Raw genomic sequence first — 72,089 nt, 5'->3', positions numbered from 1 at the left:
CAGCTGCCTGTTCTCTGGTGAAGCAAAAAGATCTGCTTCTAAGCACACACCAATCATTGGTCAGATACAGGAAAACTTCTCAGTTTTAACATCCGTTCATGTGGTTCTATCAGTGATTTGTTCAGCCTGCCTGCCACTTTTTTTCTTGGGTGTAAATGTAGGCTGCTCTAAGGTCATGCCTGGCTCTTGGGAAATCTCACTGACTTGACTAAAGGAACAGCAAGTGCCTTGGACTTAGGCAAGCCCATGACAGCATTGTATCTGACCTGGAACTGTGTGCACTCTCAACTCCCACTGGAACTCCTCTTTCATCTTATGAGTGATATCCCCAAATAAGAAATCTTCTGAAGGTAAGCAGTGAATAAAGTGTCCTTGGTGTCTGATTCATAGGCAGGCATTGAAGGGAACTGGCCTATTTAAGCTATCTCATCTTATTTTGGCTCTGGTATGTCTGAACCCTCCAAGAGAGGGTGCACCCTTCTTTTCTTAGATGGGTCCCCTGACACCCAAGGTATTTCAATTGCTAGTAGCTTCTACTTAAGGAAGGACATGAAGTCCTAGGAAGCTGAAAAGTTTTTGAGATGAAGCCTGGCTAAAGCTCCATTTGAACTAAGCTGAAGCAAGCAGATGGCAATGATTTGGTCTTCTGTGCTTTAGGACTCAGTGGCTAAGGGCGAACCACCTTGGAGCTCTCAGAATGTATGAGGGTGACAAAGATTTCCATTCAGTCCCCCAGAACCTCCTCCTGAATCAGCACTGAGGGTCTCCAGCCTCACCTTCCGAAATAATGCAAACTTCTGACTCCAAGGCCCTGATGAGGCCTCAGAAGTTGCATCATTCTTAAATCTGGGAGGACATACATGCATACAGCCAAAAGCATGACAGCCTGTAGAGGAGATACATCAGAGTCCTTGGCAAAAAAACTCCAAAGACATGGTTCCAAAAGTGCATCACCATGTTCATACTTCAATGGATTGTCCTTGATTTCTTTCTGATGCTTCCCATGATGCTTTCACTTCAGAGATGGGCTTCCAGAGGCCATGTCCAAAGTGACTATGGTGCAGAACTAGACACCCACCCTCTTTTGAGTTGCAGTTTCTCAAAGAGATTTAGTACTTCTCCTGACTGTCCTTGGAGTGAAACCAGCACAGTGAAAACAGTAGTCCATTTTGTGCTCCAGGACAATGCAAAACAGAGTAACTAGTAATCTTCATAGGACTTTGCTTTCCACAGTCCACACAGTTAATACATACAATAGAGGCATTCTCAGAATCACCATCAGACATAAGAAAACAGTACAGAAAATGCTATTAAAACAGTACAAAATAGAAAGTTATTTCTTACCAAACTTGGCATCTGTGCTGTCCATCTTAATTTCTCCTCGTGATAGGGTTTCAGATCTGATCCTCGGATCCAGCTTGGTCACATCTTCCAGGCTTGGAAACAACTCTTGAGCTCCTCTCTCTTACCCAATAATGCACTACACTCACCCAAGCACCTCAGATTAAGATTGCTGATCCATCATTCATTCAATAAATCAGGACAGAAAAGAATTAAAGGCAACTGAGGCTCAGACATGGGACCTGAGTGTCCCACCATCTTCTATAGATCCTCTAGAAGAAAAAGACAGGGGGATAGTTAGGTGGGAAAGTGAGGAGGAATGTAGATGGACAATTCAGATGCCAAGTTATGGTAAGACAGAACGTTCTAATTTGATGCTTTCCTCTTCATTCCTCCTCACAATAGGGTCAGAGTCCCCAGCTATATGATTCCTGGGTGGCCTTTATGGAAAGGATGTGCTGGAGGCACCATCGAGCCAGAGGAAGATCTGATCCAATTTGTAGTGTGCAGCAAATGTGTGATTGTTTGACCAAGTGGCTACCACACAAATATCATCAATGGGAATTCTGGAAGAGAAAGCAGAAGAAGTAGCTATAGCACTAGTTGAATGTGCTCTTGGTGGTTGAGGCAGTTCCAAGCTCCTCTGGGAATAAATGAAAGTGATACAGTCAGAGATCCATTTAGCCAATGTGATTTTAGATACCGCTCGACCTAGCTTGTTAGTAGAGAAAGCTATAAACAATTGGTCTGACTTCCTATGGTGCTTTGTTCTGTGCAGGTAAAAATGTAGTTGTCTGTGAACATCAAGGAGATGAAGAGTGTACTCTCCTTTGTTGGCAAAATGTGGAAAGAATACTGATAACCGAAAAGACTGGTTAATATTATTTTTGTGGCTGCTTTAAGAATAAAGGAGGGATTAGTACGTAGAGAAACCCTGTCCTTGTGAAAAATTATGTATGTTGGAAGATAACTCTTGCAGTTCAGAAATTCTCTTTGCTGAAGTAATAGCTACTAATAAAATTGTCTTCCATGAGAAAAACTTCAAGCCACAAGTAGCTTAGCTGCTGGATTGGATGGTCTGAGTTAAACTCTGTAGTACAACAGTGAGGTCCCACAGTGAGGATGGATCTTTAGGGGGTGGTCTCAGCATGAAAATGCCCTTCATAAACACTTTGCATAATCTAAAGGTAGACAAGGATCGAGACTGCCTACTCTCATGAAAATTGGAAATTGCTGCTAGTTGAAGTTTGATGGTAGAAAAACTTGCTCCTTCTTTGAACAAAGTACTAAGAAAAAGCAAAATGTCTGAAACAGGTGCTGAGAAAGGATCAATATTTTTATTTGCAGCCCAAACAACAAACCTTTTCCACTTATTGTTGTAGACCTTTTTGTTGGAAACTTTTTGAGAGGCTAGAATATTGGTACAAACCGGGGATGCAAGCCTGGACTGTCTTATTGTTGTTGGAATTGAAGAAACCATGCAGGTCAGTCTGAGGGCATGAAGCTTGAGATGCTGCAATCCTGATGGGTGAGACAGGAGATCCTGCCTTGGCTCCAGTATCCATGGAGGATGTCTTAGATAAGACCAGAGGAAGGGGAACCAAATCTGTCAAGACCAGAAGGGGGCAATGAGGATGACTGAACTCTTCAGCCTGCTTACCTTCTGAAGAAATTTTGGGATAAGGGGAAGAGGGAGATAAGTGTATAGGAGACCCGGGGTACAATTGTGCACCGAAGCATCACTCAGGGACTCCCCCGGAGGGGGGATCAGAGCAAATAACTCACTGCATTTGTTGTTGAAAGGAGAGGCAAACATGTTGCAGCAAGGTTGACGCCACTCGTGTGGAATCAGGATAGATCTGCTGAGTCTGTCCGCCAGCTTATTGATTTTTCCCAGAATGTGCATTGCAACCAGAAGGCAGTATAAAGATATCACCCATTCCCACATTCTCATAGCCTCTCTGCACAATGGGTAAGAAAGGGTTCATCCTTGCTTGTTGATGTGCCAGAATATAGACATTTTGTCAGTGTGAACAGTAATAATCCCTAGAGGGAGAGTGTTCTGAAAAGCTTGCAACATCAGGAGAACTGCTCTCATCTTGAGCACATTGATATGCATTCTGGTCCCCTTGTAATGCCCCTCAACTAGGAAGCATTTGTGGTCAATGTAGCTAATGACAGGGATTGAAAAGGGTCTGTCTAACAAAAGGTTAATTGATTGGATACACCAGCAGATATGATGGCTACAGACTGGTGTTAGTCTGATCAGAAAAGATAGGGTTTAATAGAGTATAGACCACTGAAGTGCTAATGTCCATTGAAGAATTCACATAACAAACCTTGCCAGAGGAACTAACAGAATCACTGTTGACATGGACCCCATGGCTTGTAAAACTAGCCAAGCAGGGGGGACTGTTGAGATAATAGCTCCCAAACTTGATTATTTGATCCCTCATGTTTAACTATGCTCCTATAAATTCTAGGTTCTTCACCTGAGTCAGATTGGACTTGTTTAAATTTATGGTGATGCCCAGGGAGTGTGAGAGTTGAATCAGGTAATCTCTGTCTTGAAGAAGTTGTTGCCTCTTGGGAGCGGTAAGGGGCCAATCGTCTAAGTATGGAAACACCCAGAATCCTTTGAGTTTCATATGAGCCGATATGACTGCCATGCATTTGGTTAACACCTGGGGGGCTGTGGTGAGCCCAAAGGGCAGTGCTCTGAACTGAAAATGATTGTCTCCCAGTCGAAAGTGCAGTTATCTCCTGGAGTGTCTGTCTATTTTGATGTGACAGTATGCATCCTTAAGATCTACTGAGCACATCCAATCATCCTTGTGCAATAGAGGCAGAATGGATTGAACTGAAACCATTCAGAATTTTGACTTCTTTACATACAGATTCAACTTGTTTAGGTCCAGTATGGGCCTTAGGTCCCCTGTCTTTCTTGGTACCAAAAAGAAGCAGAAGTATGTTCCATATCCTCTTTGTTCCATCGGGACATCTTGAATGACCATTTTTTGCAGCAATTTTTGAATTTATTGTGCTGCCTGCTCTCTCTGACTGGGTGGTACATCAGGGATATTCTTGCTGGTGTCTGGAGGGGGAAAGAAGAAGGGAATGTAGCAGTCTCTGGATATTATGCTTAGCACCCAGGAATTTGTGTTGTGTGTCCAGGATTCTGAGTGCAAATCAAGTCGACCCCCAACTGCCTCCAGAGATGGATAGTCAGGCAGCACTTTAGAAGCACTGATTGAGCTTGCCAGAAAATGTGTCTTTGAAGCCCTGGTTTTGCAGACCCCACCCCCCTCTGCCTCTGGGGTGAAATCTACCATTAAACCCTTCTCTTCCTCTGCCTCTGGAAGAGTGATCCCCACATGGGTCCTGGAAAGGCCTTTGTGATTTACGGAAACACATTTTCTTGCTTCCGTGTTGGTTCCTCAAAAAGGACCTCTGAGGTGTAGAAAATTTGACTCCTACAGCAGAAAGGATCTTCCTGTCCTTTTCGCTGTGGGAAGGTGTATCTCTAACAGACAGCCCAAACAGTGATGAACCAGCAAAAGGGGCATTAAAAAAGGATGATTAAAGGGTTTTGCAAAGTCACATAGTCTCACCCAGGTGTGTCTCCTTAGGGATAGTCTTGAACTAGCAGCTCGAGAGGAACCTTCCACTGTATGTGAGATTAGCCTCATCAAGGGATTAGCAATGGATGACAGAGTGGCCAGCTGGGGAGAAAGTTTCTTAAGGTTCCCCTCAGGCATGGACTCAGACAGTGTGAAGCTGAAAGCTCCTTGATCAGATCTCTCTGAAGCCGGGTAAAGTGAGCTAGATAATTTAACGACCACATTGCAAAAGTGGCTAAGGCATAAATGTGCGTTCCAAACCTCTCCAGTGCTCTAGGCTCCTTTTTAGGTGGATGGACATTGGCAGTCTCCTCTGCCATTTCTTTTTTAGTGGTCACTGCCACCAAGATGGCATCAACTACGGGACCCTTACTCCAGTGTTTCCTATCAGTCAGTGGGACCAGGAACCTGTCGGGGCACTTAAGAATTGGCTTGATGGTATCCGATTCCTTCCAAGCCTGGTGGGATACCAAATCAACAGGGTCATCAGGGGGGGTCACTCAGGACATCAATGGGCCTGCCCCAAAAGCCTCCAAGAACACTGCCTCCTCAGAAGCAGGAGGTTGGACAGAAGACCTACCTTTCTGCTTCAGGATCTCTAGAATGTCTCCAAAGGAGATGTCATCAGGTGGTGATCAAAGGGCTCTTTCTCCCTCATCAAAGTCAGTATCTTCAGTTAACGACTCCATCAGTGAGCCAATGTGCCTTTTTTTGCACGTCTTCACCTGGGGGACTTCCTCTATGAGGTACTTAGGGGGATGTATCAGAAGAAGGGGATCCTTCCTGAGCAGGAAGATCTTGGAGACTGCTTGGGGCAGGGTGACTTGGGACAGAATGAGAAGACTCAAGACAATGACCCAAAGAAGGTACAGGGGTAGGATGCAGGACAAGAGATAATGGTTCTTCACTAAGGGGAAAATACCCTTTCCATTACTTGGAAAGCTGATGGGCCTGAAGAAGTCCTTTCTGCCACCTTTGGAACTGAAGCAATGAACAGAAGATGGTCAGAACTCACTCTGGATCCATGGCCTCCAGAGGGAATCAGAACTGAGCTGTCAAGGGCCAAAGCACCTAGGGGAAGAGTCAGCTCCAATCTCATTCCCCTGGACCTGGCCCTGACCTCCTGGCTCAGAGATGCGCTCTGCTCTGAAGGGATAGGAACAGAGCTAATTAGGGGCACCATTGGAAGGTGGTTTCCCTGGCACTGAGACTTTCAGGAGTCCTGAGCCTGCAACTCCAAAGCTGAGGGCTGAATTGAAGAAGGAGTTCTAATGGTATGGGTAGGGTAGTTCATTGATCCGACAGGTAATGGAGACAACACTACCCCCATCAGGGTCTGGGCCTTGAGAAACCCCTTCATCATCCTGTCCATGTCTGCCTTGAACCAGCTTCTAGAGGACCTGGAAGAAGCCAATAAGGGAGGCCTGGAGTGCCTGGATTTAGGAGAAGGAGACTGTCCTAGCCAGCTAGGAGACTTGCTTCAAGCTCTCAGATCCAGATCTCTGAGATCCAACACTAGATCCAAAGGAGCAGTAGGAGATATGGCAGTGACCTCAGTCAGATCTAGGGATGCCTGGGGATCTGGTAAGGCAGTTGTCTTGTTCAGATCCAAGGAGTTCGGAGCTGAAGATTTCTTAGATTTTGATTTTGGCTCTAAGGAGTCTCTTGAGGAGGCAGGGAGAGATCTCCTCTTGGGCTCCTTGGAGGAGGAATATGAAGCCATTGAGGGGGTCTAAGCCTTGAATGCCAAAGAAGGAAGACCCCTCAAGATAAGCTTGTTGCACCAATCTGCCAGTGCACGTGATTGAAGGACACACAAATGTCACATTTAGCTTTGAGATGGACTGCACCTAAACAGTAGATGCACTCCTTGTCGGCATCATGATTGGGGATCATGTGACCACAAGAAGTGCATAGCTTAAAACCGGGAGATGGTTTGTCCGACATAACTGCTGTATAAACTGGCCTGGTAAAAGCCCACCAAAACACAAATGCCTGGCACAGCAACTATCAGCACTAAATGAACTCTACCAGTTATACACACTCTTTTCTAAGAATAACCATACAACAAGGCATACAATTATCTAATTCTAAGAAAAAAAAACTACTTAACAATCCCAGCTCTAACACTATAATACTATACACTAAAGAACTCTAATGCTACCTAAACTATCTTAACTGTCAAAACACTAGAAAGAAAAAACTCTATAAATCTTAACCTACAAACTCTTAAACTAAGTACTAATACACTAACACATTAACTCTAACACATGGGAAGAGCACACCAAAAAAGTTCTAATTATTAAGGTTGAAATGGATAGAAGTAGTCGAGAGACCGGATATTCTGTCTGGCTCTGAACGCAGCAAATGAAATATGAGGTGCTTGTGCAGGTGTAGTGCATTATGAGCAAGAGGGAGGAGCTCAAGAATCAGATCGAAGTCTGGAAGATATGGCCGAGCTGGATCCGAGACCCTATTGTGAAGAGGAATGAAGAGGACAACATCAGATATACTTTTACATAAGGAGTACTTATCTTTCTGCCAGAAGCAGGCCAAAAGATTGGGTTGATGTCAGGCAACAGTACTGAACTGAGTGGTAAGAAAGTTATGAAGATGGTGTCAGATGATGACACTCCTACACCACCAACGTCCTAACATGGCAGTGAGAGGGAGACAGCTGTAGCCTCTTGAGTGAAGGTAGAGCTGAAAGGTAGGCTGACTGTAGGACTACTTACTGTCAGGATGTTCCACAACTGAAAACTGCAACAATGAACAGTACAATGAACTTTACTTTCATTTTTTTTTACACGATCCAGTCTGGTCACCTCAACAGTCTGGACAGAGTACCATCTCAGGCATTAGCACAGAATACATCTGATAACAGAAGACCTGAAGGTTGACCTGACCTAGAAATTATATCCAGCTTATACTGTCTTGTAAAAATATGCAGCGAAGCAATCAGCTAGAACATTTCTGCAGCTCGCATAGCATGTTCTTCAGATGTTTAGCTGACGAACATGTAATCATAACAGAATGCAACAATACATTCTAACAGCCAGCTTTAGAAACATTTTTTCTCACACAGGTAACAAAAAGTAGATACATTTTCTACTGTTTAGTTCTGCCCAAGTAAAAGCATACTTCATGATGAACACTGGATACAAAGTAATACATTCTCCCCAAAGTTACAGTATTGAGAGAAAAAATGCAGGCAAAACAGCTGACTAATTTAAACTCATTGCTGTGGTTACCTTAGGCATAAAATATGGGTTAGTCCACAGTGACAAACTGTTTATGAAAGATGAGGCTTAAAAGATAAGGTATTAAACTGTTCTACCCTTCTTATCCAAGTAACTGCTACTGAAAATAAAATTTTCCTTGAAAAACACTAACTCTGCTCTAGGGTGTTGGTTAGAAAGGGGACAATACTAACCTTTCTAGTATAAAAATAAAATGTTGTAGAGGAAACAGTTACTTTTAGAGAGGATATCAACAAAAAGCTGCCTCTCAAAAATTTTCTTACAAATTTTCAGGGAAACTAAGTTCAATTCAGTCTCTGGTGAAAGAAAGATAAAATCACCAACTGTACTTTTATACAGGTAAAACTCATCCCCTTTTCAAAACACTGTAATAAACATTCCAGGAATGCCTAAATTATAGTAGAAGAGTCAAGACCATAAACAAAGAAAACCTTATCCAGTTACTTCAACATGTTAGTTTGGTTGAAAGCTTCTCGTCCAGTCATTATTTGGACCACCAAGGCAGATAAGCAGGGTCACTTGCTATCAATGAAAGTACAGAAACCATGTAGTCAAAGCAATTGAAGGCCTGAGTGAGGTATGTGTCAGATGGAGTGATAGGAAAATTCTTGGATGGTCTCAGGTGGAGAAACCTCTCCAACAAATAAAGCCACAACAAGGGAACCCAGACTTCTCAGGGACAAAAATGGTGCTAGCAGGATGATCTTGGCCTTGTTTTGAAAGGCCTTCATTTTGAACGTTGAAATAAGGGGAACTGGAGAAAGTTGTAATGAAAGATGATTCTTTAATCAGAACATCCTGGGATGCCTAACCCTGTAGTGAGACCATGGAGAAAAAGATGCTGCACTGTTAATTGGTCAAAAAGCAAACAGGTGACAGCAAGGCTTGACCCAGCAAAAGAGCACAGACCTTGCTACAAAAAGACTTAGAAAATATTTGTGGCATCAACAAACATGTTTTCACCTCTTTTACAAACAGTTGGCCTGTCTGAGTATGTGCACTGTTATCAGAAAGTGATGAGACAAGATCACCCATTCCCATAGACTCCAGGAATCTCATAGGTAGGTACTAGGCTATCGGCCCTGGGGCCTATATAAGCCTAGCCAAAAAGGTTCCCTGGCTTTCACCAACCAAAAAAATTATTTTCCTGTGCCCTTGTTAAGCAGTGCCGCAGAAGTGATTCCCCAGAATGAATTTTCTATTTCCCATCCAGTCTTCAAGATTTTTCTTAAAGAGGGCCAATGAGGAGCTTTGCTTGACATGAATGGGTAGTTTGTTCCAGAGTATGGGAAGTCTCTGGGACAGGAATCTATCCCTCCAGCATGTTCTGTTTATTGTGGTGACAAGGTTTAGGTCCCTGGAGCATGTGTTTCGGAGAGATTGGGATTTCTTTCAGTGTAGCATGGATAACACCTCTAGGTTCGACATAGCTTTGTATGTTAGGCAGAGATCACCTCTGAATAGACGATATACGACAGAGTAGAGCTGGAGTTTTTTTTGAGACAGTCTGCATATGGCATCTGTTTGAGGCCAGTAATCCTCTTAGTGAGGTACTTCTGTGGCCTTTCCAATTGCAGGTGTCTTGTGAGATGCATGCCAAATGGGGCACTGTACTCTATAATGGGTCTGATGAGTGATGAGTAGAGAGGAACAATGACCTCCTTTTTTCTAGAGGAGAACCCTTTTGAGATGAGGTGTGCCACGTAGTAGGATTTCCTGACTACTGTGGCGATGTAGTTATCAAAGGAGAGGCTACTGTCCACCTGTGTCCTGAGGTCTCTTATCACACTTTCAGTGTTTAGTGAGCTACCACCTATGTGGCAGTTCATGGGTACCGAGTTTTTCCCAAAGGGGATGACAATGCACTTCTTAGCATTGAGCTTGAGGCCATGACTTTGACACCAAGCATCTGTCTCTGTGAGTCCCTTTTGTAGAATGTCTACATCATTAGGTGATTCTATTATGGCTCCAAGTTTGTAGTCATCTGCGAACTTTGTTAGCCAAAGACCTTCTGTGTTGGCCTGCACTTCAGAGATGTAGATGCCGAACAGGAGAGGATCCAGGACTGAACCCTGTGGTACTTCACTCGTCACTGGTCTGAAGTCGGACTTGGAATCGGCTACCTTTACTGTGTAGGTTCTGTCGGTGAGCCAGTTGGCCATCCATCTTGTGACATAGGGATTTATGCTCAGGTCAGTGAGCTTATCTATAATTCCAGAGTGGGGGATGGTATCAAAAGCCTTGGCGAGGTCAAGATAGGCTGTGTGCACTACCTTGCCCTTGTCTGTGGTTCAAGTGACTGTTTCAAAGAAGTCAATCACGTTTAGAAGACATGATCTAACTTTTACAAACCCAAACTGAGTGGGGTCCAAGGTTTGGAGGTTACCTGTGTCTTTGTTTACAAGCTCCAAGATGATACGTTCCATAGCCTTGCAAACTAGGCTCGTCAGGCTAATGGGGCGGTAGTTTGCGGGGTCCGTGGTGGCACCCCCTTTGTGGAGTGGGATAACCGTTTCTGTGCACCATTCAGTAGGCACATAGCCTGAGGTGAGGCTATGATTGAATATGGTGCTTAGGTGGGGTGTCAGTTAGTTCTGTAGTTCGTGCAGTATGCAGCCTGGGATGTTGTCTGGTCCCATGGATGCTGTGTTCTTGGCTTTGGAGAATGTGGTCTTTACTTGTTCATTCATGATTACAGAGGCTTTGCATTCTTCCGGTATTAAGATGGGTCCTTTGGAGGGTGAAAGGGGGGTAAAGTTAGCACTGAACCTATCTGCCAGGATGTTGGCAATATCAGTTGGTTCTGTATATTTAGTGCCATTGCGCTGTAGCTCAGAGCAGATCTGAGTGTTGCCATTGAGATTCTTGACATAGCTGTAGAATGTTTTGTGGTTGTCTTTGGAATCGGTGGCAATTTTATTTTCATAACTGGGTTTGGAGGATTATATAAGGATCTCAGCTTCTTACTGAGGCTGACCAGGGAGTTCCTTCAATCTTGGGATTTTACTCTTTTTTTGCAGCAGCTTCTTCCTTCTATTGTAGAGTTTGTTTATAGCAGGGGATCATCAGATTGGCTTCCTTTTTTGGGGGGGATAGTGTCTTGGTTCTGTTGGGGATGGCACGGTCCATGCATTCGTGTATGTGCTTATACAGTGCATTTGTGTAAGGTTCAGTAGTCGTACCTCTATTTTCCATCTGCATGGGTGTCATGAAGTTTGCTACTTCTGTCTTAAGAAGCATGAAGTTGGCTTTGGAGTAGTTTTTGATGGTGGTTTCCTTAATGGGGTGTGGGATATGTACGTCTAGGGTGATTAGCTTGTGGTCGGATCTGACCAGTGAGGAGTTGACCTCTGCCGTGAAACAATGTTTACCCATATTGGTAATGACAAGGTCCAGGATATTGCTGCCCCTGGTGGGGGTGTGGACAAGCTGATGCAAGGCACTGGAATTTATCAATTCCAGAAAACGTTGAGCAAATGAGTTGGTACATGAGTAGTTTTCCCAGTTGATGGTGGGGTAGTTGAAATCACCCATAATTAAGGTATTGGGTTGTACCTTAATATTTTCCAGTATCTTAAGAAATGAAGAGTGGGAATCCTGGGGCATGGTGGGGGATCTGTACCAAGCTATAACCTGGATTTCAGTCTTGCCCAGTGTTAGTTGCACTTGGATAATTTCAGATGCATTATGTTGAGCAACTAGCCTGGAGGTGTGGCTATCCTGTGTATGGACATGCCACTGTCTTTAGTGTTTCGGTTCAGTTTAGGTGGCCGAAAGGTGTGGTATTAATTATAGCCTGGTAATGCAGGGGTGCTCTCTGGAGCCTTGAACCAGGTCTCTGTCACTGCAGAGATGTCGATGTTCTCCATTTTAAGGAGTGCCTCGAGTGAGTGCATTTTGAGGTTTAGACTTCTAGCACTGAATAGCTTTACCCTCAGAGTTTGCTTGCTTGTACCTGTTATGGTGGTGAATTTAGCATTTGAACCATGCCTAAAAATGACACTATTGGGGTGGCAAGAGGCCTTAGCCAGTATCCAGAATCCCAGGGGCGACAGGGGCAGGCCATTTCTGGTAAAGCATCGTGATCTGTCGACCATGTCGTCCCAGGCAGACAAATACTGGATTCCACTAGAATGACACCAGAAACTTAGCCAATTGTTGAAATCAATCATTTTCTGCTTGTACTGTGGTATCATTCAGGGTGATGGTAGGATGCTACTCAGGGCTAGGGTCATACCTGCCTGGGCTACAAGATCCAAGAGCTCCTCCATGTCTCTTTTCATGTAGTCCAGGGTGGTAAGTCTTAGGTTATTCACACCAACATGGACAATGACAGAGTCATATTTGTACTTGTGGAGTGACCTGAGTGCGTGCGTTATGTGGTGGATCCTGGCACCCGACACACAGCTGACAGTAACTTTCTCCTTGTTTAGCCTGGTGAGTTGGACATCAGTGTGCCTGACTATAGAGTCACCTATGACTAGTGTGTTGGGGTACGTTGTTTTGCCTTACAGGCTGAGGCTGAGTGGCACACTGATTTTATGGGCTATGTGTCATTTCAGTAGTGTTTGGGGATGGTGGTTGTCTGTGTTTCAGCTTGGGAGGTCTCTGTTGCTTGGGCAGATTTTTATTGAGAGCCTCCGTGAATGTGGGTGTGTGCTTTGTGTTTCTATGTGTGAGTTTTGAAGGATTATGTGTTGAGTGTGGTGTGGTGCAGGTGTTAACCTTCTCCTCTTGACTGTCTAGTCCAGTCTTTGCTGGAGAGAGCTTGGCTTCCAGTTTGGCTATATAAGTGCATCTCTCACAGGTTGTAGTGTTGGGTGGTAGGAGGAGAAGGTTGACAGTGTACATGAGGCAATTGCTACACTGCCCCAAGATGCCCAGATTCATCAGGTGAACAGGAGTAAATCTCAATATATGGGGTAAGAATAAGTCTCTTCCTGCTTGTTGATATACAATACCACTTGCATACTGTATGACTAGATGGTAACTGTAACCAAGGCAAAATAATCCCATAATGCCTACAGATGTGCCAGCACTGTTCTTATCTGAAGACATTAATGTGCAGCTTGGACACCTCTTGTCATCAAGTACCTTGGATTTTCTGTATCTGTCCTGGTTTGCTGGGATTCTTGCATTCCTCTTTTTGCTACGAGCCTGATGACATCTTTTTTAGGTGTGCTCATCTGACAGGTAGGGCATCTGAAACAGAAAGGATTGTGGCCATGGAAAGGATAGAAAGAAAATGGTGGGATCTCAGGATATGATTTCCCTTGCTCATTTGTCCTGCAAGATGGCCTGCCATGCAGGAAAATTAAGGGACACATAACCCCCTAGTTTCCTTAGTGGGAGTCTGGCAAGCATTCAGAAGTTCACTTGTAGACTGCCAGAGAAGGGGTGCAGAAACTCTGATTCTACCAAGCATTTCTGCAATGAGAGTGTTGTTAGTTATAGAAGCTACCATGCCATAGATGGCCTCTGTCAGAGCACTATCCCAAAATTTGCCACTAGCTCTTCTACTATTAATTTGCTAGCATTCTGGTTTCAGGAAAATATTAATAGAAGATTGATAAAAAAAATATGTACTCACCATAATGTTCCATCTGTATTACCCATTTTCATTCTTACTCAACTCTTGGGTTCAGATCTGATCCTTGTATCCGACTTGGCTGGCCACTTTTACTAGCTCGTGGATCAATGGAAACTCTCAAGCTCCTCGCTTTCCTAAAATGCCCTAGTCCCAAACACACCACAGGTCTTGTTTTCTGCCCCTTACATCTGTAGAGCATTGTAAAATAATAAAATAGTAGGATAACTAGCAAAATCTGGGACTCAAACAAAGGAACAAAGTTCCTTCATCATATTTGATCCTTCCAAAAGACAACAAGGAGGGGGTTGGTGGGAGGGCAGTTGAGGAAGAAAGCAAATTAACACAAATGGAATGTTATGGCGAATACATAACTTCTTTATCTGATATTGTCAATCTTCATTCCTTCCTCAACTCTCGGAACAGAGTCCTGAGCTACCTAAACCCGGGAGGACTCTAAGGAAGGACATTCCTGAGTACCGCTGAGGCAAACGTTGCTCTGACCCTAAAGACCAGATCCAATTTATAATAAGCAATAAAAGTATGGGGATTAGCCCAAGCTGCACTTGCATAAATATCATGTAGACAAGATCTAGACAAAAAAGCTAAAGAAGGAGCCATAGATCTAGTGGAATGGGCTCTCGGTGGTTTGGGTAAAGACATGCCTGATTTATTATAAACAAAGATAATACAATTAGTCAACCATTTTATCTAATGTTACTTTAGAGACTGATTTGCCCAATTTTGAATGTGAAAAGGACATAAACAGTAATTCTCTTTTTCTAAATTTCTCATTCTATGTAAGTAAAACTGTAACCGTCTGTGAATGTCCAATCGCGTAACATATGCTCTCCTTTATCTGGAAATTTTGGAAAGAAGACTGGCAGGTTGATAGTTTGATTGATATTAGATTCTGACACCACCTTAGGAAGGAAGGAATGATTAGTTTTCAAGGATACTCTATCTTTATGAAAAATCAAATAAGGGAGTTTAGAAAACAAGGCCTGTAATTCTGAAACTCTTCTGGCAGAGGTAATAGCAACTAAAAAGATAGTTTTCCAAATTACGCATTTTAGCTCCATTTTAGCTGAAGGTTTAAATGGAGACTGTGCTAAAGCTTGCAAGACTACATTTAAATCCCAAGGGGGAGTAGGATCTTTAACTGGGGGGGGGAGTCTAAGAAGAAAAGTTCCTCTTAGAAAAGCTCTGCAAAGCTTGGAGGATGCTAGAAATGGATTATTTATTCCTAAATAAAAGTTGGAAATGGCAGCTAAAAGAAGTTATGTACTCTCCACATTTCATCTGTGTTGCCCATCTGCCTTCATACTTAACAGTTAGGTTCAGGTTTGACCTTCAAACCTGACTCGGCTGTTGCTGTAGCTCATGGTAACCAAAAAGCTCTCAAGCTCCTCCCTTACCCATAATGCACCAATCTCCAACATACCTCAGATCTTGTTTGCTAGATTAGAGTAAGAACGATATATTACTATAGAATTCTTGTTATAGAAAGATATTATCTGGAGCTCAATGGAAGGATAAGAGGTACCCTTATAAACTCTCGTTCTTCCAGAAATCATTTGTTAAATGGTTGGGGGTTGATAGGACAGGAACTGAGGAAGAATGAAAACAGGCAACACAAACAACATGCTGGTTCTTCCAAGATGGTTGCACATTGAGAAAGAGCTTAATTCTGGTTCTCCCAGTCTGAAAATAGAAACTTAGCAGAGAATGCCAGTGGACCTAGACTTATGGGTAAATTTCAGTAACTGATTAGTAAGTACACTGCCTAGCTGCCAGGAAAAAGGAAATATAAAGGACCTAGAAGAAAATCAGTTACAAAAGGTGAGGAAAGAACACAGACTTGGAGAAGTAATGCAGTTGTTCAGCAAAAAGCAGTGCAAATTCCAGGCATGACTTCCAGTAACCTAGAGGAAAGTATAAAGTGGCTGCATACAGACCTGGTTAAATAAATGAAACAATGATGGCGTATATCAACACAAACAATAAAAAGCTGGAAAAATAGATTTAAATGGATATTCAGATAAGGTGACGGAACTGCAAAACTCAGAGGATGAAATGAAGAAAAGGTTGGCTGAATATGAAACTGCTCAGGAAGAGATGTTTAAAAAAATAATAGAATTAGAGGACAGAGCACATAGGGAAAATCTGAGATTTTCTACTGTACCAGAGAAGCTGGAAGGAACAGACTATATTACTTTTATGAAAGCACAAATAAGCAACTGGACTGGTATTCCACAACAGGCATTAATTGAAAGGGCAAACTGTGTGTATGCTCCAAATCTGGTTACTAGAAAACCTAGACCTTTAATAGTAAAGATGCAGTCTTATCAGCAGAAGAAGTTGATTCTGACAAAACTGTGGCAGAAGGACAATGTAGTAAAAGTGGAAAACAGCAGAGTGTTTGTGGAGAATGACTATTCATTATACACCAGGCAGAAGAGGAGTAAATATATTCCATTATTTAGGGAATGTCGAGAAGCAATCTTGAGATTCAAACTGCTATACCCAGCCATCTTCAAAATATTTTTCCATGGAGGGGCAAAATCATTTTTTGATGAAGTACATGCTAAGGAGGAAATACAAAAGTTTGTCCAACAAAGGGTGAGCTGAGCTGTAAAATAAAAGGAGGCTCTGCTTTGTGTTGTTCTGGTGATGAGGACTACAGAAACTGAGGCTATGAAATGTTTTCCACTATTTAAATGGAAAATGCGTGAGAGAAAGAAGAAAACATAAGAGTCGACTAGAAGAATCAAGAATACACTGGAAATGAAACAGAGACAGGATTCGGGAGATGGTGATGAACAGGAATAAAGCTAGTAACTTGGAAATTGACAAATGTAGGGTGATAACGTTACATTTGTGAAACATGAAACAAGAAAATTTGAAAATATGGGACTTCCTTGGACTTTGTTAAACTTGAGGGGGTCTTTAAAGCATATGCCCTGCTTCATGTTTTTAATGTTTGGAGAATAAAATCAGTACTTAGAAAATGAAAAAATGTGGGATTACAAAGCAAATATACTTGTGAAACATGGCAGAATAAGAGGATTTGGAAATATTAGATTTTCGTCGACTTTGTTAAACTTGTAGGGGACTCTAAAGCTTATGCTCTACTTCATGTCATTAATCTTCAGAGAAATACTTAGGGGAGGGGAAGTTAACTAAGTAAAAAATGTTCTAATGATGTTACTTTAATGATGCACAACTTTCTTTGCAAGCTATTAGTTAATGTTTTTTCAGTTATTTTTAAATGCAATGGGATGCTAATATAAACAGGTGTTTTTTTCCCTTTTAGGTTCATAGGTTCATAGGTTTATACTAGGCTATCTGCCCTAAGGCATTTATAAGCCTAGCCCAAATTTTTGTGGCTTACGCCACCCCTTATATGAAAAAATACTGTGCCCATTAGTTTGTTGTGCCTCTGTCCAGCAGTGACACAGAGATGATTCCCGGGGTAAACCTACGATCTCCCATCCACAGGTCTAGATTTCTCTTGAACAGAGTCAGCGAGGTGCTCTGCCTCACATGGACCGGGATTTTATTCCACAGCATAGGGAGTCTCTGAGTGATAAATCTATCCCTCCAGCACGTCCTATTTATATCCGTGCTAAGGTTTAAGTCGCTTGCTCTAGTGGTTTTGGTGGATTTGGATTTTTGAGGTGGAGCATGTCCATTAATTCCGGGTTGGACATGGCCTTGTATGTCAGGCACATGTCACCTCTGAGCAGGCGGTATGCGACTGAATAGAGCTGGAGTTTCTTCAATCTGGCAGCATATGACAGATTTTGGAGTCCTTTATCCTTTTGGTGAGGAACTTTTGGGGTCTCTCCAATTGCTGCAGATGTCGGGTGAGATACATCCCGAATGGGGCATTGTACTCGATCATTGGTCTGATAAGTGAAGAGTACAGGGAACAATGACCTCACTAGATCTGGATGTGAATCCTTCATGATCAGGTAGGCAATGTAGAAGGTCTTTCTAACCACTTTAGCAACGTGAGTGTCAAAAGAAAGGCCACTGTCAACCTGGGTCCCCAGGTCCCTGATAACCTCTTCTGTGCTTAGTGGATTGCCACCTATATGGTAGCTTGGGGTTACCTTGTTTTTCCCGAAGGGTATGACTATACATTTTTTGGCGTTTAACTTCAGGCCATGGCTCTGGCACCAGCTATCTGTTTCCGTGAGTCCCTTCTGAAGGATATCCGTGTCCGATGCACTTTCCACTATGGCGCCCAGTTTGCAGTCGTCTGCAAACTTTGTCAGCCAAAGTTCTCCCATGTTGGCCTGTACTTCTGAGAAGTAGATGCCAAACAATAGGGGGCCAAGGACCGAGCCCTGTGGGACACCACTTGTGACCGGCTTGGAGTCTGACACAGCGCCAGCAACTCTAACCCTGTGGGTTCTGTCCTTAAGCCAGTTTGCAACCCATCTTGTGACATATGGGTTTACATTTAAGCTGGTAAGTTTTTCTACAATACCCGAGTGGGGTATTGTGTCGAAAGCCTTTGCAAGGTCAAGGTAGGCTGTATGGACTGCCTTTCCCTCATCAATGGCCTTGGTGACTGTTTCAAGAAGTCGACCAAGTTCAAAAGGCATGATCTTCCCTTGACAAAGCCAAACTGGGTCGGGTCCAATGTCTGCAAGTCCCCTATATCTTTGTTTATGAGCTCCATTATGATCCTCTCCATAGCTTTGCAGACTAGACTTGTTAAGCTTATGGGGCGGTAATTACCAGGGTCCATAGAGGCCGCCTTTGTGGAGTGGGACCACAGTTGCCGTGACGCCACTCCTTGGGCACGAATCCTGTGGTAAGGCTGAGATTAAACAGCTGCCTTATGTGCGGGTTTAATTCCTCATTTAGCTCGTGTAGCACACAGCCGGGACACCATCCGTCCCATTGATGCTGTGTTTTTAGCTTTAGAGAGAGCAGCTTTCACCTGCGCATTTGAGATGTCTGGGAGGCTACACTCGGCTGGGATAGTTATCTCTCCTTTAGGGGAGAGGGGGGTGAAGTTTGCACTGAACCTGTCTGCCAGTATGTTGGCAATGTCTGTGGGTTCAGTGATTTTTGTATCATTTTGGACTAATTCTGAGCATATCTGGGAGTTTCCACCCAGGTTCCTAACATAGCTGAAAAAGGCCTTATGATTGTCCTTTGAATCCATGGCAATTATTCTCTCAAAATTGGCCTTAGTTGATTTTATGAGTGCTCGTATTTTTTTACTAATAATGATCAGGGGTGACTTCCCTTTATGGATTTTGTTCTATCATGTAATAGCTTTCTCCTCTTATTGTAAAGTTTGTTAATGGCTGGGGTCCACCAGACTGGACGTTTGCCCTTTGTGGAAAGAGTCTTGGTTTTATTTGGATTGCCTGATCCATGCAGTCCTGGAGGTGTTCATAGAAGGCATTTGTAAGGGCTTCCGCAGCTTGGGTTGTGGTTTCCTCTGGCTCAGGGGCCTTGAAGGATACCACACCAGTCTTGAGTAGTGTGAAGTTTGCTTTAGAGAAGTTCTTCACTATGGTCTTTTTTGTTTGGGGTGTGGGGGAGGTTTGTGTTTCCAGTGAGATTAGTCTATGGTCAGATCTCACCAATGAGGGATATACTTCGTGTGGAGCATTTTGTCCCCATGTTTGTGACAATGAGATCTAGTATATTTTCTCCTCTCGTGGGAACAGTGACTAGCTGTTCCATGGCATTTGAATTTATGAACTCCAGGAACCGTTGGGCTAGAAAGTTAGGGCTTGAGTAATGTTCCCAGTCTATATTCGGGTAGTTGAAGTCACCCAATATGATGGTGTTTGGAGATACATTTAAACCCTCCAGTGTCTTCAGGAAGGCTGTGTGGGGTTCCTGAGTTTGAGAGGGTGGCCTGTAGCATGCTACAATTTGTAGAGCAGTTTTGCCTATGGTTAGTTGCACCTGGATGGTTTCCGAAGCTTCGTGCGTTGCCACCAACCTGGAGGTGTGGGTATCCTTTATGAATATGGATACACCCCCTCCTTTTGTGGTGTGGTCCGGGTTTGGGGCGAACGCATGATATGAGGTAAAACCTAATAGTGCCGGGGTGCTCTCAGGAGCCTTGAACCAGGTTTCAGTTACAGCACAGACATCGATGTTCTCCATACTGAGAAGGGCCTCGAGTGCGTGCATTTTGAGATTTAGACTTTTGGCATTGAGCAGCATTACCCTCAGTTTCTTCCCATTTTTGTTTTCTAGGGTGGTAGGTTTAGAATTTGAGCCTTGCCTAAAAAAGGCACTATGGGGGTGGCAAGAGCCTTAGCCAATATCCGGAATCCCAGGGGTGACAGGTGCAAGCCGTCCCTTGCGAAGCAGCGTGGCTTGTCAAGCATGTCATCCCAGGCAGACAGACACTGGATCCCCTTTGAATGACACCAGACATTAAGCCAATTGTTAAAGCTGATCATCTTGTCTCTATATTGTGGCATCATTCTTGGTGAAGGAAGGATACTGCTCAGGGTTAGGGTCATACCTGCCTGGGCTACATAATCGGAGAGCTCCTCTGTCTCTTTTCATGTAGTCCAGGGAGGTACGTCTCAGGTCGTTCACACCAGCATGGACAATGACTGTGTCATATTTGTACTTGCCGTGGAGTGACCCGAGTGCTTGTGTTATGTGGCGGATTCTAGCGCCCGATAGGCAGCTTACTGTGACCCTCTCCTTGTTCAGCCTGGTGAGTGGGACGTCAGTGTGTCTGACTATGGAGTCACCTATGACAAGTATGTTTGGTGTTGTATTTGGCCTTAAGGGCTGTGGCTGCTTTGCACACTGCTTTTGTGGTTTATGTGTTGCTTGTGTGGTGTCTTGAGGTAGCAGTTGTTTGTGTGTCTGCTTTGGAGGCCTCTGCTGTTTAGGTAAATTTTTACTCAGAGCCTCCGAGTATGTCTTTGTGTGTTTATGTGTTTGATTCAGTGGAGTGGTAGCATTATTTTCTCCCTTCTCTTTGCTCAGTTTTAAGAAATATGGGCACTGCAACATAAAAAAAAATGGAAGAGAGGAATGGTCTGGTTAAAACAGCATGGCAAAATAAAAATTAGTGTGCTTTTTCATGCTTGCATAGGAAAATGACAGGGTCAAGGCCCTTGCCTTTATCTAGTAACAAGTGTTAACAGAAAGCAAGTAAATGAAAAAGAATGTTGAATATTATAAGGCTTTTTTCTGGTCAACAATGTATCTTTAGCAGTTTGTATCTGGTTTGCATGTTCCTAGAAGACACTCTGATAAAAAGAAACGCTTGGAGAAAAGTGTTTACTGAAAACATTCAAATGTTTTCTCAGCTAAGACAGCTATAAAGACAAGACAAAACAAGATGGCACTTCCTAAAAGCACAGAGTGTACAATGCATCTTAGAATGAATAACCTTTCTTTTTCATTAACCCTAGTCGGTCTGTCGGTCAGTTTAGAACTTTTGTTCTTATTAGGAAGGCATGGCAAAACTTCAAATTTTGAAGATGTACATACTTTTGTGTGTTAAGTTAACAGGTTTTAGAGGGGTATTGGAGGTTTGCTTTTTTTTCTTTTGAGGGATTTCAATGTAAGATTTGACACAGGCTCAAATGGATATGACAAGAAACAACTGTATAAAACAACAAGCTGCCAAACAATATATGCATGGTAACAAAGGTTGGAACTAGACATCAAACAAAAAAAAACAGTTATACATAAAAGGGGGGAGCAATAACTATATAAATCTGAATGGTCTCACAGTTAAATACAAAAAAAGAAAGAGTAGTAAACTATACTTAAAATGTAGACACACCTGGAAAGAAATGAACATGTGAATTTAGCAAAAAAGAAGTTATGTACTCACCATAACGTTCCATGTTGGTAGTCCATCTCACCCTTCATTTTTACGTATGGGTTCGGGGCCGATTTATAAGCTTGAAGACTTCTGGTTGGCTCATGGCTAAGCAGGTATCCCATAGTGCATCAGTACAAACCCCAGATCTTGTTTGCTGCTCACTAGAAGAAATAACCATAACAGACAAACCAATACTAAAGGGTCTCCAACCAAAGATAACCAAATTATTAATATCTCCAGATTCTTCCAGGATGGGGGCAGGAGGACAGGTTGGTAAAAATGAAGGGTGAGATGGACTACCAACATGGAACATTATGGTGAGTACATAACTTCTTTATGTTGTGTAGTCCAATCTCACCTTCATTTTTATGTATGGGACAGCATCCCTAGTGCCTTATTCTTGGGTGCCTCACTGGAAAATACTCCTGAGCACCATGGAGCCAAAGGATGCTCTACCCCTGGAAGCTAAACCCAATTTGTAATGTGTAATAAAAGTGTGAGGGGTAGCCCACATAGCTGCTGCACAAATATTGTCAAGTGGGACCCTGACTTGAAAGGCTGCAGAGGTACACAGAAACCTGGTAGAATGAGCCTTGATCTTGAGGAGTAAAGGTTTGCCCTCCGAACTGCAGACAAAGGCTATGCAACTGGAAATCCAATTAGATAGTGTCACTTTAGAAACTGGTAAGCCCAATCTGGATTCAGAAAGGGAAATGAATAGTTGTTCTGATTTCCTAAACTCCTTGGTCCAATGCAAACAAAAACGTAGTTGTCTATGAACGTCTAGCTGATGAAACCGGTATTCAGCTGCATTACAGTCATTAGGGAAGAAAACTGGGAGTTCTATGGATTGATTTAAGGTGGCATGGGAACAAACTTTGGGGACAAAGGAGGGGTTAGTACGCAGTGACACCCTGTCTTTATGAAAGATCAAATAAGGTGGCTTAACAGACAAGGCTTGTAACTCTGATACCCGTCTACTTGATGTGATAGCCAGCAAAAACAAAGTCTTCCAAGACAAAAATTTCAATGAAGATGAGTGAGAAGGTTCAAATGGGGAAGATGTCAGTTTGGACAACACAAAATTTAAATCCCAAGAAACCACATGTTCTTGGAGCGGTGGCCTCAACAGAATGGCACCTTTCAAAAAGGTCTTGCATAGCTTATGAGACATTAAATTGGTATCTGGAAACCCTAAATGGAAATGAGAAATAGCTTCCAATTGAACTCTGATAGTGACAGTGACAGATCCTTGCTGAAAAAGCTCGGACAGAAATTCCAAAATTACAGGGACAGAAGCAGTGTAGGAATCTACAATCATTTTCTGTGCCCAGATAGAAAATCTTTTCCATTTACTGCCATATAGTCTCCTAGTTGAAGGTTTATGGAAGACATAAGAATATGTGACACTGAGGAAGATACATCGTGAAGCCTGACTAGGGATGGAACTGGAGCAGCCATGCTGTTAATTTGAGGATGTGGATTGAGGGATGTAGCGAACCTGACATGAGTCAACAGATCTGGAGCTTGATCCAGAATCCAGGGATCATCCAGGAGAAGAGGCTCGAGGAAGGGGAACCAAACCTGATGAGGCCAGTAAGGAGCAATGAGGATTAACTTGCATACCAGCCGTTTGGCTTTCTGAATCACTTTGGAAATGAGAGGAAATGGAAGAAAAGCATACAGAAGACCCAGGGGCCAATCATGAGCTAGAGTGTCTCTGGGTGTCTCCCCCGGAGGGTGAATGAGGGAAAAATAGCTGCTGCATTTGGCATTGAATGGACTGACAAAAAGGTCGCAGCAAGGCTGTCCCCATTTGCGGAAAATCTGTTCCACTGTTTCGTGTTTCAGAGACCACTCGTGAAGCAGTAGGATCGCCTGGCTGAGCTTGTCTGCTATCACGTTGGTCATCCCTGGAATGTGCGTTGCAACCAGAAAGCACTGGGAAGAAATCGCCTATTCCCAAACTTGCATGGCCTCTTGACAGAGTGGGTAAGATCTGGTACTGCCCTGTTTGCTGATATACCAAACTACTGACATGTTGTCTGATTGTATCACAATAGTCTCTAGAGGAAGAAGGTCTTGAAGTGCTTGCAACACCAGGAGAACTGCCCTCATCTCCAGAACATTGATATGCAGGTGAGCCTCATGTTCTTACCATGTGCCTTGGACAGTCCTGCTGAGATAATGCCCCCCCACCCAGTCTGGGAGGCATCCGTATTTACAGTGGCAATGGGTTGGGCAGAAACAAAGGGGGCGCCCGTCGTCAACTGGTTGGGTGCTATCCACCAAAGGAGGTCCTCCTTGCATGATTCAGTCAGCAGAGCAGGGTGATTCAGTGGAAGATATTGGAAGGACCATTGGGAAGACAGAAGCCACCGGAGAATTCTCATGTGCAACCTGGCTAATAGTACTAATAGGATGGTGGATGCCATAGTCCCAAGGAGCTGAAGAACCCACTTTGCTTTGACCTTCTGCAATGGGAGAAAATGTTGAATTTGAAAGATTAAATTTTGTGCCCTTTTGGCGGGGAGACGAGCTGTCATGTTCACTGTGTCTACCTCTGCGCCTATAAAAATCACAGATTGAGAGGGCAATAATGCAGATTTTTCCCAATTTATGGACATCCCTAATTGAGCACAAAGTTGAATAGTGGTGTCCCTGTTTTGGAGAAGTAGATGCCTGGTGGGAGCGGTCAGGAGCCAGTCGTCCAAATACAGACACACCTGGAGTCCCTGACGTCTCAGGTGAGCTGTCACTACTGCCATGCATTTGGTGAACACCCTGGGGGCTGTGGTGAGACCAAAGGGCAGAGCACGAAACTGATAGTGACTGGCTCCCAGCCAGAAGCGTAGATGGCTTTTGGATGCCTTGTTCATTTTTATATGGCAGTAGGCATCTTGGAGTTCTATTGAGCACATCCAATAGTCTTTCCCTAACAAAGGGATATCGACTGCAGTGTTGCCATCCGAAACTTGTCCTTCCTCATGGATTCATTTAATCTGTTGAGGTCCAATACTGGCCTCTAGTCTCCTGTTCATTTTGGGACTAAAAAGAATCTGGAGTAAGTTCCGGTTCCTATCTGGTCTGCTGGGATGGATTGGATGACTGTTTTTAAGAGCAACTTGTTGATCTCCACAGTTGCCTGATCCCTGTGATTGGGTGGTACATCTGGGATCTTCTTGGGAACAAACGGTGTGATTGGGTGGTACATCTGGGATCTTCTTGGGAACAAATGGTGGAAGGGAAAAGGGTATGATATAGCCTCTGGTAACAACTCTTTGTACCCACTTGTCTTGGGTGATACTTAGCCAGGCTTCTGGATACAAAGAAATGCGGCCCCTAACCGGCCTCAGAGAAACGCAGTCAAGTCCCATATCAGGAGCGCTGATAAGGCCGTCCCTGAAAGGAATCATGACCTTGTTGGTATTGCGGACCACCCCTGCCTCTAGGGCGACATCTCCCATTTCCTCCTCTGCCCCTGAAGGAGGGTTCACCCTGTGTGTCCGGAAAGACCTTCTGGGACTTTTTGAACCACATTTTACTGACCCTTTGACCTTTGGGTATGGTCGAGAGGGAACAGTAAAACATACTCCCATGGCAGAGAGCGTCTATCCTTCTTGCTCACACCTAGTGAATGTGTCCTTCACCTTAGATCCAAACAATGTGAAACCATCAAATTGGGTGTTGGTGAAAGTGGACTTGAACGGTTCCACAAAATTACACAAGCGCATCCAGGAGTGATGCCTTAGGGCAACTCCTGAACCTGCTGCTCTACTTGCTCCATCAGCTGCATAAGAAATAAGCCGCATAGAGGAGTTAACAATAGAATTTAAGGTGGACAACTGAGCAGAAATCTTGTCAGGGACTCCCTCAGTACATGTACCCTATATAGAATCTTCTAACTCCTTGAGGAGATCCCTCTGCAGTCTCATGAAATGAGTGAGATAGTTCAACGATCAGAGTAAAAGCCACTGAACTGAAGACACGCTTCCCGTACCTGTCCATCTGTTGTGACTCCTTATTCGCCGGATGGACAGAAGTCGTCTCAGCAAGCTCCTTCTTAGTGGCCACCGCCACCACCATGGCATCTATGGGGACACCTTTGGACAAAAAATTTTTATCTGGAGGGTCAGAAAGAAACTTGTTGGGTCTCCTGGGGGCTGGCTCCATGGCATCAGGAGTATCCCACACCTTTCTTTCCTCTTGCATGTCTTCTTCCTGGGAGGCTCCTCAGAAGGGTATTCTGGGGAGGTCACGGAAGAGTGGGGGCCACCAGCCACTGGCTCCTGAGGCTGAGGGTCTCTGCTGTCTCTGGAGAGAGTAGGGGCTGAGACAGACGTGGGTGCTCTAGGGGGGAGAGTGCTGGTACCCTTGGTGGCAACTGGTGATTTGGACAGAACGTTCCTCATCATCTCGAATGCCAACCTCTCCAGCTCCGAGGACCTCCCCCACTCTGAAGAGACTGAGGATGCCATCAGCATCAGAGCTATCGTCCCCGAGATAGATGCAGGGTCCGAACTCACCCTAGCCAAAGCGTTGAGAGGGAGACTCTGAACCGAAGAAGACCGATTCCAACCTTCCCTGTTGGTGCCGACCAGAGAGCTTCAGCCCCTGGACACAACGGACGACACCGAAAGTGTCAAAGCAGAACTCTGCTCCAAAGCAACCATACGTGGAGCTGCAGCTGAGGGTTCCACCAATGACACCAAGCCCTCAGACTCCGACAGACCAGCTTGGCTCAGAGGAGGAGTAACAATCGAGGGTATAACGGGTTCCATAGGCTCCGGAACCGACTAGGTCAGAGCCAACAGCAATTTAGATAGAGCAGACAACTTTATCAGTTTCAGGACCACCCTCTCCACACCTTCTTCCAAAAGGCTCCTGGAAGACCTGGAGGACATAGTCGGGGATCTTGATCTTGGAGGAATAGCAGGTTCCATAAATTCAGTGGTCGCTCCGACAAACTAGGAACCAACCCTGTCACCACAATGCTGCTCTCAGTCAGCTCTGAAGGCAGTGAAGCTGATGAGGCCGATTTTGTCACTTTAGGAGGCGGTTCTGTGACACCAACCAGTGCCGGAGAAGGTCTTTTTGAAGACTTAGACTTAGCAGATTTAGTGGACTTGGAAGAAGAGGAAGAGCTAGACAAGGCTTCCTCAAAGGCAGGCTTTAAAAGACCATTTAGAATTAGCTTGTTCCTTCTCTCCTGTAAAACTCTAGGGGAGAAGGCATGACAAAACAAGCAAGTCTCTTACAAATGGATGCAAGCAGTAGACACAGACCATGACCATCCTTCAATGACATTTTTATGGGAGCATTTCATGCATTTTTTGAAGCCCGAAGGCTTGTGCTCCTTAACCTCTTTAGACATAACACACAGACAAAAAGAGAAGAGAAGTAAAAGGGAGGACTAGGTCCTTTAACTTAAACGGGCCTAGCCCTGAAGGAGGAAGAAACACCACGAGGACTAGGTCCTCTAACTAAAACGGCCTAGTCCAGAAAAGAAAGGGACAGCTAGGTCTTCTAACTTAAACAGACCAGCAAAAGCTCACACACACAGAAAAACCTTATTCTGCTAAGGATTAACAGAGGAAGCTGAAACTTGAGTTTCGAACAATGAACTCCACCACTGTAAAAAAAAAAAAAAAAAAAAAAAAAAAAAAAGCCAAACACCAGCAGATAACCACCAAAAACCAAACTGCTCTATGAAACCGTAGACTAAAACAAATGCTAGTGTTTATCAAACTATCAGCACTAACAATAAATCTATAACTGGTACACAAGATACCACAAAGCACACTAATAGGCCCAAGGCCAACGCTTGCACCAAGGGGTGCAAAGGAGCCAATTACCTAAGAATTAGCAACCCTACACTAACAAATACTAATGCAAATACTATTATACTACACTAATTATAACTTTGAACAAGATTTTAAGCAATATATAAGCAAAAAAGTTAACACTTAGCCAGAGCCAAGAGAAGCACACCCAAACTCGTCGACACGGCAAACGAGATCTGGGATTTGTACTGGTGCACTATGGGATGCCTACTTAGCCACGAGCCAACCAGAAGTCTTTGAACTTATAAATCAGCCGAGTCAGAGCCGAGAATCGGCTCCATACCCACACGTAAAAATGAAGGTGAGATTGGACTGTACAACATTAAAGGTTCTCAGGATGTTTCCTCTGTGGAATACCTGGGGAGAAGGAAAAGATAAGTACTTACAATCATTGCAAGAGAAGATCCAATAGTGATAGAAGAGGATAAAAAAGATAATGGCAGATTTGTAGAACAAAGGGGTTACTGGCAAGGGAGGAGGATTACACTGGTATATATTTATATTTTAGATAAAACTGCATCAATGGAGCTTAAGATAATTCTGAGAGAAATAATCATTTTTCAGTAAGGAATATTACTTATAGGTGGGGAATGGAATTTGATTTGCAGCAGTGAAGATGTACCTGGGGAGCAGAGGGGAAAGCATAACAAAGGAGAGTAGATTTTTAAAGTTGTTGTTGTCTTTTGGCATTTCCCAGTTAGGGGTCGCCACAGTGGAACTCCGGTCCGCTAATGATTGGCAGTAGATTTTCATGAATGCCGAGGTGCCAGCTCGACATTCAACCTTCAATGAAGGCACGCCCATTTACGCATGTCTTTTGAATGCCCACCCAACTGTGGAGAGGACATGCAGACTCCACACAAAAGGCACTCCCTGCACTCCAGCCGAGAATCAAACGGGAGAACCTCTTGCTGTGAGGCAACAACGCTACCGCTGCACCACCGCGGATATCGAGAGTAGATTTTTAAAGAAATTTATGAAAATATTTGGCATTGAAGATGTGAATTCAGTAGTAGGAGTTTGGAGTGAATTTACATATTCTTCTCCAAGATATAAAACTGGGCTAGGCATAATTTACATTTCACAGGAACATGTGGATTTAATTGAAGGTCTTGATACACATATAACTATATGAGATCATGCACCAATAATAATTAAAATAAAAACACAGGGTGATGAAATAAAAATGAGACACTGGCGCTTTCCCACAAGGAATTTAAGGAATGGGTAGCTGAGATTATTTAGGAGCTAATCAAGAGGAAAGAAATTACTTCTGAAACTATAGGTATTGAGTGGGATAAAATTAAGGTGGAGTTAAAAAATAGGGTGGAAATAAAAGAAATGGAGCTATGGTTAAATAGAAACAACAATTATTTAGCAGGATTGATAAATGTTAAAATATTGCAGAATAGGGGCACAATCTCACAGAACAAGAAGAGGGTCATCTGCAGAATGCTAAGCAGAAAATAAAGGAATACTTTGATAATATACGAGTTTAGAAAGATTGCTGTTAAGCAACTGTTTTTTGATAACACTAGAACACAAAAACTTTTAGCACAATGACTCAGACAACAGCTTAAGGAACCTTTAACAAGGAAGGTAACAAGAGATCCTGTAGAGGTATTAGAAATATTTTGGAAATTCTATGAAAATATCTATAAAGCAGAGAGATAGGGAAATCAAGAAAAGATACAAATGGAAATGTTTATGAAAAAATTAAATATGCCAAGGTTAGAGGTAGATGAGGCTCAGTTACTAATGATTAGGATAGGAGGACATAAGATAAAAATGTTGATGTATAACCAATCAACAGAAATGTTCCCAGAATATATGGTATTCTTTTGGAAGTTTGGAAGGTAGGAGAGAAAAAAAACTGATAAAGAACTGGAAGGTTTTGTTCCTCTCTCACCAACATCCATAAACCTTATCTTAGGCCTTCCTCTTTTCCTGTTACCTGGCAGCTTCATCCTTAGCTTCTTTTTCCCAATATACTCTGCATCTCCCCTCAGCACATGTCCAAACCAATGTAATCTTGCCTCTCTGGCTTTGTCTCCAAACCTTCCAACCTGGGCTGACCCTCTAATGTACTTATTCCTAATCCTGTCCATCCTCGTCACACCCAGTGCAAATCTTAACATCTTCAACTCTGCCACGTCAAGCTCTGACTCCTGCCTTTTTGTCAGTGCTACTGTCTCCAAACCATATAACGTAGCTGGTCTCACTACCCTCTTGTAGACCTTTCCTTTCACGCTTACTGGTACTCATTTGTCACAAATCACTCCTGACACTCTTCTCCACCCACTCCATCCTGCCTGTACGCTCTTCTTCACCTCTCTTCCACACTCACCATTACTCTGAACTGTTGATCCCAAGTATTTAAACTCATCCACCTTCACCATCTCTACTCCCTGCATCCTCACCATTCCTCTATCCTCCCTCTCATTCACACACATATATTCTGTCTTAGTCCTGCTGACCTTCATTCCTGTTCTCTCTAGAGTATATCTCCACTTCTCCAGGTTCTCCTCTACCTGTTCCCTGCTCTCACTACAGATCACAATGTCATTTGCAAACAACAGAGTCCACAAGGACTCCTGTCTGATCTCGTCTGTCAACCTGTCCATCACCATTACAAATAAGAAAGGCCTCAGAGCTGAACCTTGATGTAATCCCACCTCCACCTTAAATGCATCTGTCACTCCCACAGCACACCTCACCGCTGTCACACTACCCTCGTACATATCCTGTACCACTCTTACATACTTCTCTCACACTCCCGACTTCCTCATACAATACCAAAACTCCTCTCTAGGCACCCTGTCATATGCTTTCTCTAAATCCACAAAGACACAATGCAACTCCTTCTGACATTCTCTGTACTTCTCCATCAACACTCTCAAAGCAAACATTGCATCTGTAGTATTCTTTCCTGGCATGAAACCATACTGCTGATCACTAATCATCACCTCCCTTCTTAACCTAGCTTCCACTACTCTTTTCCATAACTTCATGCTCTGACTGATTAATTTAATCCCTCTGTAGTTACTACACCTCTGCACATCACCCTTATTCTTAAAAATCGGTAGCAAAACACTTTTTCTCCATTCCTCAGGCAACCTCTCACTTTCCAAGATTTCATTAAACAATCTAGTTAAAAACTCCACTGCCATTTCACCTAAACACCTCCATGCTTCCACAGGTATGTCATCTGGACCAACAGCCTTTCCGTTCTTCATCCTCTTCATAGCTATCCTTATTTTCTCCTTGCTAATCCACTGCACTTCATGATTCACTATCCGTACATCATCCAACCTTCTCTCCCTCTCATTCTCTTCATTCATCAGCCCCTCAAAGTACTCTTTCCATCTCAACACACTCTCCTCACTTGCGAGTATGTTTTCCTCATTATCCTTTATCACCCTTACCTGCTGCACATCTTTACCAGCTTGGTCCCTCTGTCTAGCCAATCGGTACAGGTCCTTTTCTCCCTCCTTAGTGTCCAACTTTTATACAACTCGTCATACGCCTTATCCTTAGCCTTTGCCACCTCTCTCTTTGCCATGCACCTCATTTCCTTATACTCGTCTACTTTCTTCATCTCTCTGACAATCCCACTTCTTCTTTGCCAACCTCTTTCTCTGTATACTCTCCTGTACTTCTTCATTCCACCACCAGGTCTCCTTGTCCTCCTCCTTCTTTCCAGATGTCACACCAAGCACCTTTCTAGCCATCTCTCTTACTAGCTCTGCTGTAGTTACCCAGCTATTCGGTAACTCTTCACTGCCACCCAGTGCCTGTCTTAACTCTTCCCTGAACATCACCTCACAATTACCATTTTTCAGTTTCCACCATTTGATCCTTGGTGCTGCCCTCACACTCATCTTACTCTTCTTGATCACCAATGTCATCCTACAAACTACCATCCTATGCTGCCTAACTGCACTTTCCCCTGCCACCACTTTGCAGTCTCCAATCTCCTTCAGACTGGCCCTTCTATATAAGATATAATCCACTTGTGTGCATCTTCCTCCACTTTTGTATGTTACCCTATGCTCCTCCCTCTTGTTAAAATACGTATTCAACACAGCCATGTCCATCCTTTTCGCAAAATCCACTACCATCTGACCTTCTGCATTCCTTTGCTTAACACCATACCTACCCATCACTTCCTCATCCCCTCTGTTCCCTTCAGCAGCATGCCCATTGAAATCTGCTCCAATCACCAGTTTCTCACCCTTGGGTACAGTCATCACCACTTCATCCAACTCACTCCAAAATTTTCCTTTCTCATCCATCGCACACCCAACTTGTGGAGCATATGCACTAACAACATTCATCATTACACCATCAATTTCCAGCTTCATAAACATCACTCTATCTGACACTCTTTTCACCTCCAAAACACTCTAAGCATACTGTTCCTTCAGGATAATGCCTACGCCATTTTCTCCTCCCATCCACACCATGATAAAACAATTTGAACCCGCCTGCAATACACCTAGCCTTGCTCCGCTTCCATCTGGTCTCTTGCACACACAATATACCAACCTTCCTTCGGTCCATCATATCAGCTAGCTCTCCCCTACACCAGTCATACTGCCAACATTCAAAGTTCCGACCCTCACTATCACAGTCCTAACCTTTACCTGCCTTCGGCCATGCCTTCCACCTCTTCTCCTCCTTCGGCCAACAGTAGCCCAATTTCCGCCAGTACCCTGTTGGCCAACAGTACTGGTGGCGGTCGTTGTTAACCCGGGACTTGACCGACCCGGTATGTATGCGTGTACTTTAGTCTGCATGTATGATTTGGCAAAATTTTATGCCGGATGCCCTTCCTGATGCAACCCTCCCCATTTATCCGGGCTTGGGACCGGCACAAAGAAATGCACTGGCTTGTACATCCTCAGTGGCTAATTTTGGTGGCTGCAAAAAAAAAAAAAGAAAACAATTACTAGAAAATAGAAATCAAAGTCTAAACCAAGTTTAGTAGAAGTAGTGGCTAGTTCCCTTCGAGATCAGATCTAGTTTGTAATGAGTAATAAAGGTATGAGGATTAGCCCAAGTTGCAGCTGCACATATCCGTGGAATGCTTAGATAAAAATGCTGATGCAGTTGCAATGGATTTAGCTGAGTGGGCTCTTGAAGGTTTTGGTAATAAGATACCCAATTTATTGCAGACAAAAGATATACAGTCGGTAAGCCATCTTTCCAAGGTTACCTTTGTAACTGATTTACCTAATTTGGAATCCACAAAGGATACAAATACTTGATCATATGTTCTAACTTCTTTTGTTCTATGTGAGTAGAAACATAACTGTCCGAACATCTAACAAGTGCAACATGTATTTTCCTTTCTTTTCAAAATTTGGAACAAAGACAGGCAGGTTAATGGACTGGCTGATGTTGGTTTCTGACACCACCTTAGGAAGGAAAGAAGGATTATTTCGTAATGTTACACTATCCCTATGAAAAATCAAGTGGGGAGGTTTAAAGGACAATGTTTGAAGTTCAGAAATTATTCCAGCATAAGTAATGGCCACTAGAAAAATAGCTTTGTAAGTCAGACATTTAAAGATCACATTTTGCTGCTGGTTCAAAGGGGGAATGAATGAAGGCCTGCAGTACTAAATTCAAGTGCCATGGTGGAGTAATATCTATATAAGGTGGTCTCAACAGAAGAGTGCCTCTCAAGTAGGCCTTACAAAGCTTAGATGAAACGATGGAAGAATTCTCAAAATCAATATGGAAATTAGAGATTGGTGCCAACTGAACTGTAATGGTTGAGCTCCCTCATTGAAAATTGTTGGTAAAAATTTAAGGACACCTTGTACAGGGGCTGAAAAAGGATCAATATGTTTCTGATATGCCCAAAATACAAACCTCTTCCATTTACTTCTCTTGTAGAAGCTCTATAGGAAGATAAAAGTTTATGATGGACATGGGATGAGAGCATAGGTTGTATGGCTATTAGTGGAAGTTGAGAAACTACATTGTCAGCTTTAGGTTTGAGACATCTGGGTGAATCATTCCTGTTGGGTGAGGCAGGAGATCTGGAATCGGATCCAGAATCCAATGTGGGTAAATTAAATGAGGCCAAAGAAAGGGGAGCCACATCTGTCGAGGCCAGTAAGGTGCAATGAGGATGACACTGCCTTCATCCTGGCAGCTGTCTGCAGAAATTTGGGGAGTCATTGATAAGCATAGAGGAGACCAGAGAGCCAACTGTGAAACAGACCATCCCACAGTGATTCCCGAGGTGGGGGGAATCAGGGCAAAGAAGCTGCTGCACTTGTTTAGGGGAGAAGCAAACAAATCGCAGCAAGGCTGATCTCATTGATTGAAAATCATTTCTGCCACTTTTTTGTTGAAGGATCACTTGTGAAGTAGTAGAATGGACCTGCTCAACCTGTCTGCTATCACAGACTTCCCTGAAATGTGCATTACTATCAGAAAGCCTTTGGAAGAGCTCACCCATTGCCGCACTCTGTGGGCTTCTTAACACAAGGGGTAAGACCTGGTTCCTCCTTGTTTACATATCAGACTACTGACATGTTGCCCATCTGAAATGCAATTGTCCCTGAAGGGAGAGAGTCTTGGAATGCTTGCAATGCTAAGAGCACTGTTCTCATTTCTAGGACATTGACATATGTGTTGGCTTCTTTGGGGGACCAAGTGCTTTTGACTGTTTTTCCCAGTAAGTATCCCAGACACCCAATCTGGGGTGCATCATCCACAGTCACTATGGCCTTGGGCTGAGGGAGAATGAAAGGACAGCTTTGAAGAACATGAGCTGATCAAATCCACCATCAAAGATACCTTCTGCATGCTTGAGTAATTTTTATTTGGACTGACTTGATAAAGAACTGACCACTGAGTTGCTAGCATCCACTGAAGAATTCTCATGTGGAATCTTGCTAGATGAACTAAAATTATAGCTGATGACATTGATCCTAAGGCTTGTAGAATCAATCATACTGAAATTGTTGTACTGTGAATTATCTTCTTGACCTGGAATCTGATAGCGTGCACTCTTGCAAGAGGAAGAGAAGCTGTTACTGATACTGAGTTGAAAACTGTTCCTATAAACTCCAGTGTCTGAGAAGGTTCTGAGATTTGCTGTAATTTCTGCTAATTCTCAGAAGGAAGCAAGTTTGGAGTACCTGATCTCTCACTCTTATGAGTAGATACATGGTCAGGGTGGTAATAAGCCAGTCATCTAGATACAGAAATGCTCATAATCCCTGCAATCTCAAGTGAGCTGCTACTACTGCCATGCATTTGGTGAACACCCTGTGGGCTGTGGTGAGACCAAAGGGCAGGGCTGTGAACTGGTAATGACTGGCTCCCAGCCAGAAGTGTAAGTACCCGCTGGACTGTCTGCTCGTTTTTTTTTTGTTTTTTTTTTCATTTTTTTGTGTGATAGCACGTCTTGAAGGTCTATTGTGCACATCCAGTTGTCCTTGTCCAAAAAGGGCAAAATGGACTGAACTGTGACCATCTGAAACTTTGTGTGTCGAACTGATTTGTTTAAGTTGCTGAGATCCAAAACTGATCTCCAGTCCCCTATTTTCTTTGGCACTAAAGAAAATCTTGAGTAAATTCCAGATTCTATCTGGTCTGGTGGGACCTCCTCGATGACTCTTTTTTTTCTAGCAGCTTTTATATTTCTAGTGCTGTTGTTTTTCTCTTATTTGGTGGAACATCAGGAAACCCACAGGAGGATGGAAGTGAATGGGAAAAAAGAATATATAACCTCTGGAAATTATTCTCTGCACCCACATATCTTTTGTGATGTCCAGCCAGGCTCTCTGATGCAGGGATAAATGACTCCCAATTACCTCCAGATGGGGATAATCGGGCCTCCTTTCAGGAGCGCTGATAGGGTCTTTCAGAGAAGGAGTCCCTAGACCCTTGGTTTTGCAGGCCACCTCTGTCATGTGAGTGGTGTCTTCCACTTGAGTTCCCCCTCTGCCTTTGGGGGAACTATCTCCACGTGGATCTTGAAAAGGACCCTGTGATTTTTTGAACCACATTTTTGTATTTCTCATTGGTTCCTACAGAAGGATCTTTGAGGGGTCACAAAACATACTCCCACAGCAGAGAGAATCTTTTCCATCTTTTATGCACCTGGAGAGTGCGTCTTTCAATTTGGGGCCAAATGAGGAGCTTCCGTCAAAAGGGGACACTGATGAAAGAGTACTTGATGGGGTCCACAATATCACACAAGCACATCCAGGCATGCCTCCTACTGGAAATACCTGAACCAGCTGCCCTTGGGGTACCCTCAGCTGCATGAGAGATAAGCCTCATGGAAGAGTTTGAAATGGATTATAGGGTCACCAACTGTGAGGCTGCAGAAGCCTGAGTCTCAACAGTCGTGGTCCCTGAAAGATATTTTGACAGTTCTTTTATCAAATCCCTGTAATTTAGAGAAACACAGCAGGTAGTTCAGTGATCTAAGAGTGAAGGTCGCTGAAGTATAGGCATGCTTCCCAAACCTGTCCAAAGCTTTAGACTCCCTGTTGGGAGATGGACAGTGGAACTCTGTTCTGCAAGTTCCTTCTTAGTGGCTGCCACTATGACCATAGCACCCACAGGTACTCCCATACTCCTAAAATCCCTTCTTGCAGGTGGTGCCATAATGCAATCTGGTCTCTTGAGGATAGGTTCAACTGAGTCACACTCCTTCCACGCCTGCTTAGAGATCAAGTCTATGAGCTCATCAGTGGGCAGAGCTACCCAGGAGGTAGACAGGCCAGATTCAAAATGCCTCCAAGAGTACAAATTCCTTCAAAGGATTGTCAGAGCACCAACCAATCCTTTGCTTAAGGATCTCTAGAATGTTAGGATGTCTCCAAATGAGATGTCTTTGGGTGGTGATCCTGGGGATCCTTCCCCTTCATCGAAATCAGTATCTTCAGTTGTATATTACTGTGGAGAATACAAGTGCTTGCTTTTGTACTTTTGCTAAGAAGGTACATCTTCTATGAGATGTTCTGCAGAAGTATCAGAAAACATGGTGATACCCTGCTGGGTAGACTGGACAGTTTCAGACTGGCTGTCCCTGTGGAGTTGAATGTTGAGGCTCAAGGCACAGAGATGCATGAGATCCTGAAGAGAGATCCGAGGTGGAGAGAGAGAGTATCCATCCTGCTGAAGCAGAGAAAACTCTGTCCACCACCTCCAAAGTAGAACATCCTGGGGACAAGGAAGTCGAAGGAGCTGAGAAGCCATGCTTCCACTCCATCAACCCTGAAGGCATTCCACCTGAGGCAGAGGTTGGAGATGAGCTGCCCAATGTTGACACTTTGGGGAGCAGAGATGGCTCCAACAACTTCAGAGTTGACTCTAACATTTTGGATCCAGCATGGATGCTATGGCTCAGAGTCACCTGCATCCGAAGTTGTCAGAGTTAGAGCACTCAGAGAAATCCTTGGAGCAGAGGATAAAAGTATCCTCGGATCTGACCCAGGCTCAGTAAACTCAGATCCAGTGGCTCTGAAATGGATAGCAGGATCAGGGAAAGAGCCAACAGTGAAGTGTTAGAGCCAACTAAGGCTTCCTGACCAGAAGGGGTAGAGCCAGGAGAACACCCATGTGTATCTGCACCGAGAGAAATCTCATCCTCATCCTGTCCATATCAGCTTTGATCAGATTCCTGGAAGCATGACAGGCGGTTAAAGATGGAGTTTTGAATGCAGTCTTTCCATAAACAGGGATGGAACCCTAGACAACACTGGGCCAATACTTGTTGAATAACGAGTCCTTGGAATAAGCCTCAGATCTGATGTACTCATATCAGAAGTCGTCTTTGGAGATTCTAAAACCGGCTTCGAAAGGGAAGCCTTTAGATCAGTCTTGTACTTCTTTTTGGAAGGTTTCATTGATGACAGGATAGAAGATCCAGATGGTTTTGGGGACTTTCTGGAAGTCTCCTTAGGTTTATTTTTGGGGGTTGAACCCCAGTAATTGCTTCTGAGAAAAAAAAATAGAATGTAACAAACCTTTTAAAATTATTTTATTTTTGCAATCCGCTATGGCTTGGGGATTAAAGGAGCAGTTTGCATTTAAGTGGTCTGGGCACAGTCAATACACAGACAAAGTATGTGTGTCTGGAAGGGGAAGCTTATGAACACATTTTTGGCATTTTTTATACCCTGAAAGGCCTTTTTCTGACATCCTTAAAACAGATCAAAAAAATTTTTTTTTGTTAAATAAAAGGCAAGAAAGGAAAAAGTACCAACAATGGTACACACTAAACTGTGTAAAAAGTTAAATAGAAAAAAAAAAATAGAATCTAGAATACTAACAATGGTCTGTATAAGTAATACACTAAGTGTAAGAAATATATAAAGATGGAACGATACTACTATAAGACAAAGAAAAATCACTTATCTTGAAAATAAACTTGAGAGCTCAGAGGACCATGTCTGTTTTGCAAAAGTGTCAAATGATATGTGAAGCATGTTAGGGGTTGATGCATTACGGGTAAGGGAGGAGCTCAAGAGCATTTTGGTTACCATGAACTATAGTAATGGTCAACTTGGACCTGAGCCCAACTGTTGAGAAATGAATGAATGAAAACTGATTTTATTAGATCTGTACTTTAAAAGCAGAAGAGCTATCACCTTCACTGAAAATTGATCCTAAAAATTCCAGAACTTTAGAGAAAGGAGCCAAAAAGGGATCCAATTGGTTTTGTTGCACCCAAATTACAAACCTTTTCCATTTGCTTTTGTAAAGTTTCCTAGTGGAAGCACTGTGGGATGATAAAAGAATGTGACTAATAGGGGAGGAAAGGCTGTGCTGTCTAGCAATCAATGGAACTGGGGAAACCAAGAGGTCAGCTTTAGGCCTGGAATGTATGGATGAATCAAGTCCATCCGGGGTGACAGAAGGTCTGGAGGTTGATCCAGAGTCTATGGAAGACCAAAAAAAGAGGAGGCCAAAGAAAATGAATCCAAATCTGATAAGACCAATAAGGAGCAATGAAGATTACTGTCTTCTTCAACTGAGATACTTTCTGAAGATTAGGGGGTTACAAAGATAGGCATAAAGGAGACCAGAAGGCCAGTCATGTAGTTGAGCATCTCTCGGTGACTCCCCAGTGAGGGGACGAGGGCAAAGAACATACTACACTTGCTATTCAGAGGGGATGCAAAGATGTCACAGCATGGTTGCCCCATCAATGGAATACCTTCTCCACCACCTTCTTGTTGAAAAAACCCTTAAGAGGCATCAGAATAGACCTGTTCAACTTGTCTGCAATCACGCTGGTTTTCCCTGGAATGTGCGTTGCTATCAAAAATTGATTTGAAGATGTCATCCATTGCCACACTCTCAAAGCTTCTTGACACAGGATATAATATTTGGTTCCCCCTTGTTTGTTTATATACCAGAATGACTGATATACTGCCCGTCTGAATCACAATAGTCCTGGTGGGGATAGTGTCTTGGAAGGCCTGTAATGCTAGGAGAAGAGTTCTCATTTCCAGGACATTGATATGTGTATTGGCCATGTGCCTTGGACTGTCCACAGGAAGTCCCCCCTCACCCAATCTGGGAGGTGTCTGTGGTCACTATGACTTTGGGTTGGGGGAGAACAAAGGGGCAACCTTCTTGCACTTGACTGGAGTGTAGCCACCATAGGAGCTAATTTTTGCAAGCCTGACTTATTTTGATCTCACTGGACAGAGGATGGTAAAGAACAGACAACTGAGTTGCTAATATCCACTGAAGAATTCTCATGTGATACCTTGACAATGGTACTACGATGATTGCTGTTGACAGGTATTCCAATGCTTGAAGGATTTATTAAGCTGAGAAAGAAGAGTTTTGACTGATCTTTTTAACCTGGAACTGAATAGTCTGAACTCTTGACAAGGGGAGAGATGCTGTTTGTGTCATTGTATTGAATAAGGTACCAATGAATCCCAATGTCTGTATTGGCTCCAAATGAGATTTGTTGTAATTGATTGAAATGCCCAGATGGAAGCATAATTGTACGTAATCTCGAGTCACAATCTTTAGTGGGATGTCCCAGAGAACTGTCGAAAAAAATCAATATAACCTGCTGGGTTCCTGGTGAGTAACTTAGGCTGGCTGTCCCTGTGGTAAGGATGATTGAGGCTCAAGACACAGAGACAAATGGACTAGTGTAGTCAGAGCCAAAGAAGGTGGAGAAATAAGAGATTTAGGGATAGACAAAGCTCTCTCTCCACTACCTTGAATGCCAAATGCCTCAGTGAAAAAGAAACAGATGGCTCCTGAAAAACATGCTTATGGGTTGTAAGCTCCATCCTCTCCAAAAGCAGAGCATTCAAACAGGGAGTCAGAGCCAAGCTTTGGAATAGACTCCAACACCTTAGATCCAGAGCTGAAGCTATGGCTCCGAGGCAACTGGAGCTGGTCCACTCAAAGACACCACTAGAGTTGTAGGAGATAGCAAGGGGAGTTGGCACTAATAGTCTCTGGACCTGATGGAGGTCAGAACCAGAACCCCCCATTTGTATCTGCGTCAAGAGGAACCACCTCCTCATCCTGTCCATGTTGGCTTCGGACAAGCTTTTGGAAGAGCATATCAAAGACGAGGTTGATGAAGGTTTTGAATGGTGATGCCCCTGAGATTACTCCAAGAAGGGGAAGGTAATCTAGAGATAACTGGATCTGGGGCCAAGAATGTCAGATCAGATCAGAGGAAATTTTTCTGTCCTGGTTTTTACATCTGAAGTCTTAGAAAGTTTTGAAGGATGTTCCGAACCCTGAGCTGATGAAGTGGTTGGTTCTGTGCAAGGCTTCCTAGAATCCTTCTTCTCTGGTTTTTTTTTTTAGGGGTTTGAGCCCCAGAGGATGCTGATGAAGATGTAGTTTTTGAGGGTAGCAAGCCTCTGAGTATTTGTTTTTTGTATCTATAAGGGCCCTAGGGTTAAAGCCCTTACATATGACAGCTAGCATCAAGGCGTGATGGGCCTAGGCAATAGATGCATTTGGAATGTGCGTCTGACAAGGGAATCCTGAGGTAACAAGCAGTACATTTCTTGAAACCGGACATGAATAAGGAAGACTTTTTTTTTTTTAGGAAGAAGAAAAAAAATAATATGCCAACAATGGTACTACAGAAGTACAAGATGTACCAAAAATACCAACAATAGTAATAAAGGAGTGCATAAATACTTCAGAAAGTTGAGTGAGAAAAAGTAGGAAGTGCAATAGGAACCCTAAAAGTAGTAAAAGAGAGAAATTACAAAAATATACCAATAGAAATACACTTACAGTACCCAAATCTCCAGTGACTGAGAACAAAACTGTAACCACGTACGTAAGCTAAAGCAGCCAAGGAAATCTGAGGTACATTAGAGACTAGGGCATTATGGGAAAGAGTGGAGCAAGAGTTTTCAGTGATCCAGGAACTAGTAGAAGTGGCAGAGTAAGATCCAAGGATGGGATCTGAACCCAAGAGTTGAGGAACGAATGAAAATTGACATCAACAGCCAAGAATGTTTTCCCGTCTTGCTCACTCTTCTGGAGATTGTTTTAACTTTAGTACAAAATAACTCAATCCTTTCAAATGAAGAGTTAGTGAAGGATACCTTAAAACTTTCAGCAAGTTACAATTTCTGAGGTAGTCATGCTAAGAAATGATTATGCCTACCCCAGCTGCTTGAAATTCATAACCAATGGTACTATGAGCTAGTCAACAATCACACAAGCAAACAAAAGACATGGTTGCCAGTTACCATTTCAATCTTATTACACTGACATGAGGCATCCTCTCCAATATGCAATGCGTCTTAGTCTACAACACATTTTGGAACCCAATCACTTTTGCTATCTTAATTACTTCTGCCATCTAACACTCAGCACCATGTAGAAAAACTACCGGAAGCATAAATACTCATCAAATTGGTCCAAAGTCCTGGGTTTATTTTCTGGTAGATGGACCAAAGGACTCTCATCAGAGGGGTTTTTAACACTTTTATTGAATCATTTTTAAGTCCTAGGCAACGTACATTTATATAAAAGAAAACAAACCATGTTAATATGTTCACATTTATACAATCATCAATCCGGCATTACAAAAACTAATCAATTCTTGCCTTCCCTTAAACCTCTCTCCTCCAAAACATTCTTCATATATTGTTCTCACAATTTCCATTTTTCTATGTAATTTGCTACTACCTTTTTCTAAAGATCCCACTTCCAGTTCTTTTATTTTTGTTACAATATCACTACTTCAAATACAGTTGGTTTAAACTTTGATTTCCAGTTTTTACCAATAGGGGTTTTTTTTGGCAGCCACACAAATAAAACATAACAAGGCCTTACTACATCTAAACAATTCAGATCCTGTATCCCAGCTAAAAAAATCATGTTACACCCATTTGCTCACCCATTATTTCTGACAGAGTACTCTTAGCTGAATTTTTAGTCCGATAACTTATTACACTTCTAAAACATATGCTCCCAGTTACTTCTTTCTTCCTCATAGCCCCAACATTTGCATCTACTTGAAGAAAAATTATTTGGAGTTTGAGGTATAAAATACTTATGCAAATACTTCCAAGCAAAAATCCTAAATCTTCTAGACTTTGTTGCATATTTAGGAGCCATTGTCTGCTTGTTAACTGCTCATCCACTCTCTCTTCCCAATCATTTCTAACCTCCTTTGGTTGATTCTTACAGTTATTTTGCAATATTTTATATGCCCTATTATCACTTTTTAATAGCAGCTTCAGTTCTGGATTCAACCAAAAAGTCTAACAGAGCAGGTATTTCACTTAGGATTCTCCCATCCCTTGCTCTTTGCCTATACTCTGATATTAATCCCTGATAGTGAAGACAATCTGTCACCTGCAGTCCAAATGTCCTCTTCCCACTGTATTACCTTTCTCTCTCATTATTTTCCCCAATAAATTCCAGTCCCCTCTTGCTTTAGGACTGCTTCCACTGCTATGGATTTGCCTAGTAAAGTCTGTATCCACAACTTCCCAGTCCATGGGAAGCTGAAGGATACTATCCAGTGTCCTAGATATAGGTGCTACTATACCTGGCTCCAGCTAAGACTTCCACCACAAGCACCATCTTGTCAGTCTGAGAAACAACCACAGAAGAGGCAAGGCAGAGCAGAAAAGCCATCTGTAGAATTTTCTCTGATGGACTGCTCTGACAGTATACAGAAATAAAGCCCAGACTATGGACCAGCTGATCCAGGTTCAGGCCACTGACACAGCAGCAGGGAGGGATTGGCTTTACCATTCCTTATGGGAGGGTGGTTCTGTGGGAATCTCTTAAAATGACCCCTAGAGGAGAGTAGTCAAATACTGGGAAAGGGTAGGGATATGGCACAGCTGCAGCAGAGGCAGTTTGAAATGCCACATATTTTCACTGCATGCCCAGCCCCTCAGATGTGACCCTTACAGCCAGGAGTGGGAATGACAGAGGTAGGTCAAATGTAAACCCCCTTGCAGATGTTGATGGATAGACTCCTAGAATAACCTTAAGATATGAACTGGCTCCAGTCTTATTCAAGTCCAAGGTGGTTCAGAGGTGGCTAGTAGACCCAGCGATGGATATGAAGCACTAGATCAAGAGCCATGGGATGAAGCAGAAGGGAGGAAAAAAGTCCCCTCCAAAAAAAAATCCTCTGGGAAATAGGGCTAGCAGGCTAAGCTCCCCTCTTTCTTATGAGATTTGAGACCTGCCCAACTTTGAGGTCTTCAGGAAAGGGCACTGGGGAATTGTCTCCACTGCCATTCTGTCAACAGTGGGAGAGACTGTAGGAGAGAGCTTAGGTGCTTTTTGTTCTAGTACTTTCAGTGACTTCCTAGAGAAGAACTGTCTGAAGGGAAGAACAGTTTTTGGACAAACCACGCCTCTCTCTGCAAAGGGATTCAGTTTGTCTACTCCTATGGGGAGCAGCTAGATGAAATATGGACTCATTTGTGGGGGTTCAGGATTAAAGCCAATAGAAGAAGTCCTATGATTACAAAAAGTGGTGCACCACTGTACGGTCTATTTTCAGTTATGTAGAAGTTACCAGTACTGAGTGGCCCAGCACAGGTGCCCACATGCAAAAAGTACAGGGCCTGAGGCAAAGAGTACTGATTCCAGGGCTTTGCACCATAAAAATGGTGGTTGCCTCAGGGCCAATAACCTCCGCTCTAGAAGAACCTGGCACGAAATCAGTCATCACCAAGTCTAATATCAACAGATTAGTTGGTGACAAAATAATGGCATCAGAGTCAACAGAAGAACATGAAGCTGAACTGCTGGCCTTGATTCTACTGGTGACAAGTAGGGAAGGCAAAGAGGAATTTCCAAATGGGAAAGTTGCAAAGTATTTTCTCTTGCTGCCATGAATCTAGAGAAGATAGAATGAACTCACTTCTCAATCTCTGCCGTTACATAGGAGGTTACTAGACTAACAGCCCTTGAGCCTTTTTCAGCCTGGCAATTCATGCCCCAATTATCAATGTCCATGAACTACAGTACCTTTGGTATATGTCTGTGACGTACGGCATCTACAAACTACCCCGGTCCATAAGGGACACAGGCAACAGGCCAGGTGTGAATTTGTAATTTCCCATCCATTTGTGCAAACTGCATTTAAATAGGCTTAAGGAAAGGCGCCGTTTTTAAATGATTAGGAAAAAAAATCACTGTCAGAAGTGGGATTTGAACCCACTCCTGCATCTGGAGATGAGAATTCCCATGAGCCATGGAAGGTGTTTAATCCTTGAGTTTGGCACCTTACACCACTTGGCCATGCTGAGAGCCACAAAATCACTAATGTACAACTTGCCAAACTATAGATCTCCTGTATGAGTTGTGCTATAGTAAATGCATGACTGCCACAAAATCATCCAAACTAGGCTACACTGAGATTTGAACCCAAACATAGGGGAACACCATTTATATTGACCTATGTCTTAACCATTTGAGCTAATGGACATCATCTTTTTTCAGGTCAGATACACCTACATGGTGGGGGACTATAGAAGGAGGAGACAGGATCTGATTGACAAAACTGAAGGAAACCAGTTGGGTGGCAAATACTCTAATCCAGACAGAGGAAACACTACTAAGGCATTTTCTGGGAGGAATGACTGCATGGCAGAAACCTAAAACTATAAAACACATGAAAAAGGCAGCTTGTCCATCTGAGCAACATTCAAGTTCTCAACAGGACAGGAAGAGGTGGTCTCCATCCTTGGAATCTTAGAAACAGAAGAAGCACAGGGAAAATGGTGGGGGAAAATGTTATCCCTCACTTGATTCTTCTCCCTCTGGATCGGAATTCACCAGTAGCAGATTTTCTTAAAATGACACCTTCTGGAATTAACATTTTTGCATTCATTAAGAATTCTAAACTCAAGTGTTGCACAACGTCCCCCCCAACTCTGACACATTGATAAAGCCCTGACTATTAGAGACAACCAGAGCTCCAGTAGTAGCTTGGGCATTGGAAAAGTAAGTGTGGGGGTGGGATTTCAGCAGTTTATTCTGGCTCTCTCACCCCCCCCCAAGGAGAAGTAATGGTGATACACTTTGCTCTTTGCTTGATATCAAGGGCCAGCAGACCAGATGATATGGGCTTGGTGTTCCCAGAACTCTGACATTAGATCCTCATCTGCACATGTGTATAAGCACACATGTATAGGAGGTGTAGATGACTTTTGTGGTGATGCAGATGCCATCAACCACCTAAGGAGGAGTTAGAGCCATAAAAATAACTGCCCATGGGTCCATGCTCTGCATGATGTGGTCTGTCACTGGAGAGGAAGCAGTCTAGTTTTGGGTCTGAGACAGCCCCACTTTGGGTTGTAAGTCAGTTGACTCCTGATCAATGGACGAGGGCTCTCGTAACAGGTGCAGACCCCATTGAGGAATGAGCACAGACAGAAAACAACCTCATGGCTGTGTGAATTACAGTGCCTTTGGATGTCTCACGGTCAGCAGCTCAAATCCAATTAGAGAGAACTTGAATGTTGGCAGGCAAACGGCACAAAGAAAATTCTGGACAAACAGTTAATGGTCCACATTCGAACGATCAATAGCTAATTTAGTCACACACAAACTGTGCTTATCACAAGATTTTTATGCCTTCAGGCTTGGCATTTTCTAAACCTGGAATACTTGTCTGGTTTATTCTGAAAAGTAAAAAAAAAACAGACACACTGACCAAACTACCTGACATAGTTTTTGAAAATAAGGGTGTTACCTGCTATTTCAAAGCTCATAGGCCACATGTTTTGATAAAGAAAGAAATGGAGTCCCTATCTTGCATGATCCGAAGAAGGTTTTACCGAAAGCGCTTATCGAGTTATTTTGGGACTTTCAAGAGTTTTTTTGTTTGTACAGAGTGAATAGCTACCTTTTATGAGAACTTTTTTGCAATTCCAGAAGCTTGAAATGTCTACTGTGTGTTACACTTCGTGTTTTTCACACACATGTAACAGTGTTTATCGTTACGGCGCATTTGTAACAACGTCTGTTATTAAGGAACATTTCCAAGTTGTGGTAAGGTTCAAGCTCACGTTTGGGAGAGCGTTTACCAGCTTAAGACCTTACAGAGCTACTAGCTCAAGACTTTGTAGAGCTGTATGCTCTATGTTTTGCACGCTGTTTATGAAAAGCATCTGTCACTAAGCAGTACCTAAAGCTTTGTCAGTTTTATTTTTCTGGGATTTAAGAAAGTGCCAGCTATATTTTATTGATGCGGTTTTCATCAAAGCTGTAAAGTTATTAAGAAATTTCTTTGAAGAATAAAACAGGGCCGAAGGGTCTGTGTATCGTTTTACACTTGTGGAAAGCTTTTCAGAACTTGCTAGGACTGAATGGTCTGTGGGTCACACAATTGCAGTGTCGGAAATTGATTTCAGCTGTGGAGTTGCGGCTTGATTTTCTAAACATATTTCTTGCCTACTAGCCACTACGTTAATAGTGAGTCATACATTTTTCTAAATAAAAAAAAAAGATCAGAAGCAGAGAAGTGAGGAGAATTATGAGAACTAAGGGATGAGCTAGATAGGAGGACAGTTTAAAAGGTGCACAGCTAATTAGTGTCTGTAGCAGCCTGTCCCATGTACTGAAACTAGTATACTGGTTCATAGGTTAGTGCTAGGCTATTGGCCCTATGGCCTGTACAAGCCTAGCCATAATAATTACCTGGCTATTTCTTCCCATAATATTTACTTCCCTGGACCCCTGTCTAGCAGGGCGACTGATGTGATCCCCGGGGTGAATTTTCCATCTCCCATCCAATCATCAAGGTTCCTTTTGAAGAGGGCCACCAGAGTCTGGGGAGTCTCTGGGTCAGGAACCTATCCCTCCAGCATGTTTTGTTCATTGTGATGACAAGGTTTAGATCCCTGGAGCATGTGGCTGTGAGGGATAGGGATTGCTTTAAGTGTAGCATGCCCAACAGCTCTGGGTTTGACATGGCCTTGTATGTTAAGCAGAGATAGCCTCTGAGTAGACGATATGTGACAGTATAGCTAGAGTTTTTTTTTAGACTGTCAGCATAGGGCATCTGCTTTAGGCCTGCGATTCTTTTACTGAGGTATTTCTGTAGCCTTTCCAGTTGTTGCAGATGTCTTGAGAGGTACATACCAAACAGGTCATTGCATTCTATAATGGGTCTAATGAGGGATGAGTACAGTGGGACAATGACCTTCTATTTTTTTGGATGAAAAGCCCTTAATGATGAGGTGTGCCACATAGAAAGATTTCTTGACTGTTGTGGCAATGTGGTTATTGAAGGTTGAGACCACTGACCATATGTGTCCCTAAGTCTGTTATCACACTTTCGGTGTTTAGTGTACTGCCACCTATGTGGTAATTCATGGGTACATGTTTTTTCCTAAAGGGGATAACTATACATTTCTTGGCATTGAGCTTGAGCCCATGGCTCTGACACCAAGCATGTGTTTCTGTAAGGCCCTTTTGTAGAATATCCACATCATTTAGGGATTCAATAATGGTACCCAGTTTGCAGTCATCTGCGAACTTTGTTAGCCAGAGTCCCTTAGTGTTGGGCTGTACTTCAGAAAAGTAGATGCCAAACAAAAGCGGTCCCAGGATTGAACCCTGAGGTACTCCACTTGTCTGGCGCTGGATTTAGTCTCGGCTACTTTTACAGTCCGGGTTCTGTCAGTAAGCCAGTTAGCAACCCATTGAGTGATTTAGGGATTAATGCCCAGCTTAGTAAATTTATCTATGATTCCAGAGTGAGGGGGTGGTGTCGAAGGCCTGGCGAGGTCCAGATAGGCTGTGTGGACCACCTTACCCTCATCCACAGCTCTGGAGACTGATTTGAAGAAGTCAATTAGATCACAGAATGCAAGTCTAACTGACGTGGTCTAACACACTTCTCAAAGGCTTTTGGCAAGCATTCCCCATGCAGATAAACTGGTCTTTTTATTCTTTACATAAAACTCTAACCTGGGATCAAAAGAAAAAACATGTGTACTTACCATAACGTTCTGTGTTGTCCATTTTCATTCTTCCTCAGCTGATATGATGGGATCTGACTTGGCCATTTTACTAGCTCGTGACCACCAACAAACTCTCAAGCTCTGCTCCTATCCTTAATGCACCACCTCTAACATCTCTCAGATCTTGTTTGCAGCTTGACAGAAAGCCTATAAAAGAAATACCATGACTGGAGTTCAGTACAATGAACATAGGTGTCCTGAAGTACCTCATTCCTCCAGAAGTTAGTTATTTAATATGGAGGGGGAGTGGTGGGTGGGGAGTTGAGGCAGAATGAAAATGGACAACACAGATAGAACAAGTACATAACTTCTTTATCTGATGTACATTTTCATTCCTCAAGTAATGAGACAGAGTCTCTGGGTGCACTAAGGAAGAATATTCTTTGAGTATGACTGAGCCAAAGACTGCTCTTCCGCTCGAGACCATATCTAGTTTGTAATGAGTGATTTGACCAAGTTGCAGTTGCACATATATCATCCCTAGAAGCTCTAGACTGGAATATAGCAGAAGTTGCCATATATTTGGTTGAATGAGCCTTTTATGGTTTTGGTAAGGGGAGATGCAATTTGTCAGCCATCTAGCTAGAGTTACCTTTGTAACTGATTTATCCATTTTACTATGTGCAAAGGAAACAAATAACTGATCTGTCTTTCTAATCTCTTTTGTGGTGTACAGGTAGAAATGCAATTGTCTATGAACATCCAATAAATGCAGCATATATTCCCCTTCATTTGTATGATGTGGGGAAAATACTGGCAAGTTAAAAGAGAATTACACCCACAAATGCAAAAAACATTTATTTCATCATGGTTTGATGTTTCCTACATTTTAACACCATTCTGGGACTATTTACAGGATTTTAAATATTTTTACATGTAATTTCTGAGTTTGACCACATGGGGTCTGGCATCTTGAAGTAACTGATTGTTTAGTCTGCCTCTTGGTATCCTACAATGCAGTGCTCATCTGTAAAAAAAAAAAAAGTTACATTATGCAGGCTTCTTTCTTCCTAAAGCTGCTGTCACTGCATTGATTTTACAAGCATACACTGCTGTCTTTCAGTCAACTAGTTTTAAGTAACATTTCATGCCTTTCAATGACTACTTAAAACACAGACAGTGCAAATACGACAGAACAGACTTTCAAAGAGCTTTTTAGAATGTCTGAACTGCAGTTTTTTTTTTTTGAAAAGCCTGAATTGTACTACTATGATTCAGCTGGGAGGGAGGGTGGCCTAATGGTTAAGGTGTTTGCCTTACAAACACAAGGTACAGGGTTTGAATCTCACAGGTGATGATTAGCTAGGCTTAAAATGGCTCACAAGGGCAGTTAGCCTAGTACTAACCTATAAGAAGTTTCCTATAAGAAGTTTCCCTATAAGCTGCCATCCCCTTCACACCTAACCTTCCTAGCTGTCAAAGTGCGAAGGGTAATTTGAGCTGTTTCCTGCTGTGATTGACAGCTCACAGCAGGAGATTTGACTCATACTGTTTCCTTACTCTAGCCTTTATTTTCTGTATGGGTAGGGGAAAGACCAGCAAGCTGTAACATCACAGCATGGGTGGATTTTTAGGACAGCCATGGTGATGTCAGTTTGGGGAGGGAATTGGCCAGAAAACTACATGTATTCAGTGGCCTTGATGACATCAATGAATTGGACACTTTTCCAGGGTGGGATAAAAGTTCTTTGAAAGTGAAACCACCACAGTGAAAAACTGTTCTAGCAGGGGTGGTTCGGACTGCAGCCCCCCCCCCCCCAGCTGTAGAAAGAAGAAGAAAAATCATGAGTCCCGGAACTCTGCGCATGCATGCTTGCGTGGGACTGCAGATGGACTTAAGGAACATTGAATGGGACACTCCCTGAAGTCAGGCACTGGTGTGTAATGCCCCAGTTGCTATATACTGGTGGCTAGAGAGAACTTATACATGGTGGTGGGCTTGAACCATGTACCTTGGGTACAGGTGCAACAGCCTGAATTCCCTACCCACCACCATTTGTAAAAAAATTGCAGATTTTGCCTCATACTTGTTCTGTTCCTCACCTCATATTTGTTCTGTTCCTCATAAAATCTGTGATTTCTGTATTTTTGTTTTCTTACAAAGTCAGTAGTGCAGTGGTAGCATTGCTGCCTGACAGGTACAGGTTCTCTGGTTTACTCTTGGCTGGGGTGCCCTCTGGGTGGAGTCTGTATGTCCTCCCTGTGTTTGTGTGGGTTTCCTCTGGGTGCTCTGGTGTCCTCCCATCTTACAAAAGCATGTGTCTGGAGTGTTTCTCCCTGGGGTTCTGCTGAAAATTGACTTTTGTTCCAAGTTGGACTTTCCTGGTTAACAAATGTTAAATAAAAATGACAGGAATTTGAATTTCAGACTTCATATTCTTCCGAAAGTACATGGTGACACAAAACCTTTTATTATAGCAATTTTCTAAGTTTATAAGATGGATATTTGAAAATTGTCCCTATTTTTGGGACTATATTCCCCCATTATTGTCTTCTTCCAGGTTTTTTGTCCTAAGGTTGAAAGCTATGGTGAGAGCTGAATTCACTGAATATGTTTGGGGGTTGTATTACCCCATTACTGCTTTGTCCAGGTGTTTTTTGCTAAGAGGTTGAGAGCTATGGTGAGAACTGAATTACCTAAATGGTCACAAAACAGCTGATGCATAGTTGTATATTGCTCTGACTGTTTTGCATAGGGTCCTGGGTTCAAGCCTTGACGGTGAAATGTATGGTGATAACCGCATTTTATTCTAGCAACTTTCCAACATTATACAAGCAATGTTTAAAATGTGTCCCTGGTTTTTGGGCTTTTGTCTTTTGGTAAATGGGGTGAAATAACAAAGGAATGGGACATTGGAATGGCTGCAGGGGGAGGCTCCATTCAACCATGATTTTGTGAGGGGGGGGAGGGCAGCAAACTCAGACAGCGCTGGCTGAACTATACCTCTCAACTGTCCAGATTTTTGCAGAATGAATAGATTTTTGCTTCTTATTTTTGGTTTGTTCCTCATAAAATTTGTGGTTTTCTGCCAAATCATTTAGGAATTAAGTCACTAAATAATGACAGACATTGAGTTTCAGACATCATAACTTTCAGAAAAATGCATGCTAAAGCAAGACTTATATCAACTGTCTTAACGTTTATACAAGAGCATTTTTTTAGTACTGTTTGTATGTTCCCCCAATATATTTGGCCTTATCCAGATTTCCTACATTAAGAGGTTGAGAGGTATGTGCAAATAAATTGCTTTATAGAATTAGGAATATCCAAACCTCTCAACTGTTTCCAATTTTGCTTCACAATGTTACTCTTCCCCTAATAATCCCTACACACAATGGAAATTTTAGGAGGGTTTACAATTATAAATAACTGTAATGAGCAGAGTTATAGATTACTTTTATTTCAGAATTGCATGTAGGCTCTCTTATTTTGTCAGCTGCTCAAGTTAACAGTACTAATATTAAAAAGGTGTCCCTTCTTTGACAGGTTCCCACCTCTGTATTGTGTAGCAATTTTATATTTTTGCATCACATTTTTGGTCCGTTTTCTGGCAAATTAGTTGCACATTATTAAAGATTGACGTTAGAAAATAATGGCAGACATTTGAGTTTCAGATTGCATACCCTTCAGAAAATTCATACTAATGCACAACCTACTACTATTCTATTATCTTTCTAAGTTTATAAGAGCAATATTTAAAAATTGTCCTTATTTTTGGGCCTGTGTCCCACTTCTATGTATGACTTGTCCAGATTTCTTGCTCTGAGATTGAGAGGTACGAGTCTCAGACCCATCACCATCAGCCAGAGACATTTCAAATTGTGACATACTTGTTGCACCCCATGTAGTGACTCTGGATGTGTCCAAGCAAGGCAAGGAGCAGCTATGCAGTGTAAGTGTGCAGAGTATTTCCCCTATCCAAGGTGGACACAAGTATGACAGTGGCTTTTCATCTGTCCTTGATTTGGCAAAATGTTCTGGTTTTCTGTCATATGTTTATACTGTTGATTTATGCTTATTATTCAGAAAATGCATGTTGTCGCAGTCCCCTCTTGCTCTGTGTTTATGTAGCAATGCTTTAATGGCCATCAGGTAAGCTTGTCAGAGATTGTTAATAAACTTTAATAAGCATACAGTTAAAGAATTACCAACATTGAAAGCCTTTTTGTTGTTGCCATGCAGAGAATATTTACATAGCTAGATAACATATAGGCCTTAGGTATTGAAATGCATATGACAGTATTTGTAATAAAGGATAGGATTACAGTATTTTCAGAAGCTCATTACATTTGTTGGAGACTTGCAGGCTTTACCCGAAAACTAAACTGCCAGCCTACCATGTGTGGTCCATAACTTGTGCAGTAATCCTTTAAGCAATTTATCTTGAGCTTGTTTGCTGTTCATTTTTTACTTTGATCATCTCTTCCCCATGAAACAAATAGATAGTTGTTGTCAGGCAGCAGGTCTTTTTTGGATAAGAAACATTTTTACAAGTGGGGGTATCACAGAGATTGCTACTTTCAGCATGTCACTTGGTAATTTTATAAAGCTGAATATAAATTATAATTAGAACTGCAGTGCAAGGAGAAGTGGTTTGAGTTGAGTACTGCTCATGTTGTTTATACGTGACTGACTGGCATCCCAGTAATGTATTTAAAAAGTAATTTATTTTTTCATGCCTCACAACCTTTGCATTTCCATCTAGATATTAAGTAAGCTGTCATATAACCAATATATTAAAATACTTTTTTTTTCTACACTTCACTTTGTCATGATTGGACTCTTGTAATGACGATTTGGTACCCAGGGGAGCATATTTAAAGTTCCAGTTGTTGTGGATTTGAGCATAGCTCCACCCCTTTCTTGTTGACCACACCCCTTCCCATTGGCCCCACCCATTCAGCTGTCTCCTGCAGCCTCCCTTTAATTTGAAGTCACCAGCCGCCACTGTGTTCTAGTGGAGAGAAACAGTCAATTTAAAATATTTTAAATGCTGTGTTGTTGTTTATTCATAGCAGGGAGAAAAAGGACAGAGAAGATGAGCATTTAATAGAATCCTGTTGTTGTCCTTTAATGGATTGGTTAATTTTGGATTCTGACACCACCTTAGAAAGGAAGGAAGCATTGGTACATAACGTTACCCTATCCTTACGAAAAATCAAATATGGGGTTTTGCAGCTAATGCGTGAAGTTCTAAAATTCTATCAGATGTAATTGCTACTAAAAAGACAGGTCTATATTACACCATTGAACAGGCTCTCAACTAAACACCCTTTTACCAAAACATTAAGCAAAATACAAAAACCCTGAACAGCCACAAAAGCGAATTTTTTTCCCAAGAGAAAAAAAAAATCACTTGGCCGTCATCAGGGCTTTGCCTCTTCCTTCAGTGTAGTGCGATCTCGGAGTTGGTATATTTAAGTTTGGGGGGGGGGGGGTAAGGTTTGAATTTTTTTTTTTTTGTATTGGCTAAACAATTTTTCCCCTGGGAAAAAAATTTGCTTTTGTGGCCAGTTGGGGTTTTTATATTTGACTTAATGTGTCGATAAAAATGCATTTGTTTATCAGCCCATTCGATGCCGTAATATCGATGTAAAAAGACAGCTTTCTAGGTCAAAAATTTAAGATCACATTTGTCTACAGGTTCAAAGTTTGAGGCTTGCAGTACCAAATTTAAATCCCAAGGATGGATGGAGTCCTTATACATGGGTCTTGGGAGAAGAGTACCTTTCAAAAATGCTTTGCACAGTTTACAGGAAGCCAGGGAAGAGTTTTGAAATCCCACATGAAAGTCAGAGATAGCAGCAAGTTGAACTTTAATAGTTGATGAACTAGCACTCTCATTATTCAAACTTACTAAAAATTCTAGAACAGAATGAATTGGAACTGAGAACAGGTCAGTTTCTGTTCTGCTCAATAAACAAATCTTCTCCACTTACTCCTTTAGAGTTTCCTACTGGAAGGTGTATGGGAAGAAAGCACTGGATGCCTAGTTATTAAAGGAACTGGAGAAACCATGCGGTTTGATATTTGAGATATCTGGATGAACTACACCTGTTGGATAAGACAGAAGGTCTGGAATTAAATCCAGAATCCAAGGTGGGTATAGTAGATGAGGCCACAGGAAGGGGAATCCCTCTGTGATTCCCTTGGTGGGGAGATCAGGGCAAAGAAGCTGCTGCACTTGTTTAGGGGAGATGCAAACAGAACACAGCAAGGCTGGCCCCACAGACTGACAATCATTTCTTTTACTATGTTGTTAACCACTCATGAGGTAGTAAAATGGACCTGCTCAGTTTGCTACTGCACTGGACTTCCCTGGAATGTGCATTGCTATGAGAAAGCAGTTGGAAGATATCACCCACTGCCACACTCTGAGGGCTTCTTGACACAGGGGACAAAGTCTGGTTCCCCCTTGCTTGATGATGTACCAGACAACTGACATGTCTGAATTGCAACTGTCCCAAGAGGAAGAGTGTTCTGGAATGCCTGCAATGCTAAGAGCACTGATCTCACCTCCAGAACATAGATATGCAGGTTGGCCTCTACAGAAGACCACGTGTCTAGGACTGTTTTCCCCAGAAAGTACCCCCAATCTTCGAAGCATCTGTGGTCACTATGGCCTTGGGCTGAAGAAGGATGTCCTTGTATCAGCTGCTCTGACTGCATCCACCAGGAAAGGTATCATTTGCACACCTGGATTATTCTTATCTTTGCAGACGTGGGCTGAGAAAGCATTGACCACTGTGTTGCTAGCCACCCACTGAAAAATTCTCATGTGGAATCTTGCTAAAGGGACCACAATTATTACTGCTAACATTGATCCCAGGGCTTGCGGAATCAATCGGGCTAAAATTCTAGTTCTGCAAATTATTTTCCTAACCTGCATTTAGAGGAAGAGAAACTACCATAGGTAGTGTTGAGTGTTGAATACTATTCCTATGAATACTAATGTCTGGGTTAGTTGTAGATGAGACTTGTAATTTATGGTTATTCCAAGATGAGAACAGGTCTGTAACACCCGATTCCAAGCTTCTATCAGTTGATGCCTGGCTGGGGCAGTAATGAGACAGTCATCTAAATATAGAAAAACTCAGAATCCTTGCAGTCTTAAGTGAGCTGAACCACTGACATGCACTTGGTGAACATTACTGGAGGGGTGTAGTGAGGCCAAAGGTCAGTGCCCTGAGCTGATGACTGGCTCCAGAAACAGCAGAATCAACTGAACTGACACCATCTGGAACTTTGTGCGTCTCAAACAGACTTGTTCAGTACATCAAGATCTAAAATTGGTCTCCAGCACCATTTTCTTTGGCATTAAAAATAATCTTGAGTAAGTTCCAGATTCTTTCTGATCTGGTTGGACCTCTTGAATTACTTTTTTTCTAGCAGCTTTTGGATTTCTGGGTGCTGCTGCTTTTCCTTGACTGGGTGAAACATTGTGAATTTTTCAGGATAATGGAGGAGCTATGGAAAAGCATTATATAACCTCTGGAAATAATCTCCTGCACTCCGCTGTCTTTTGTAATACTTAGCCAGGCACTGTGGTGCAAAGATCAGCAACCCTGACTGCCTCCAGAGGTAGGCAATCAGGCCTCCATTCAGGAGCACTGAAAGGGTCCATCAGAAATGGAAACTTTAAACCCCCTGGTTTTGCAGGCCTCTGCTGCCACAGGGGCATTGTCTTCCATTATCGTTCCCCCCCTCTCCCTCTGGTGGAACTCCACTTGTGTCCTGGAAAGGATCCTAAGATTTTCTAAACCACATTTTTTGAACTCCTGGAAAAGGTCCCTTTGAAGGGTCAAAAAAAATCATGCCTACTGCAGAGAGGGTCTTTCCATCTCTGTCACACCTGGACAGTGCTTCTTTCACTGTGGGGCCAAACAAAGAAGTGCCGTCAAAGGGAACACTGATGAGCGATGACTTGAAGGGCAATGCCAGAACCTGCAGCCCTTGAGGCACCTTCTGCAATGTGCAAGATAAGCCTCATGGATGAATTGGATATAGCCTGTAGGATAGGAAATTGAGAGACTAATGAAGACTAAGCCTCAGCTGTTTCAGTTCCAGAAAGACATTTGGATAATTCTTTAATCAAATCTCTTTGTAGCCTAGTAAAATGCGATAAATAGTTCAGTGATCTAATTGCAAATGTCGGTGAAACAAACTATCACCCTTGACACTGTATTAGGATGGACAATGAAACACTGTTCAGAAAGTTCCTTTTTTTGTAGACGCCACAACCATGGCATCTATTGGAAACCCTTTACTCCAAAATTCCCAGGCTACCTGTGGAGCCAGAATCTGGTCTGGTCACTTGGGGATTAGCTCAACTGTATCAGGTTCCTTCCACCCCCCCCATTTTAGAAATCAAATCAATTAAGTTCATCAGCCAGCAGAGTAACCCAGGAGGTAGACGTACCAGTATCAAATGCTTCCAGAAATACTGATTCCTCAGGAGAATGTTTTGGGAAGACCACCCACCCTTTTGGTTTAGGATCTCAAAAAGTCACCAAATGAGATGTCATCTGATGGTGATTTTGAGGACCTCTCCCCCTTCATCTAAATCAGTATCCTCAGTGTTTGACTCCTAAGGAGAGTCCAAGTGTCTCCTTTTACACATTCTCTTCCTAGAGACTTCCTTGGTGGGTTGGTCTGGAGGAATATCAGAAAAGATCAAAATGCCTGCTGGGTAGACTGGAAGTTCTGGGCTGGCTGGCCCTATTGGGTAGAATGTTGAGGATCACAGTCAAAATCATCTGAGAAGTAGAGGGTAGATCCAAGGGCAAAGGACCCATCTGGAATGTGGGAGCAAAGAAAACACACTGCACTACCTCAAAGACAGACCACTCTGGAGAGAAGAAAGCCAACAGAGCAGAGAAAGCAGAGTTCATGCTTCTTCACCTTCCTCCACCCCAAGAGCAATCCACTCAAGGTAGAAGTTGGAGCTGACCTAGCCAGTGCCGGGGCTCAAAGAGGAAGACACTGTCCCAAAAACCTCAAAGTTGACCCCATCCTCTTGTATCCGACAGGGAAGTTTCGGCTCCGAGTCATCTGGCTGAAGATATGGGAGCCACTGCACTCAGAGCAGTAGTCAGATCAGAAGATGATGATCTCTTCAGATCCAAACCAGACAGACCCAGAAGGCTTAGATCAAATGGCTCTAAAACCACAGGTTGAATTAGAGAAAGAGCTGTTCTCTGTGAAGTGCTAGATGGATGGACTTTTTGACCTGAAGGGTAGGAAATGTGAGAACACCCCTTCTGAATTTGCTCTGTTAAAAATTTCCCCCTCCTCTCCACAGCCACTTCTGTGATACTCTTGGTGGAATGAGAAGATACCAGTGACAGCAACTGAGTGCCTCTCTAAAAAGGGATTAGGGCACCCTGGAAGAAACTGGATCCAGACTTTGTGATTACATAGTTCTTGGTAAGAACTTCTGATCCAAAGACCCAAGTTCCAAAATATGTTTGGTTGGAACCAAGGATGTAGGATCCAAAAATGTGTGTGGTTGGATCCAAGGATGGTTTGATCGGATGTAGCTTTGGATACAGTTTTTCTTTCTTCTTGGTTCAGAAGAGGTAGCAACTGGAAAATCTAAGGACCTAGATCTTTTTGACAGGTATTTAGATTTACATATGGGGATTTGAACCCCAGCAATGGTTTTAGAAAAGTAAGATGACAGTAATCCCTTTAAAATCAGCTTATTTTTCCTGTCTGCTAAAGCTCGGGGGTTGAACCCAGTACAAATACTGCAGACTTGTAAGTGTGCTAGTCCTAACAATACAAACACTGTAGGCACCAGACAAAGGCAATGTGTGCCCACATTTGTCATTTTTTTTTAAAACCTGTTGGACCCTTCTCAGCCATTTTCCTTTTTTTGAATAGGCAGAAAGGAAAATATGAAATGGAAAACTACCAGCAATGGTATTTAAGAACTTTAAGAAAAAGACTTGTACAAAGGAGGGAATACCAACAATGGCAATGACAGAAATTACACGGTGTGTAAAGAAAGGTGAAAGAGAAGGAGACAGGCCTACCACAATGGTAGAAAATATTCACACTCAAAGTATAAGAACGATAACGGAAGAAATGTTTTAAAATGAACAAAGATTAAATGAATAGTTATTGTAAAGACTTTTTGAGAGGAAAAATGAAAAATTGACTTCTCTCACTGAAAACTTGAGAGCTGAAGGCAAACGTGTCTAAACGCTAAAGCAGCAAACTATCTAAGGGATGTTAGGGGTAATGCATTATGGGTAGGGAAGGAGCTCAAGAGTTTGTTGGTGGCCATAAGTTAGTAAAATGGCAGAGTCAGATCAGAGGATCAGATTCAATCCCATTAGTTGAGGAATGAATGAAGGAAAATTGACATCAGATCTAGTTTTATGGGAGACCCTTTTCTGCCCATATAAAGTATATAGATCTTCCTATAAAACAATTACATGTCCATCCATGCAGCCATACAAATCCAATTTTTTTGTTCTTTTTCACAACCCTAGCAGACCATTAGCAACTCAGTTCTAACTCAAAGCCTCTAGTCTTAGTACTACTCTCCCCATATAGGGTTAGCCTGACAGAAAACAGAGTTCTACAGTTTGCTAGGCAGTACTCTACCACATTAAAGCATCACAGATAGAAAAAAATGGAGTAGAAGACTGCAGAGTTAGAGACAGTCATGCACATTAAAGCTTTTCTTAGGTTCGGCCCCAGCCGAGTAGCAAATGGACCAACTTGCTGAGAATGTCCACACTAGGTCCTAAGGTGACACCACTTCTATCCTCCTTACATGTCCAGCCTGGTGATCATTCCAAATCAGCCTTTATGAAGGCTTGAAAAAGCCACCCATACTAGTCCAGACCCCCTCCCCAAGACAAACATGTCCAAGCCATTAACTGAATTTTGTCACATGGGCCATAATCAAGAGTTTACAATACATTATGAGGCTGGATCGGGTTCAATTAAGCATAATAAGCATCTATGGCTTTAGTTATGCCACTTCTAAAGTCTGGACTGCAAATCTGGTCCAGTTGTTACAAAAAGATGAGCAATATTCTTAATTTGCAGTACTTTTGTTTTCCCAATTAAAAAAATGGCTACCACTCACTACAAAAGAAAAAAAATACACCTATATGCTAGTGACATCTTTATCTTTTATGTTACTGGAGTCTAGAAATATTCTAGGATAACATGCATACATATACTCATTGTCAAACAGTTCTATTTTTATCTTGCATGCAAAATCTTCATCCCAATCACCTCTAAGAAAAACCATTACACTAACTCCTCTAGTTAAGTATTTTCACCAACAGAAAATCTTTGAAAAGGTACTGGTTTAAAAGTACTTCATAAAATATATTTTTAGCATCGGGCCCTCTGTTACCCTCAGTAAGTTGCACTACAAACCTTGCTTACTTCACAATTTTTATAGGTGCCCTCCTAAATACTCACTTGTTATACCCTTTCCTCTGATCAGTCAATTCCTTTTCTGAATCTAAAATAAATTTGTGCAATTTAATTGGGGATTTCAGGTTAAGGCCCAAAGTCCCAGAATACTAGTAACTCAGAAGATAGCTTGTCTAGTACTGGGGAAACCTCTTACAAATGTGCATGTAAATCTCTGCTCTTAAGATTTTACATAGTAGAATCCAGCATGCATTTATGAAGTCCAGAAGTAATCCTGCCCAACTTCTCTACAGTGTTCACATCCAAGGAGGCACAGTAGACCTAAGCATAAAATTTATTCCAAGGGTGTATATATCCCAGGCTATCACTGCCAGTCTACACAGTTGGCATGAAACAATTGCATCCCCAATACCTGCTTTATTATAAACCACATCAATGCAGTATTACTTGTTCTCACTCTCAAAAAGAATTAGAGCCTTCACCTCCTGTAAGGTGATGTGTAACTTTACCATGGGAGTATTCCATGCTCCCTGTATTTTTGGGTGAATGTTATATCATCCCCACAAACTAGGTGACTGTGATCAAGGTTTCCACACTCCCTCGAGTTAATGTCACCAAACTGCCTGTTGATTCTCACCAATTTAGGTTGCTCCCTCCAAGCTTGAGCTACCACTGAAACTTACCATGTGCAATTTGGAAAGATATTCAGATAGTGTCTTTACAAATATTCATTTTGACAGTGCTGCCATCTGTCTCCTCCAAATTAATAGTTTTGTTCTCCAGTACGAAGTCTACTCTGTTCTATGGTCAGTAAGACTCCCAGGAAAAGCTCTGCTGCCCCATGTTACACTTGACTTAGGGTAGTTCAAGGAAAAACCCAGACTGACCATGCAGTGCATGTAGCACCTCAGAATCCTTCACATTTCCCAGTCTCTCTCTGAACAATAACCCAAATACGTGTGTGAGCAAGGATCCACCCCCTCCAAATACAGACATTGGCAAACACTGATGGAAGTACTTGGTTAATGTTTTTGGCATAAGGAGAAGACCAAAGAAATGGACTGGAAATGCTTGATCCCTACCCTGAACTAGTATGGTTAATGGTCTTTATGAAGCTAGAAATGCTCATTCCTCAAAACCAAAGTAACCTTGGTAATAGAAGTTTATTGGAGTTGAAAGCAATACAGTGTAGGGTTATGCTCAAACTTTAATGTTGAAAACCCAGTTCTTTAAAGACCATCTTCTTTGGGGATATGAAACAACCTACAATTAATTTTCTTCTATTAAGGAAAGACCTTGGATTATATTCTATAACTTGAGGAAATATCCTCATCTGTCAACTTACCTGCAAGACTTTGCTTTGGAGTAGGAAAACCTCTCTCCCAACAGGCTAGAGAAAGGGAAGGGAGATTACAGAAGTGGAGCCAGTAGCATACCAACAGTTAAGCTAACAAATTTATCTCCTTCCCTCAACCATGCTGTTTACTTTTGTATTTAACATCTTTCTACATTTGTTTCTTCTTGTGGTCAGTCAGTTCAGTATTTTGTAGGGCAGTTCACTCTGTACTTGAGAAATTGTGCACGTGTGTGTGTGTGGGGGGTTAATTGCTTGCTCAACTCTATGCTTTTCTCCTTTTCTTCCAGTCTCAAACAATTCCTAAATGAAAGGCTCAATTTGTTTACTCACAAAAAGGCATCCAACAGGTTCCACTAACCATTTCTTTAGGGGTGGATTCTTAGTCAAGCATACCATGTCCCAAACGTCTCAACCACGCATCATACCACACTCATTACATACGACTGACACCTACAGGTGCATCTGCAGTTAACTCCTACAGACACCTCTAGGAGTCAAATATTGCTTGTTCATATTTGCATCAATAATTCCAAAACCATGCTATATAAAAGGCTTTACAATATTTCATCTTAAAGCTTACACCATGGAAAACAACTGCATTAACATTTGACCACTGTCTAGTGCAGGTAAATAGATGACTGTTTTTATTATATTAATTTATATCATTTTTCTAAATATCTCTAAAAACCAGGTAAGAAAGACAGAACTCATTAACCTCACATGAACACTCTCAGCTAGATGAATAAAATGCTGCTGACAGTATGTGTGTAACTTGAGTGGTTGCTGATATATTATTTACAAAATATTACAAATGTAATAGTTACTGTGACTTATAAAATTCAGTTTATGACCTAGAACCCAAAGAATACTACCACTATAAATATAGGTTGTGCCAAACAGTTTGCCATTTACACTTCTTTCCTAACTCCTCTATGGTTCCAGCAATATGAACATTTGTTCGAAATGTGAGGACATAATTTGATGCTGTCAAAAGTCTTAGGCTCCGCCCATTGGAAGTTACAATGCAAACTTCCTCAGCTCCACTGGAGTGAATGAGTTAGGCATACTTTCCTACCATAAAGGCTGTCTGGGTTTATCAAAAACTAAAGCCTCGACAAGAAATCCTCTAGACAAGTCCTCACCACACATACCATAAAATCCTAACAGCATGAAAAACATTTGCCCAAATCCACCACTTAATCTGATCCTAGAACTGCAAATACTATCACACAAGTATAGCAGAGGTGAGAATTAAGCACCCAAAACAAATTCTACTCAGATGCGTCATAAGTAGCTTCAAGAAAACATTTGTTCCCATTCTGCCCAAACACTCCTGGGAAACTACTTTCACAGTGTACCCAGCAAAGACCATTTGTTTTATTGGTGTTAGCACAAGGCAATATTGTAATGCACTTGGAAAAGACAGGTGTAATAAATTGCTGATCACCCGCCATAAACTGGATGTCCCTCTATAGACAAGATTTGCCTTCAGTGTGTTTCAAAAACAGATACATAGTTAAATCTTGCCCAAGCCTCATCGCCACACTAGCACTACAGCTCCTTTTCATTTACTTGACATTGTACAAGCCAAATGGACTGCATTACAAACACGTCTCCCATTTGCTACTGTGCAGTATCATTGACGCCAAGAACTAGATGCCTTCTTGAAGGCAAGCACATCCTTGGAAACAGAACATTCTTTGTTCATGTTAGGTTCCCAATTCACCTATTATAATGCCCCATTTTAACTGCCAAAAAGGAACTCCCATAGGTGCTCCCTGCCAGTGTGACATTACAGATAGCTCGCACTGGGGATAATGAGATGCCCTTCTGCTCAGTAGGCACAGTACAATCACAACTTTAAATTTTTGCTTGCTGACTGGTTAATACATGAAGAGTTAAAGTGAAATATATGTGCATTAAATGCTGGACTTTTGCCACAAATGATTACCCCCCAAATTAAATGATTACCCCCCAAATTAAGACTTGCATGTAATACAGTATATTATAGGAACCTGAATTTATGCAGGTCTATGTATACACAACCCAGAAACAGGAATTTCCTAGAAGTCATCATATTACTGGAAAGAAGTTGCTAATATTCAATAAGGTAATAAGAAACCATCCATTATTATGCAGCGATAGTTTTAAAGACATTTGTATGTTCTGCCATTCTGTCTACATTTTTTTTTAATTCAAGCTCTGAATATAACAGTGTCAGCTGTTGGACAGTGTACATATTCTATTTACTATCTACATTGCTTTGAACATTACAAAGTAGATGCAGTAAAATCCTTTGCGATGTGGCATTCTGAGCATTTAGTACTCTAGTGTTCATGTACAGCTCCCCCACATCCTTTAAATAGCCTCATCAACATATATACCAGAGTGTTTTTTCATTACATAGGTTTCGTTGGCATTTTCATGTTTACATCTTGGAAAATACAATAATTGGTTTGAATGTTTCCTTGCTGACATCACTACATCAAAAGTATGAAGCTTATTTTTGGCTCAATATAAACTTAGCTGTTACTAAAATGACAACCTCCCAATTTGGTAATTATGTAAAAGGACAGTAGGGGCAGAACTGAGAAATTCCTGGTGTGCATAACTACTATTCTGAATACCAGACTGGTCAAACTATTTGTCAAAGTGGCTTGTTTATGGCAAAGCTGATTATGTTAGCACATTTTCCAGCAAATTTTGTATGCAATCTTTTTTTTTTTTTAAACTTTGCACTATTCAATTACTATTGGCAGTACTATGCTGAATCGACTTATTGCCTGGTGTAAAAATGACAGAACACCAAGAGTAAACGCACACCTTTGGTTGCTGTTGTTTCACTTTACTGTTTGATCAGCCGTATGCCATCATCTGATCTGTTTAGAATCGTGTGACCAGTCATGATCTCAAAGATTCATTTTTGAAGTTTTATGCACTGAAAAAAAACAGATATAGTGAAACCTTAGTTTGCTGTTTTGTTGTGCTGCACATCAGAGTAAATTCATTATCTATGGTTATTTTTGTTTGGTACCACTTTCTATTAAGCATTCACTTACACCTTCTGCCCAATCCATTATTTCATATATGTTATGAGTGCTGGATGTCTATATTTTGAACAGTTTCCAATATTCTTATCTGCTTGTTCCATTTAGAAACAATAATGGCAGCACTGCTGGTTTCAAATACATTTATGCCTGGAATAAAATGGGGACAGAGATGTTTCTCACTTTTCTGGCCCTTCAGGGAATAATGTGAACCTACAGAAACAAGCATCAACTCTGGAATCGACAGCAGGCATGGCAGAGCAAGTCTGCAGAGCATTTTCTAACCTGCTATGCCAATCTAAATAAAAAGAAGTTATGTACTCACCATAATGTTCCATCCTAGTAGGTAACTTGATTTGTCTGCAAATGATCCGAGCCGGCAGCTTTCCTAGCTCCAAGCTCCTCCCCCTACCCATAATGCCCTGCTACCTCCCTCTAACCCTCAGATCGAGTTTGCCATAGTATCATAGAACACTACTATAACACATGGAAAAACTACCTGAATGTTCCACCTGATGTCATCTGGAAAGTGACGTATCATGATCCTTCAAGAACGAACTAAAGGTCCGGGGGATGGAGGGAGGGTTGGTTGCAGACAAATGAAGTTACCTACTCAGATGGAACGTTATGGTGAGTACATAACTTCTTTATCTGAAGTAGTTAACTTCATTTGATCAGCAACCTGTGGGACAGAGTCTACAGCTACCACAACTTGGGAGGCCCTTATGGGAGGATATTCCAGAGCGCTGCAGAGACAAAGGACGCCCTTCCTCTGGAAATCAGATCCAATTTATAATGTGTTATGAAAGCGTGAGAGGAAGCCCAAGTAGCAGCTGAACAAATGTCATCCAGAGGGACCTTCGACCAGAAGGCCGCAGAAGTAGCCACAGAACGGGCAGTGTGTGCCTGAACACGCACGGGCTCAGGCAAGAAGAATGCATTGTGAAATCCACCTAGCTAAGGTTACCTTTGTCACTGGTTTACCCAGACAGGACTTAGCAAATGAAACAAAGAGCTGTTCTGATTTTTGAAAAACAGCTGTTCTGTGTAGGTAAAATCGTAACTGTCTATGTACATCCAAGCAATAGAGTTTATACTCTCCTTTGTTGAGAAAATTAGGGAAGAAGACAGGCAGGTTGATAGACTGGTTGATATTGGCTTCGGAAGCCACTTTAAGTAGAAAAGAGGGGTTAGTCCTAAGGGAAACTGTCTATGAAAAATGATGTATGGGGGCTTACTGCAAAGAGCCTGAAGCTCCGATATTCTTCTGGCTGATGTAATGGCAATCAGGAAGGCAGTTTTCCAAGATACAAACTAAGTCAACCGAAGCTGCGGGCTCAAAGGGAGGACCAGTCAGAGCCTGGAGAACTAGGGTTAAATCCCATGGAGGGACTGCTTCCTTAACAGGGGGTCTCAAAAGGAAGGTGCCTTTCAGAAAGGTCTTGCAGATCTTAGATGATGCCAGGGGGCCAAATTTGTTTCCAACGTGAAAGTGGGAGATTGCTGCCAGTTGAACTTTAACAGATGAAGAGCTAGCTCCCTGATGGAAAATTTGAGATAAAAAAATCGAGGACTGCTGGAATAGGAGCCGTAAAGGGGTCCAAATTCCTATTCTCCGCCCAGATAGAAAAACGTTTCCATTTACTCTTGTAGATTTTTCTGGTAGAGGGTTTATGAGCGGCCACCAGAATGGCTTTAACCAAGGATGAGATACCGGGAGTCCTAGCCATCAAGGGAACTGGATCAGCCAAGCCAAGCCGAGAGCTTGAGGTTGTCCACGTCGGGGGTCCTCAATCCCAGGGGATGAGAAATCAGATCTGGAAGGGGATCTAAGATCCAGGGAGGATGCACTAGATGAGACCGTAGACAAGTGAACCATGTTTGACGAGGCCAGAATGGGGCTAGGAGGATAACTCTGCTCCCCAACCGACGAGCTTTCTGCAAGAATTTTGTCATCAATGGAAGAGGAGGATAAGCATAAAGAAGACCGGATGGCCAAGCATGAACTAGAGCGTCTCTGGGGTTTTCCTTGTGGGGGAATTAGAGCGAAAAACTCGCTGCACTTTGCGTTCGAAGGCAGCGCGAACAGATCTCAACAAGGTTGACCCCATCTGAGGAAGATCTGTTTCGCTACTAAGGGGTTCAGAGACCACTCGTAGGGTGAGAGGATAGTCTGACTCAGCTTGTCTGCAAGGATGTTTGACCGACCCGGTATGTGCGTTGCTATGAGAAAGCGGTTGGTGGATATCGCCCATTCCCACACTCTCATGGCCTCTCGGCAAAGTGGGTAAGATCTGGTTCCCCCTTGCTTGTTGATAGACCACTGACATGTTGTCTGTCTGAATTGCAATAGTCCCTAGAGGAAGAAGGGCATGGAGAGCCTGCAACACTAGAAGCACCGCCCTCATCTCCAAGACATTGATATGCAAAAAGGTCTCTGTGCGAGTCCACGGGCCTTGGACGGTTCTGCCCATGCAATGTCCCCCCTACCCAAGGCAAGATGTGTCCATGGTCACTGTGACTTGGGGTGGGGACATGGAGAAGGGGCGCCCTTCCCGGAGCTGCTTGGAATGGAGCCACCAAAGTAGAGATTCCCTGCAAACTCTGCTGAGAGGAATAGGAGCAGACAAGAGGTGAAGCAGAATGGACCACTGGACCTGCAAGGTCCATTGGAGAATCCTCATTCAGACGCACAAGCGGAGACAAGTTGCTGGCCGCTGCCATGGACCCCAGAGCCCTCAGGACTAACTCCACTGGAGGGGCCGAGGACTGAAGAAGAGCTAAAACATGTAGGTTTAAATTGTGCACAGTCTGTCCAACGTCAGAAAGACTTTGGATTGAATTGTGTCTATCCTGGCTCCTATGAAATCCAAAATTTGAGTAGGCTGAAGGGATGATTTCTTGTGGTTGATCGTGATCCCTAGATAGCGGGCGAGATGTAGGAAGTAGTCTCTCGCTGAACATAGTAGATGCCTGGTGGGGGTGGCTAGGAGCCAGTCGTCCAGGTAAGGAAAGACCTGAATTCCCTGAAGCCTCAGGTGGGCCGCTACAACTGTCATGACCTTGGTGAACACCCTGGGGGCTGTGGTGAGACTGAAGGGTAGGACCCTGAACTCATAGTGGCTGGCTCCCAGCCAAAAGTGGAGGAACCTCCTGGATCGCCTGTCCATTACAACATGGTAGTACGCATCCTTGAGGTCTATGGAGCACATCCAGTCATTCTCCTGTAATAGTGGGAGAATGGATTATATGGTGACCATCCAGAACTTCTCTTTGGCAACTGACAGGTTCAGTGTGGACAGGTCGAGAATTGGCTGCAAGTCCCCCGTCTTTTTTGGCACCAAAAAGAACCTGGAGTAGAAGCCTGATCCAGATTGACCAGGGGGATGTGCTGGATGGCTCTTTTTTCTAGAAGTTCTTTTACATCTAGGGCTGCTACCTCCCTCTGATTGGGTGGTACATAGGGGGAGGTGCCCCGACTGGATGGGAGTTTTTAGGAATGGGATTGAGTAACCTCTGGATATGATCCGGAGCACCCAGCGATCTGTCATAATGGACTCCCAATGTGCTAGATGCTCCGAGAAGCGCCCCCCCAACTCCCTCCAGAGAGGAGCAGTCAGGCAACCCCCTCAGGGATGCTGCATGGGTCAATCAGAAAAGAGTTCCCTCGACCCAAAATTCTTCGGCCCCCCCCCCTCTGCCTCTGGGCCGGCGTCCACCTTGTCCTCCTCTGCCTCTGAAGGATGAGGGATCCGGAGCAAAATGGGATTGTTGGGATTTCCAGAACCACATCTTCTTCTGTCCCCTTTGGTTCCTGGAGAAGGACCTCTGAGGAGCCGAGAAGCGGATCCCGACGGCAGACATGTTCCCGTCCTTCTCACTCTGGAGTAGCGTATTGCAGACGATCTTGCTGAAAAGCGTAGAACCGTCAAAGGGGGCGTTCACGAAGGACACCTTGAAGGGTTCCGTAAAGTCGCAGAGATGGAGCCAGGCTTGTCATCGTAAGACAATGCTTGTTCCGCTGGCTCTAGCTGCTCCTTCCGTGGCATGGGAAAGAAGCTGCATAGAGGTATTCATAATAGACTTGAGTGGCCATTCGTGCAGAGAAGGTCCGTTTGTCCTCGGCCGACATGGACTCTGGGGGTGACCCAGCGTACTGTTTGATCAGGTCTCGCTGTAGTCAAATCACGTGTGCCATATAGTTCAGTTACCTTACAGAGAAGGTCGCTGAAGTGAACATCTGCTTTCTGAGGCAGTCCATCGCCCAAGACTCCTTGTCAGGGGGATGTACCGAGGAACTTTCCTGTGCTAATTCCTTCTTGGTGGCAGCCGCCACCACCATGGCATCTACAGGGGAACCTTTGCTCCAAACTGTCCTGTCTGTGGGGGGATGAGAATCCTGTCGGGTCTCTTGGGTATTGGCTCCACAGTGTCTGGCTCCATCCATGCCCTGGTAGTTATGAGGTCCACCAGGGGATCGGCAGGAGGGGACACCCAACAGGTAGATGGGCCTGTGAACGCCTCCAGAAGATAGACTCGTCCGAGGAAGGCTTTTGGGCTGACCACCCCCCTCTAATACGAAGCATTTCCATAATGTCTCCGAAGGAGATGCCTTCGGGGGGGGGGTGATCTGGGGGAACCTTCCCCTTCCTCCAAGTCCGTGTCTTCTGTGAGGGACTCGGGTGAGTCCAAGTGCCTCCTCTTGCTCTTACGTTTGTGAGGAACCTCCTCAGGGGGCTGTCCGAGGGCGGCTCACCAACAATGTCCTGTTCCTCCATGGGAACCATCTGGGATGTAGGCGCAGGCTGTCCCTGTGGCCCGTCTGAGAGGGAATGGTGGGTGGATCCGTAGCCAGAGCCTGGGACCTCGAATCCCTCAAAAGAACCCTCTCCATGACACTGAATGCCGAGGGTGAGCTGCTCTCCCTAGGATCCGAAAGCAGTCCCCTCGTATCCGGCATGTGAATCGGCACCGGAGATGACCCGTTCAGATCTGAAAGGGCAGTGCGATCTGACCTCAATGGAGCCGAAGGCACACTAACCCCTCCAGATCCGACGCTCATCTCACGGCCCCGAGAGCTCGGATCCAAAAAGGGATCCGACAAACTCGAAGGTACAGTCGGAGCTGAAGTAGGAAACCCTGTCGGCGCCGACACCACACCGGCTCCGAAGCTACTTAGATCCGACAGCTCCGAACCCCAGTAGTGGGTCGGAGAAGGAGCAATGGGGGCAAAAAAGGGGGTCGAGATCCCCCCGGGGGGGGGGGAGGCAAGAGCACTGCCATCTGCAGCTGGACCTGAAGAAATCGACGCATCATCCGATCCATATCAGTGTCAGATAAACTTCTAGTGGACCTGGATGAGGCTGCCAAGGCTGGCCGTGAAGCCCACCTGGACGACCTTGAAGGTGACCGGGTCTCCTCCTCCGGCTCCGGGAAGAAACGTGGAGATCGAAGCCTGGAGGGGGAAGACCCAGAGACCTTAAGAGGGGAGGCTAGCTGCTTAGACTGCAGGGCCTAGGGAGCTGAATCAGCCCGCCTCTTGTGGATACGATGCCTGTCCCTCTCCCGCTCTATCCTTCCTGTCTTTTTTCCTCGCTTCCCTTTCCTCCTGAGCAGATGCGGGAGTTTGAATCCTGGCCAGGGGAGCGGGAATGGTCGGTGGGGCTGGCGCCATGGAGGGGGAGGAGGAGGAAGCTGAATCCGGGGGCAAAAGGCCCGCAAGGACTAGCTTAGCCCGCCTATCCCTCAAAGCCCTGGGGTTGAAGGTTGCACAGATAGTGCAGCCTGAAGAAAGATGGTCTACACCCAGGCAAATAACGCACAGAGTGTGGCCATCCACTGGGGACAGCTTATGGCCACACTCGGGGCATTTTGAAAAAATAGCTTTTGGGGCCTTGGACATACTAACAAAATTAGGCCCACACGCACACACCTTCACACACACAGACAGAAGGGGGGATGGGATTTAAATTTACACTAAGGAACTAAAGATAAACTAACGATAAACTACCCAGATAGGACAGATGGGGTGTCGCACACACTCAGAAAAAGTGAATTTAAGAGGAAAAAGTTAAATAATCTACACAACTCACGAAACCCAACGCTAGGAGCTCGCTCTCAGATGCTTCAAGAGGCCGCGGCAAACGAGATCTGAGGGTTAGAGGAGGTAGCAGGGCATTAAGGGTAGGGGGAGGAGCTTGGAATTCAGATCTTTGCTAGGAAAGCTGCCAGCTCGGATCCGATACCCACAGGTTGCTGATCAAATGAAGTTAACTACTTCAGATCTTTGTTTTCTTTCAGCTACCTGTCATCTGAGACTAGTTAAAGCATATTCTACACAAATGACATCCTGAATTAGTGTGTGCATAGTTGGAGCCTGGAATGGGGAATGAAACTAACTTTCAAGAACAAATGAAGATCCATTCAAGAGGCAGTATCTAAAATGTCTGACAGTCTAATACAGTTCTATGAGGAACACAATTTAAATAATGGCAAACTGTCTTGTGCAAGTGACTAAACTTAGACAAATGTTGAGTTCATTAAACATCTGGACCAGCTTGATCAAGCGCTGGAGACTGCGCAACTAAAGACATGCTCAGAAACTGAATGACTACCACTCCCAAAAAAGAAGTTACGTCTTACCATAACATTCCATCTGTGTTGTTGAACTTTGTTCATTCATTTCTAATGGGTTATCGGTTCCGTCCTCAGAACTGAGTCGGCCTTATATCAAGCTCACATCAGCCAAAAACTCTCGAGCCAAGATCCTACCCAGGATGCTCTGCTCCGTGTTACTTCAGATCGGGTTTGCAAGCTTATAGCCAAAAGTAGAGGCTACCTCTAGTCATAACAGACCTACAGTAAAGGAGTATATGAGATCAACCAGGAACCTCCGGGAGGAGGTGGAGGGTGAGGAGTAATGAATGAAGATCAACAACACAGATGGAATGTTATGGTAAGACAAAACTTCTTTATCTGATGTTAATCTTCGTTCATTCATTCTTACTGATGGGACAGAGTCCCCAGCTACTTGTATCCCTGGTTGGCCCTCCTGGAAGGACATTCCTGAGCACCATGGAGCCAAAAGAAGCTCTACTTCTGGAGGCCAAATCCAATTTGTAATGAAGGATAAAAGTATGAGGTTTGGCCCAAGTCACAAATATCATTGAGGGAAGCCCTAGCATGAAAAGCTGCTGAAGTTGTCACAGACCTTGTAGAATGTGCTATCACTCTGTGAGACAAATTGATATTGTTCTTGTTGTAGATAAAAGGTAATGCAATTTCTCAACCATGATGCCAATGTAACTTTTGAGACAGGATGACCTAGTCTTGGTCCAGAAAAGGCCAGAAATAATTGATCTGATTTACGGGTAGATTTTGTTCTGTCAAGATAGAATCATATTGGCCTATGAACATCCAGGGAGTGGAGGCAATACTCTCCCTTGTTAGAATGATTAGGAAAAAATACTGTAAGGTCAATAGACCGATTGATAGACTGCTCTGATACCACTTTTGGTAAAAAAGAACAACTGTTTCTCAGTGATGCTCTATCCTTATGGAAGATAAGGTAGGGACATTTAATGCACAAGGCTTGAAGTTCTGAAACATCTGGCTGATGTGATTGCAACCAGAAACAAAGTTTTCCGAGAGGTACTTTAAATTACATGAAGATGCAGGTTTCAAAAGGGGGACTGTTAGGGCTTGTGTAGGACCAAGGCCAAATCCCAAGGTTGTACTGGTTCTCTAAAGGGAGGTTTTAGGTGAAGAACCCCCTTCAAGAAAGTTTTACACAGTCTATGTGACATGAGTGAAGAATCCTGAAAACCAATGTGGAAATTTGAAATGGCTGCTAAATGGACATGAATAGTAGAGGCAAACACCCCAGAGTGGAAAAAATGTGATAAGTAATCCAGAACCACCAAACCTGGGGCTGACAAGGGGTTGAATTGTTTATTCGCTGCCCAAAAAGAAAACATTTTCCATTTACTGAGATTAGTCTGGTGGACGATTTATGAGATGCAATAAGAATATTGCACACCAGGGATGGGAGGTTATCTTGCCTGGCAATCATTGGAAGTAGAGAAACCAAACTGTCAGCTTCAGGGTTGTTAGATTGGGATGAGTCAGACCGTGTGGATGGGAGATCAACATTGAGGATGGATTGAGGATCCATGGTTGATCTAGCAGGTGAGGCCACAGGAAGGGGAACCAGACTTGTCAAGGCCAATATGGAGGAATGAGGATCACTTTGCTTTTCAACTGCTGTGCTTTCTTCAGAAATTGGGAGAGGAG

Source organism: Protopterus annectens, chromosome 4.part0, assembly GCF_019279795.1.
Source record: "Protopterus annectens isolate FY-2018-M chromosome 4.part0, PAN1.0, whole genome shotgun sequence".
Taxonomy (NCBI): Eukaryota; Metazoa; Chordata; order Ceratodontiformes; family Protopteridae; genus Protopterus; species Protopterus annectens.
Note: the sequence above shows the minus strand (reverse complement) of the source record.